Source organism: Notolepis coatsorum, assembly GCF_963971535.1.
Source record: "Notolepis coatsorum genome assembly, chromosome: 20".
NCBI lineage: Eukaryota > Metazoa > Chordata > Actinopteri > Aulopiformes > Paralepididae > Notolepis > Notolepis coatsorum.
Genome location: NC_140184.1, coordinates 63,970,494 through 64,042,582, shown reverse-complemented (window position 1 = coordinate 64,042,582; position 72,089 = coordinate 63,970,494). Strand labels below are relative to the sequence as shown.

Genomic DNA, 72,089 nt, shown 5'->3' with positions numbered 1-72,089 from the left:
GGAAGAATATTAAAAAGTAGCTGAAAAATGCTGCGAGAGGCAGCTTTTCTTTGAAAAATTGGGTCCAAAGCAACAATACTAAGGGAGGAAATAAGGATACAGGTATTTGTAAGTCCTCACTACTAGCTACATTTACAAGCTTGTTGCACAGAGCCATAGTTTGGATTATAACTGAGAATCTGGTGCTAACATGGTCAATAATGTTTATTTTGGACAGAAAAATGTGTCTTAAACATTTAAATTGACCAACCATATCCTTTTTATTCTAATCAAGGCAAGAGGGCTAGTGGTGGTAGTGCTATAATATTATGACATATTATTTTATAATACAATTATAACATTGTAGGCTACAGTACGAATATTATATACAGTACAATTATATTACTATTATGAAACAAATATTGACATTTCCACCTTAGATAAAGACAGTACAAGAAAAATAGATCAGTAGATGATGCTATTTCCTTAGCTCTTAATCCTGTGTATGAACACTTAGATAAGAAAAACTCCTATGTTAGAATGCTTTTTATCGATTATAGCTCTGCTTTTAATATGCTTATTCCATCTAATCTGATCCACAAACTTCAGTGTCTGGGTCTATGCGACGCCATCTGTGAATGGATTCTTAGCTTTTTAATTTTGAGACCTCAAAGAGTCAGGATTGGAAACAATATGTCTGATGAACTTGTTTTAAGTACTGGTTCTCCACAAGGCTGCATTCTAAGCCCTTTACTGTTCTCTCTCTGCACTCATGACCAGGGTCAGACCTTCCTATAAGCGGTCGCCTAGAGCGCCAATCAGAGGGGGATGCAAAAAAAGAAAAAAAAAAAAAATCTCTGTGCAGTTTTGGCGCCCCCCTCTAGATCTGCAACCATTATTTTTACTTAAAAGAAATTCTAACATAAGGGAAAATGAGCCAAAAATCTAAAACGGTCGGTCGGTCTGAGCCTCAGCTTTAGGTGTGTTATGGTTTGTAACCGACCCCAATCGCACAACACAAGACAGGTATGAGAGTAAGCCAAAACAGGGCATTTATTTCTTACATAACAAAAAGCGGCACAGTCCCTTTAAGGGAAAACACAAAAACACTAGAGTCAAGGAAATATGGAAAAGCGGCACTGTGCCTTTAAGAGGCGAACAGGCAAAGGGACTAAGGCTAAGGGCCAGGGCTAAGGACCAGGGCTAAGTGTCAGGGCCAGGACCAGGGGCACTGGAGAGGGGGACAGGGACAGAGGCCCGGAGAAGCAGGCTGGAGACAGGGACAGAGAACAGGGTTAAGGCCTTGGACAGGGCGAGGGCCAGAGCTGCTTACAGGGATGAGGACAGGGTTCCGACGGCGGAGGACTGGCACGGGGACAGGGGCCCGACGGCGGAGGCCTGGCACGGGAACAGGGGCCCGACGGCAGAGGCCTGGCACGGGGACCAGGGGCCCGACGGCGGAGGCCTGGCACGGGGACAGGGGCCCGACGGCGGAGGCCTGGCACGGGGATCCTCCTCCTCCTCTTCGGATGCTGCAGACGGGCAGCGCAGAACAAAGGGGGTCCCAGGGGACCGGGATGGGAACACGCCGTCCTCCCGTGGAATACTAGGGAGCGACGATGAGCCTCACCCCAGGAACGAGGATCACGAAGAGACGCCTTCCTCCCGTGGAATCGGGAGCGATGGCGTGCCGCCTTGACGTCTGGAGTGGGAACACTGGAAAACCTCCCGTAGAGAATTAGAGAGCGAAGACGGCGTCCCACTCCAGGCAAACGGCGACAGGTGGTGATGGCTGGGCCGTCGTCTCACGCCGGAGACGCGGCAGGTGATGGTGACGTACAGAATGGTAACGTCCAGAACTCCATGAACAGTACACTGAACACAGATACAGAGTCCAGAACACAGAATCCAGAACACAGAATCCAGAACACAGAACGACCCGACAAGGACTGGAGGGGAGTCTGCAACCTATGTACTCTCCAGAGGTGATTGCAAACTCCCCCCAGGTGCGTGAAGGTAGAGGAACAAGAACGTCCAAGGGTGGGGGCTGGTGAAGAGTAGAGGAGAGTAAATCATCGCAAGGGTGGGGGCTGGTGAGGGAGAGTAGACAGGGAAAGGTTCACGGAACAGGCGAATCCTCACAAGGTGTTCACAGTCAGAACATGCTAGAGCGCTGTGCATTGATGGGTATCGGTCAAGTGTTTATAGAATTGAGCGTTGAGGAAAGAAAGACTAACGTTAGAGAACTATGAAGAGGCAAAAGCCATCCGGCCATCCAGTTTAAAAAGAAAAGAAAAGAAGAAGACGAGAAACGTGCCAAGGTGAAAGGTATGCAATTTTGTACAACTTCCAAGACCTGCCACACCAAGAGCTGATGAAGCAAGCAGAGGCACTTGTACACACCTTAAACCATGGAGGGCAATCTGATTTGGATGGGAAGGAGCTGGCTCAGGAGTTGGACAATTTGATGTGATTGATGACTTTGCAGCGAGGAAGGCCAGAAGGATTGCACTGTAAATGGAAACCAGTAGGAGCTACAGGCTAACCTTGAAGTGTGATGATAGGGAGTGGAATGTAAATAGTTCTTTAGACAAAGTGAATTTGTAATTTTTATTTATTTGTTTGTTTATTTAGCATATTATATTTTGATTATATATGTGTAACATATTTTACAATACATAATTTTCTTTTAAAGCAAATTTGCACGTTATTTTATTGTTTGTTATTATTATTATTATTATTGTGTGTTATCTAAGTTGTTTATTTGTTTTAATTCTTTAGTGTGCATTTTACATTTATTCTTAGCTCTTGTTCTTGCTTGTAAAAATTATAGGTGCAGTACTTTACTGTATAACTGTTAACCCTTTCACTGCCACACGACGGAGGGTTAACCCTTTACTATCACACAACCGACGGTTGTGAAAGGGCTCAGACCGACCGACCGTTTTAGATTTTTGGCTCATTTTCCCTTATGTTAGATTTTTTTTATGTAAAAATAATGGTTGCAGATATAGAGGGGTGCGCCAAAACTGTGCAGAGCAAAAAAAATATATATTAAAAAAAAAAAAAAAAAATCTCGCCTAGGGCGCCAAATGTGCTAGGTCCGCCCCTGCTCATGACTGTACTGCTTCCTATGATAACAATCTGATAGTAAATTATGCTGATGATACCACGGTCATTGTGCGTATAAACTCAAACGACGAGTCATTTTATAGATCAGAGGTACAGAACCTAGTTAGGTGGAGTGAGACCAATAACCTCACCCTGAATGCTTCCAAAACGAAGGAGCTAGTCATCGATTTTAGACATAGCAAGTTCAAGTTCAAGTTCAAGTTCTTTAATAGTTGTCATACAGAAGTACAGAATACTTTCATACAAAATGCTTCTTACTGTTACGCTCCAGAGACTGTGCTAGACAAGATAGTATCAAATAACATAATAACATAATATAGCATGAATTTAGAAGAAGAAAATGAGGTCACAGTGTTCGGTATAGACATATGTACAATGTTCTGAGTTACCATATAATATACAATACACAATACTATGCAGTGTACTAATGTACAGTACTATCTAGTGCAAAGCAGAAATGGGATGAGGTACAATTTTAGGTACAATTTACAGTAAGGTGTACGAGTTGTAGTGCAATCCTTCATCCATAAATATAAAGTGTGGGGAGTGGGTGCTACAGTGTGTTTGTTTAAAGTGGGTGTGTGCTATAAGTGTGTGGAGTGGGTGCTACAGTGTGTTTGTTTAAAGTGAGTGTGTGCGTGTGGATGTGTGTGCTATGTGCGTTTGGTGGTTGTTGTTGTGTAGTGTTCATTCATTGTTCGTTTAGCAGCCTGATGGCCTGGGGATAGAAGCTTCTTCTGAGTCTTTCTGTGCTCGCCTTGAGACTCCTGTATCGCTTGCCTGACCGCAGCAGTTCAAAGAGGCAGTTGTTCGGGTGACTGGAGTCTTTAATGATTCTCTTAGCCTTGCCCTTGCAACGCTTGTAGTAAATGTTCTGGAGGGTGGGGAGCCCCCCTCCAATTGTGCGTTCGGCTGAACGTGTCACTCTTTGTAGTCTGCTTTGGTCTTGTGCAGTGCTATTCCCAAACCAGGAGGTGATGTTGCCGGTCAAGATGCTCTCTATTGTACATGAGTAGAAGTTCTTAAGGATCTTCTGGCTGACTTGGAACTTCCTTAGGCGCCTGAGGAAGTAGAGGCGTTGTCGTGCCTTCTTCACAACACTGTTAATGTGTGTGGTCCATGTCAAGTCCTCGGATATGTAGGCTCCGAGGTACTTAAAGCTGTTGACTCTCTCAACCGGTGCCCTGTCGATGCTGAGGGGGCTGTAGTCCTTGACCCCCGACCTCCTGAAGTCCACAATCATCTCCTTTGTTTTGCTGACGTTCAGGGAGAGGCTGTTTTCCTGGCACCATCCCGCCAGGACCTTGACCTCTTCCAGGTAGGCCCTCTCGTCGTTGGCAGAGATCAGGCCCACCACCACTGTGTCGTCAGCAAATTTGACGATTGTATTGCTACTCCGCTGAGCCACACAGTCGTGTGTGTACAGGGAGTAGAGGAGGGGACTCAGAACACAGCCCTGGGGGGCCCCTATGTTGAGGGTGATGGATGAGGAGGTGCAGTTGCCTGCTCTCACCACCTGGGGTCTGCCAGTCAGGAAGTCCAAGACCCACTGGCAGAGGTCATAGCCCAAGCCCAGGTCCCTGAGCTTGGCTATGAGTATGGAGGGGACTATGGTATTGAATGCCGAGCTGTAGTCGATGAATAGCATTCTCACATAGTTCCCCTGCCTCTTGTCCAGGTGTGATGCTGCTGTGTGCAGCACATGGGATATGGCGTCCTCCGTGGACCTGTTGGGGCGGTATGCAAATTGCAGGGGGTCCATGTTGATGGGGAGGGAGGAGCAGATGTAGCCCTTTACTAGCTTCTCGAAGCACTTCATGGCTATGGAGGTGAGAGCTACAGGGTATCCCAAGGTATCCCATCTCCTCATTACCATAAATGGCTCAGAGGTGGAGATGGTGAGCAGTTTTAAATTTCTCTGGGTCCCTATTTCAAATGACCTGAGCTGGCACTCCAATACCAGAACCATTGTTAAAAAGTCCCAGCAACGTCTTTTCTTTCTCAGGAAACTGAAAGAGTTCACAAATAACAGGGTGATTCTACACAACTTCTATCGCTGTGATCGAGACCGTCCTTACTTCCTCCTGTACAATATGGTTTGGTAACATCACAGACCAGGAGAAGAAATCTCTGAATAGAATTGTGCGTCTTGCACGCAAGACAATCGGGTCTAGCCTGCCAGCTCTAGAAGAGATCTATGGTGCCAGGCTGCTTTCCCGTGCCTCTGGCATTATCAACGACCCCTCTGGTCACCCAGCCGCAGGCCTCTTTGTCCCCTTCCCCTCGGGCAGAAGTTACCGCTCTATCACATGCTCTACCTCTCGGTTTACAAAGAGCTTTTTCCCCAGTGCTGTGCGGAGCCTGAATGACTCCAAAGGCTAGTTTTGTATTTTATCCTATTTTGTTTCTGTGTTTTTATTAGTTTTATTAGTCAGGTCTGTGGAAGCACTGTTTTAACTATGATATGCACTTTTAGGGGATGTTCGATATCAAGTTTCAAGTTTCAAGTTTCAAGTTTCTTTAATAGTTGTCATACAGAAGTACAGAATACTTTCATACAAAATGCTTCTTACTGTTACGCTCCAGAGACTGTGCTAGACAAGATAGTATCAAATAACATAGTATAGCATGTAATTTAGAAGTAGAAAATGAGGTCACAGTGTTCAGTATAGACATATGTACAATGTTCGATGCAGAATAGACGTAACTGAGTTACCATATAATATACAATACTATGCAGTGTACTAATGTACAATACTATATAGTGCAAAGCAGAAATGGGATGAGGTACAATTTAGGTACAATTTACAGTAAGGTGTACGAGTTGCAGTGCAATCCTTCATCAATAAATATAAAGTGTGGGGAGTGGGTGCTACAGTGTGTTTGTTTAAAGTGAGTGTGTGCTATAAAGTGTGTGGAGTGGGTTTAGCATTTGTCCTTTTTATACTGTCTGTGTTTTTACATATTTTTCCTGTACTGTTTACACAGTGTTTGCTCATGTACCCGTATTCCAATGTGGATTCGTCCATACATGGCAATAACAATCTTTGACTTTGACAGACAATGAAGATGGAGATATTCAAGAGGGAAATGTTGATATCAGGAAGAGAGATGGTGAAGAAGTGGAGGAAAGAGGAAATGCAGATGATTCTATGGAGAGAAATTATGGAGAAGTGGAGGCAAGAGAGAATGCAGATGATGCTATGGAGAGAAATGATGATGAAGATGATCATGGAGATGCTAAAGAAAGCGAGGATGAAAATGATAGGGAGAGAAATTATTCAAACGACACAACAACAAATAACTTGAATGCTCTCCTGTTGCCATTAAAATATCACACTGATCCAGCCAGTATCCAGGCAGGTACAATATATTAAGTTTAATGGAGAGAATGGGGAAGATAGAGAGGGGGGAGGGAGAGAGAGAGAGAGGGAGAGATAGAGGAGAGAAGGAGAGGACAGGATGAGAGAAGGAGAGGAGAGGACATGAGGAGAGAGGAGAGGACAGGAAGAGAGAAGGGGAGTACAGGAGGAGAGAAGGGGAGTACAGCAGGAGAGAAGGGGAGTACAGCAGGAGAGAAGGGGAGTACAGGAGGAGAGAAGGGGAGGACAGAATGAGAGGGCAGGAGGAGAGAAGGGGAGTACAGCAGGAGAGAAGGAGTACAGGAGGAGAGAAGAGGATTATAGGAGGACAGAAGGAGAGGGCAGGAGGAGAGAGGGGGAGGAGAGAAGGAGAGTTAGGAGAGAAAAAGGAAGAAGCTCAACGGCACTCGAATTAACTTTAACTGTTAAACTGTTTTATATCCTGTAAAATATATGTTGTAAATAGCTTTTAAAGAATAGGTTAACTATTTTTCAACCCAGACCATATTTTTAAAATGCTGTTTCCCAAACATTTATAGTACTCACTGTCACTGATATCTTTAGCATTGAGAAATGTACCACCGCAACAATGGTTTAGGGCAGGCCTTCAAACACCATGATAATCTACTTTTCAAACACCATGATAAATCTAAGTTTCAAACACTATGATAAATCCACTTTTCAAACACCATGATAATTTACTTTTCAAACACCATGATAATTTACTTTTCAAACACCATGATAAAATCTACTTTTCAAACACCATAACAATGATGTGAAATAAACATTTGAAAGGTGTATTGTTCCCTGTGTGTTTTTATCATAGAGGTGTGGTTATACTATTAATCTGGATTGTCTATGTTGTTCTAATTGTAGCAGCCTGAAAATATTGTATATTATTCAGAACTGCTGACTTGCCTTTTTATCTCCCCTCTCTGCACCAAGACATTCTAATTAGTTTCATTGATATTCGTACGAACAATGACACAAGCGCCTTCTTCTTCTATCGCTGGAATATGGATTATAAACGGCATTACTGGATTCTGTTCTGCAGTCCTTTTCCCTGTGGAGCTAGTGGGCGACCAGCAGGGGGCGGTGGCAGGCAGAGAGTGTCGGGGAGAGATGGAAGGAGATATATGGGAGCGGAAGGAGAGAGACGTTCTCTTCGGCAGTGAACTTGACCACGAACAGTCGCAACAGGCGGGTGCTCTGGAGGAGCCCTGTTGCAGAAGTTACGTTGAAGGGCCCCGTGGGATAGCGACGGGTGATAGGAAGTACTTGCTAGTTGACGTGATATCCTAGAAGTACCAGCGATACTGTAAGAGCAAACGATACAGAACAAGGTACTAACACTATCGGGTTATAGTAGTTACTGTGTGCGGTATAAGTAGCATGCGGCTAATAACATATCTGAGTCCTTAGTAGTCGGGTTATAGTAGTTACTGTGCCGGTATAGAGTGCGAGCCAAGATACGTGCGTGGACCTACAAACAGTCTGCTCCGGCCGTCAGCAGCTGTCTTCACCGGCGTTCTGCATCAGCTCTGCACCGGCTGGGAGCAGCCAGCACGGGAGTCGTCCCGTCCAGCAGAGGTCGCCAGCACACAGCACGCGCTCTCAACCCACCACTGCCCCTGCTCCAGCCCCGCTTGCTAGCACCTGCGACGAGAGCGTTCGACGCCATCTTGCCACCCGGACGGTGGTGGAGTGGCGCGGCCGCCATTTTGGTAGAGTACATTAGGGCTTCGGTGCCCAGGATCTATTGCATGTTACACAGTGTGGTGCGGCCTGCGGGCGAAGTTAACGTTGCTAACTACAGACCCCAAACAATATATGCCGGCATTAGAATAGGGCTTTTGCAAGGTATTAGTGGGCCCACACGTTTGTTTTCTTTCCTTTCCTTTGAGTGTGATAACATGTGTGTTTAATAATATTTTCCCATCCAATTAACCCTTTCCCTGTGGGGAAGTTACAGACCTGGTATTATAAATAAAGCCTTTTGAGGTATTATTCTGGCCGTATAATTAAAGCCTTTTGAGGTATTATACAGGGTGAAGACCCAGACGTGGGTGATGAGCCAAACACAGTGAAGTATATTATCCCTGATATTAACCCAGAGGTGGGTGTATAATATACGTGTTTATGAGGTATGGAGTTACCAACGGTACTATAGTGGGACTTCCGTCCAATTGGCCACTAGTAGTAGATCATTGTAACTGACCAGTACATAACATTAAAGAATCGGATGGGAGATTTGTGTGTGTGTCTATCCATGGGCCGGTTGACAATCCTTTTGGTGTGGGTAACGTTAATATAATTAACCCTTTCCTATTCCACCTTTCCCTCTTCATTGTAAGGTTTCTAGGGTCATTGAGGGAGGGTACTGCTTGCGGGGGGAACTCAGAGTATTTAATTACAATTCAGTCACTAGGTGTGGGAGGGTTTAAGGAGCAACTGGGGGGAGTGGGAGCGTGTTGGAGAGTACTGCTGACCGCCCTGCTACAGGGAAGGAAGACCAGAGTACCAGACCAGGTTGGTAAATCCCGGGCCCCATCCACTCACACTACCAGCCTCCGGTCGACGCCCCAGGCCCAAAGACGAGGGTGCAGTCAGACAGAGTTCTACTGTGTCCAGCTACCTCGTGACTGCCAGCAACCGTTCCCACGAAGCAGGGATAATCCACCCTGCTACATTTGGCGTCACGAACAGGATCTACATCCTAACTTACTCCCTTGACCGGGACCCGTAGAGAGACCCACGATGTCTGAGGAGATGGCGGCGAAGTTGGAGACGCTGCAGAAGCAGTGTCAGACCCAGGCGGCACTGCTAAAGCAGCAAGCCGCAGCGATGAAGGAGTTGACTGACCAGGCCCTCCACACGCAGGCAGCCCTACAGGAGCTACGAGAGGGCCGGGACACCGCCACCGAGATACAGAAAGGGGAGACTCACGCCGCGCAGGAAAGGGCGGCGGAGTTAGAGGAGCTGCAGGCGGAGTGTCGGAGGCAGGCGACACTACTGACGCGGCAAGCCGAAGCGATTACGGAGTTGATCAACCAGGCACTCCTAGAGAAGCGCTACACTCAGGCGGTCCTAAAGGTGCAACGAGACGGCGAGGACGCCGCCGCCGAGGTAAAGAAGGAGGAGGCCGAACGCATGGAGGAACTGACCGCACAGGTGAAGGCCCTGATGAACAGAACCCACACACACACCGGACTCCTGGACCGACAGGCGCTGGCCCTGGAAAAGACCCAAGCCGCTCTCGACCGGGACGGCCGCGAACCCCGCACCGGCCCCTCTACCGTGTACGTCCAACGGGACCGAAAGTGCAGCGAGTTCGGAGGGGGAAAAGAGAGAGGAGAGCCGCTGGTGGAGGACTGGATCCAGGACATGAAAGCACATTTCCGGATCAGCAGAGTGCCCGCCTGCCCGGCGACGGACAGGCGGAGTTCGTACAACAGCATCTAAAAGGCAAGGCTAAGCGGACAGTGCGCTTCGTGCTAGAAGGGACCGCCCCGGAGCCGGATGCCGTGTTCCGAGTGCTGCAGGAGACGTACGGAGACAAGACCTCGGTCAGTGCCCGGCTTAGAGAGTTCCTCGACTGCCGACAAAGAGATGGCGAGACCGTGAGGGAGTTTGCTTACGATCTACAAGAGCAGATGCGTCGCATACAGGGCCGAGAACCCCAACGAGTCACGGATCCTGCCGCCCAGCTGCAGGAGCAGTTCGTGGTAGGCCTGAAGGATGGGATGCTGCACAGCCTAATTATCAACCTCAGACTGCAACAGCACTCTACCCTGCACGATGGTTACCCACTGCAGCTGCTCTCCAGCCAGTGGGCCAACATACAGCAGGTGCACCTCAGCAGTCTACCTATCAACTACCCTCCTGGACAGCGCCGCCTTCACCATTCACAACCGCTGTCGCAGCAGCGAGGGCATATCAGCCTCCACCAGTATTCCTTGCTCAGCAAGCGTATCAAGCGCTGCCGCTCCAGCTGAGCCACCATCAACAATCATCATATCTGCCTCCACCAATCAACACTGCTCAGCAATTGCATCAAGCACTGCCGTACCAGCAGAGCCATCAACAACCAGCATGTCAGCCTCCACAAGCCATCCCTGCTCAGCAAATGTATCAACCATTGCCGCACCAACTGAGCCACCATCCGTATCAGCCTCAGCCTGCTGCATCGACTCAGCCAGCCTATCAGCTGGTGCGTCCAACACCTGGTCCAGCACCCTATTATTCTGTACCAGTTCCACCGGTCCAGTATGTCCGTCAGCCTCGGTATACATCACTACAGGATTCATACGCTCTCCAGCCTCCACGGCAGCCGGTCCCTGTACCTAAACTGCCTAACCTGGTCCATGACAGCGAGAGAGAATTCACTGACCTTAAGATGGCGCTGGACCACCTACTCGATGCCCACACTGAACTTTCTGAGCACTACAAGTACCGTGTACTTATGGAGCAGCTGGTTCTGGATGAGGCTAAGCTAATAGCCCAGTCCTGCAGGCATTACGCGCAACCCTACACCGCCGCCATGCAGGCCTTGCAGCGGCAATATGGACAGCCACATCAGCTTGCACAAAGCGAGATTGCCGCAATACTGAACGCTCCTGATCTCAAAGCAGGAGATACCAAAGCCTTCCAGAGCTTCGCCCTTAGCATCGACTTGCTAGTGGGAATGCTGACATCGCTGGAAGGACCTAACGGGATGGAAGTCATGTCGACCGGCCATGTGGACCGGCTCCTTAGTAAGCTCCCTAAGCAAGTGAGGGACGGCTTTGTGGAGCACCTACTGGCTCAAGGTCGCCTCAACACGACTAGCCTAAACCCGTACAACCTTCGAGACCTCGCCGACTGGCTCAGGGTAAAGGCTGAAGCTCAAAGACTGTCCGAAAGAATGGCACAGCGCCATCGGATGGAAGGGACACAGTTCTCTAACAGAGACAAGCAAGTTCCCCCACCCAGACCTTGCAACCAGCCTTTCTCGGTTTATTATGGCTCCGCCAAGCCTAAACAAGACAGCCACCAGCCTGTTGAGACATCTCAATCAGAAGCCAAGAAGCAGAAGTTCAAGAGGATGTGTCTCTTCTGTAGGAGTGCCGAGCACTACCTATCGCAGTGTCCAGACATTGTCCAATGCTCGCCGGGAAAGATTTAGAAGTGGATAGCAAATGGCAAACGTTGTCGTAATTGCGGTCGTACCAGCCATGAGCAAGATGCCTGCACCTTGAGGAAAGCATGCAGTGAGTGCCAGGAGGTCCACCTCAGAGTTCTCCACGCCATCGCCAAGCCGGGTCCCCGTGCCTACCTCATCACACCAAAGGATGGTGCCTCGCTCTCCAACTCCAAACAAGGAGGAAAGGTGTACCTTAAGGTGGTGCCAATTGTTATTACTAATGGGAGCAAGTCACTGCGCACTTATGCGATCCTAGATGATGGAGCTGAACGCACGATACTACTGCCAGCTGCAGCTCGACACCTGGACCTTAAAGGCGAAGCGGAGTCCCTCGCACTGCGGACGATTCGCCAGGACGTGGCTCGCCTCACCGGCAAGTCTGTAGATTTCCATGTGGCCTCCCTGACTCATCCTTCTGAACAGCACCTGGTGAAGGGTGCCTTCACAGCGGGTCGATTAGCCCTGTCAGAGCAGTCTTACCCTGTGACTGCACTTCAGGAATGCTATCGCCACCTGAGGGGGCTCCCATTGCAGGACTTCAGTCAAGTGCATCCACTACTGCTAATTGGTGCAGACTGCACCCATCTGATCACATCCCAAGAACCCATCAGATTCGGCCCCAAAGGTGGACCCGCAGCAGTCCACACAGCGCTCGGCTGGGCACTCCAAGGCCCAGATGGTCTTGCGTCGCATGCTACTTCATGCTACTTTACCTCTCTCAAGTCTGCACCGGACGACCTCTATCAACACGTTGAACGTCTCTGGCAGCTTGATGTGCTTCCATTTAGAAGTGAAAAGCTAGCAGTAAGGTCCCGTCTGGACCACGAGGCTGTGGGCATCCTGGAAGCACGCACTGAGAGGGTGAAGGTTGGTGACACACTCCGATACGCCACGCCTCTGCTCCGCGTAAAGGACGCGCCACCACTGAAAGCCACTGCCAAAGCAGTCATGCCAATACTCCGTAGCACAGAGCAAAGACTGGTAGGAGATCCAGCTAAGGCTCAAATCACTGGAGCAGAGATCAAAAAGCTCGATGGAGGATGTGTTGCCAAGCTGGGTGAAGAAGCGGTAGATGAGTCTGACGAGTCATGGTTCACCCATCACGGGGCGGCGGCCGACTCCTCCTTACCTCAACCTAACCTGCATGACACCGAAGTCTTCCTGCTGAAGACCAGCCAGGCGGACTGCTTCCCCGAGGAATTTAAGTGTCTCAGAGCTGGAAACCCAGTACTGCCCAGTAGTAAGCTCAGTACGCTCTCACCAGAGATGGATCATACAATGGGTCTTCTCCAAATTGGTGGACGCTCTAGTCACCTGGACACCTCCTGTTCTACTGACATCCACCCCATAGTCCCCGATCCTGGCCATGCGGTGACGAAACTCATCAAGGATGTAGATGCCCGCCTACTCCACCCAGGGCCCGATAGGGTCTTCGCAGAGATCAGGCACCAGTAATGGGTCCTGTGGGGAAGACGGGACATCAAGCATCATCAGAGGACCTGCACAGGATGTAGGAAGTGGAGGTGGGAGCCGGTGGTTCCAATGGTGGCAGACTTACCTCCTGCCCGGTCGCGGCCCCTTAAGCCACCATTATGTGTCATCAGACATCGCGGATCCGGACCCTGTGACAACAACTGTCGCAGACGATGACAATCCAGAGACCTCCGTAGCCACTTAGGGAATTTGACTGTTTACATAATAGCTATGCTATTCTTGGGGCGGCTGTTGTAAATTCCCCACTATTTGTTATGCTGTGTATTGTTATTTCCATGCAGGCACTTCTTTGATGGCCCAGGGGCCCTATTATTTATAGTCGAGCATCTCTCTGGACAGCCCAGGGGTCCTAATGGGTTTAAATACAGAGGCCATCTTGCCGCCCATGTGTTCCATTGCTGTCTGCTTTCCCAGTGAGAGAGTGCGTTCATGAAATAAGTAAGTCACCAATAGCCTACAAATATAGTGCCTATGGTAATGATAGATACATGTCATATGTAGCCTGCCTTGTGTGTTGAGATGCTGTGACATGCATGTGTGACTATGATTTGGTTTGCTACGTTGTGTTGATTCATGCTGCTAATTGAGCTATGCTAATGCTAATAATGCTATAGCATCTCTTCAGCTGTGTGTATTCTGGATGCCATTGCATTCTGCCAATTACTTGTGTTATGTTTGGTGCATGCGGCCAATGCTAATATGCTAGATAGCATCTTTAGTTGTGTGTGTTCAGGTTATGATTAGTAAGTATGTACCTCTGTTAATTATTGTATGTTCTGCTTATCTGTTGCAGAATACCACTCACTCAATCTTTCATTGTTCCATCCAGCCTTACGACCTGGATGGAAAGCACTCTTGAGATATCACTCAACAACAGAACCCTTAATAAAATACGAAAGGACTGTTCTCTGTGTCTGCATCCGCTCTCTGACCGGGGTGTGCCGTTCTGGATGAAGTGGCTCCAGCAAACCTTGCAAACAAACATTATATCTTCAATAACTATACTATACTATACTATACTATACTATACTACTCTCAGCTAGCTATACTATCTACCGGAGTGGTACACATGGTTCTGTCTGTATCACACAATGATGGATTATTTAGAAGTACTCTGTACTTCTGTATGCCGGATTATTTAGAAGTAGTCTGTACTTCTGTATGACAACTAATAAAGAAACTATTTAGAAAAATCCTTCTTTGTGTGATACAGAGTGAAGCATTTTTCACGATGCAGGGGGACTTTGCACGATGTGCAAAAATATCTGGTCTCACTCCTGAGGCCACGCCTACTGCCTACTGAACCGACATTTCCTACACGGTAGCTTTTGCTTGGGGGTGGCTTTGTACGCCACCATGACATGTTTCCCAAAGCCACCCACTAATCTGCTCTGTGGGTCCCCCGGTGGGGCCCTAGGGTCGCGCTGCCTGCCACGCCCCACCTGCTCAGCCCCTGCCTCCTCCTCACCCCCACCGCCGCCCTCCTTCTCCTCTGCCACCCCAGGAATTTTCAACTCCTCAGCCCCTGTGTAGGTCCGCCCCACAGCCATGGTGTAACGAAGGAGGTTGTGATAATACCCTCGGGGGTGCCTGGTTCTGTACAAGACAAAAGAGTTGAACATACATATTTGGATCAGATACAGCACAAACTTTTTAGTCCACTTTCCAGTCTTACGTGTACACGGATAGTACGCTAGATTCTGATTCATATGTTTATTATAACACATGATGGTTGACGGCTTGAGCATCTCCACCCTCACTGCTTTGCCCTTCTTCTGTTTCTGCCACACTTTTGCCATTTCCATGGTGTCCTCATGGAAGCTGGTGATCGTCTTCACGATCCTCTTATCCCGCCATGCCACGATCATGACCTGCTTGTTGTTGACAGCAATGCGCTCCCCCACACCGATGTCAGCATTGGTCAGGTTCTTGATGATGGCTGGCTCCCCCCGGTGCTTCCTGAGGGTACCACAGACGTCGGTCCTCAACTGTCGGAGCCTGGTGGACATACTAACGGAATTGTAGAAATTGTCCATGTAGAGTGAATGACCGGCCCCGGCCAAACGTCCAAGCAGACCGACGACCGTGTCCCCCAGGTTCGCGCCATCCCGGCAATATGGCTTGAAGGCGAAGCAATATCCTGTGCGTGATTCGCACAGGAAGTATGACTTGATGCCATACCGGGTTGGCTTGTTGGGGTTGTAGACGCGGAAAGCCAGGCGGCCTCGCCATGCCATCATCCCCTCATCAATGGCGATCTCACGGCCGGGCTGGTACAGTTCCTTGCACCGCACATTCACGTGATCAACCACAGTGCGCACCTTACAGAGTTTGTCTCTCACATCTAGGGATGTGTTGTCTGCAAAGTGGAGGAAGCGCCAGATCAACTCATAACGGTTGCGTGGCATGGTGGTTGAGAAGAACGGTGTGAGGATCGTCTCATCCGTGGTCCAAAACATGTCCAAGCGAGGCTTCCAAAGGACACTGCTTAGGAAGATCAGGCCAAGGAACTGCTTGAGCTCCTTCAATGTGAGGGCCTTCCAAACCAGTGCCCTGCTACTGGTTAGCGTGGGATCCAGCCGGGCAATGGACTGATCCGCGTACAGGTTGGTCTGGGCAACAATGGCGTTGAGAAAGTCGTCTGTGAGGAACAGATCTAGCCATGCTGCAGGCCGGGGAGAATTCAGTGCCGCGGCGTCCTGGAGCAGCCCCGGTTGGGATGTGAAGGGGAGCCTACGAGGCACCCAGCCCTCACGAGACCAGGCATTCTCCTGGTCATGACGGCTCGCCGCCGACCTGCTCTTCGCTCCTCGTCGCACCCCGCAACCTGTCAATTATACAAATATACAATTATCATAACACCCCTACTGTAGACAAACATTCATATACCACGTAGTTACAAACTGTGTGTGAGTAAATGAGTGAGTGTGTGTGGGGTTCAGATATCAGAGCTGGATGTGGTGTGGGGGTCAGAGGTCAGAGCTGGAAGTGGTGTGCAGAGTGAGGCCAACTTACCACTCTTAGATGTGTAATGCAGACAATAATCAGCTGTCTTCGAAATACAGGTAATTGCGAGTATGCCTCAAAACTGGGCATGCCCTCTCACACACTGTGTGTGTGTGTGTGTGTGTGTGTGTGTGTGTATGTGTGTGTGTGTGTGTGTGTGTGTGTGTGTGTGTGTGTGTGTGTGTGTGTGTGTGTGTGTGTGTGTGTGTGTGTGTGTGTGTGTGTGTGTGTGTGTGTGTGTGTGTGTTATGGACTGTGTGGTTTTGATAATGATTCTAGCAGCTGCATTTCTTATGAGTTGAAGACTTTTCACAGTAGAATGCTAGAATCATGTGTGTTATGGACTGTGTCCATTACTTTAACTACTCAGATATTCAAACACAATTATGCAATTATTGTGAAATGATTGAAAATATAAATTATTTAATGCCTTCTGTGGAATTTGTATTTCTTATTTGTTACACATCTGTTTTAATGATTAATTATACATTTGAAAGAATGCAGGTCAACATGCAATATATCCCATTGATTGGTATACAATGGGACAGACAAGGGACTAAATACATTTCGCAATTATGCCACATCAATGTGGAACGCCCTACCCAAAGCTGTAAAGGAATGTGAATCCCTACCCACATTCAAAACCGCTCTTAAAGAGCACCTACGGGAGGCTGCAATTCGAAACTGGCCACCGTAAATGCCCAAAACCCCCACCACCTCCTAATAGACAGTCTCCTCCCCACCGCATGTATATATTCCCTCCCCGCCGTATGTATATTTCTCTCCCACCCACCCACCCCCTCCTAATGTACAGTCCCCTCCCCATCACATGTATATACTCTGTCAGGATCTAGGGGTAACAGTACTGTATATTTGAATACCGTTTATGTCACAAATGTATCAGTACTAAATACCTATATGTCCCTATGCCATAAATGTCATGTATGTTGTGTATGTCATAAATGTCTATATGAATTGAAAATGGGGGACCCTGATGGAAACAAGACAAACGTCTTTCTCAGGTCTGCATCCCCTTAACAATTGTGTGTATTGAGCCGTACTGTATTGTACCCATTCTGCAATCTGTTAAATAAAGTTTTCATTCATTCACAGACCTTTGTTTGATATAGCTATAAACCTGCATTCCTTCGAATATATCATTAATTAATTAAACTTATATTGAAATACACTATATAGCCTATACACCAACACTGAAATGACAGTGGATAAATAAATAAATAAATAAGAACTAAATCTAATCGCATGTAAATAGACTGCATTAATATTCCATAACAAGTCTTGTGTGAGCCAGTATGACCTATGTGTCTAATGAACAGTATAGGCTTACTGTAGTTACTTGTTTCATTAGGATTTAGTAGATACTATATATATGCTCTGCCTCTGCCCTACGTACAGTATAAGTACAGACTGTACCTATACTGTACGTAGGGCAGAGCATATAGTATCTACTAAATCCTAATGCAACAAGTCATTAATGGAATAATAAGCCTATACTGCGTTCATTCATTACGCTGTAGGCATTCATGGAATAATAAGCCTATACTGCGTTCATTCATTACGCCGTAGGCTACAGTATACTGCGCGCGCACACGCGTGTGTGTGTGCGCGTGCGCGCTGCGGCAGGTGTACCATGAGCTGTACTATATATGATGACAATACATTAATCTAATCTCATTTTGAAGCGAGATTTGTTTACGTAGCCTATGTTTGCGAAGACGCTCTCTGATTGGCTAGCCGCGTACAGCGAAGACCCTCTCTGATTGGTTTAGCGCCGAAGGGTCTCTTCCGCATATTCAACAACAATTGATATGTTGTTCCCTAACCTTAACCTTAACCCTAACCCTAACCCTAACCTTAACCTTAACCTTAACCTTAACCCTAACCTTAACCTTAACCCTAACCCTAACCCTAACTCTAAGCATAACCCACTTCGAAAGAGGGCCAAAGCATAACCACTTTGAAGCAGAGAATATATGTACAAGGCGGAAGAGACCCTTCGGCGCTAAACCAATCAGAGAGGGTCTTTGCTGTACGCGGCTAGCCAATCAGAGAGCGTCTTCGCAAACATAGGCTACGGAAAAAAATCATGCGTCGCGCAAGACTCGCAAGGCACTTCCGCATCCATTTCCACACAGCTGCGTCATTACTTTGCCTTATAAGGAGCTCTGGAGGAGTTGTTTTGTATGCAAATGACCTGAACGGGGACGCGCGTTCACGTTTGAGACATAATGCCATTCCCCAAGCAGATATCAGATCATATCACAGGTGCGACCGTTTGAGCCGCTTAAGACATATTACCAGCACGTTGGGGACTCAGAGTGAACTTGTCATTGGGTCTCATTCCCGAAATTTTTTCAAAGATATATTCTGGAAGACTTATCTTGGAACCACTGAGACATAATCAATGACAAGTTCACTCTGAGTCCTGAACGTGCTGGTAATATGTCTTAAGTGGCTGAAAAGGTCGCACAAATTATATGATCTGATATCTGCTTGGAGAAGGCATTCTGTCTTAAACTCGAAAGCGCGTTCCCGTTCAGGTCATTTGCATACAAAACAACGCCTCCAGAGCTCCTTATAAGGCAACTAGTGACGCAGCTGTGTGCAAATGGAATGGCGGAAGTGCTTTGCGAGTCTTGCGAGCCGCGTGATTACGAAACCTAGCGTCAGTCAGTGCCAATCAGAGAGCGTCTCCGAGAAATGCGGCTAGGTTTCGTAATCACGCTTGCGCGCCATCAAAACTAGATTAGATTAATGTATTGGCATCATATACAGCTTGCGGTACACCTGCCGCAGCGCGCGCGTACACACACACACAGGGCACGAAATTAGAGCCCGCCACCCGCCAATGGCGGGCATATTTTAGGTTTGGCGACTAACAATGAGAGGTCTGCCCGCCACCTGGCGTGTAGTTCATATCGATACTCTTATTTTGAAAATCCTGTGCGGGTCTCATTTCCGCCCCAAGCGCAGCTCCAGTCATAATATCGATGGCTCCGGCAGTTAGCAACGTTCGGTTCATATGATACTCCTATTTTGAAAAAAACCTGTGGCAACAAGTCATATCCTGGGGCGGATATGACTCGTTTCTGCTCTGCTCTGCTCGCTTCTGCTCGTATCAACACAGAGGCAGTCTGCTCTAGTCTATTGCGAACCTCCGTGAGCTAACGTTACTGTTTAAACAATGACCCAGTCAACTATTCACTTTTAGTTTTAATACATGAGGCATTGTCTAACGGTATCTAGCTGGCTAGCTACTGATAGCTGCTGATATCAACAAATGCTCCAGCAATTATAGTCGAGTGCATAATACCTCCGTTGAAGTCTGTTCGCTCGGTAGGCAACGTTAGCTCACGTTAGCTCTATATGTCCCAGTAAACTAAATAGTTCACTGAGGCATTGTCTTAACGTTATATAGCCGGCTAGCAGTAGCTACAGATAGCTCCTGATATCAATGTCTTATAACATAGATTCGATGCGTATTCTAGCTGAGGGCAAGGCATGCTGAATGTGATTTGACCAATAGGGTCCAGCTGCAGCGCCGGAGAATCCTGGCTGCATCTGGAGGCTACTAAGTATACAGACAGTGGAGCTGTTTGCAGATAGTGAGAAGTCACTTCAGAGAGAGAGAGAGAGTACACATTTAACTCTGGCCTCTTTAAGTGTCTATTCTTCAACGTAATAGCTTATCTACTTGAAATGTACTGAATTTTTTTTTATATATGTGACACAAAAATGCATATTTTTTTTGGCCGGTAAGAAATATGCTTGGCGGGTAGAATTGTCCCATCTACCCGCCACTGGCCGGTGAGTCAAAAAGTTAATTTCGTGCCCTGCACACACACACACGCACGCGTGCAGTACTGTCAACACTGTCATTTCAGTGTTGGTGTATAGGCTATATAGTGTATTTCAATATAAGTTTAATTTATTAATGATATATTCGAAGGAATGCAGGTTTATAGCTATATCAACCCCCTCCAATGTACAGTAAATGACCAAGTATGGTTTTGTCAATATTCCAATGTACAGTTTTGCTTGTACAATGTAAGTCTATCCGCCACCCACCCCTCCTACCCAACCTCCTCCAACAGTTTCTACGTCAAATGTACTCTCTTTTCTGGACTCTTTTTGTATCACAAACAGTACTGTATTTGCAAATCTGGTATGTCATAAATGTATAGATGTAGCAGTACTGTCTATCTGTGTCGTGTGTGTCATATATGTTATGATTAATTGAAAATGGGGGACCCTGATGTAAACAAGACTAAATTCTTTCTCTGGTCTGCATCCCCTTATGTAATTGAGCTGTACTGTACTGTACCCATTCTGCAATCTGTTAATAAAGTTTTCAATCAATCAATCAATCAAACAAAGGTCTGTCCCATTGTATACCAATCAATGGGATACATTGCATGTTGACCTGCATTCTTTCAAATGTATATAATTAATCATTAAAACAGATGTGTAACAAATAAGAAATACAAATTCCACAGAAGGCATTAAATAATAATTATTTTCAATCATTTCACAATAATTGCATAATTGTGTTTGAATATCTGAGTAATTAAAGTAATTATACATTTGTCCAAAATAGCTGGTTCAGATATGGTTAAGCAGCTGCCCTGTGATCAGATGAATCCATATTATTTATTTTTCCGACATCAAATGCGTAATTTCTTATCGTACAAATATTGTCATATTTATTTTAATTATGATTAAGTAATTAATTCCAAGGAGGCCTGTAGCGTTGACGTGAAGGAATCACTATGAGAACACAGTCTGTCAAGTTATAATGACATTTTAAATTAGTCAATCAATCATGAGATTTGTTTGTGGCTGAGAGCAGATTTAAGAGTGCTCCTCAGCCACGATCAAATCTGATCTCAGGAAAATTTGGAGACTCCCACTCCCAGCCCTAATATGTCTTAAATGGGCCGAAATCTGGCTAAGACGACATTTTTTGTCGTAACTTCGTTCGGGAATGAGACCCATTGATTCTGTCTCAGTCGGTTCCAAGATAAGTCTTCCAAGAGAACTCTTTGGAAAATATTCCCGGTAGCGGAACATAGAACCCGGGGAACATAGAACCCGGGGAACATAGACATGCTCCCCTGGGAACGACAGGAAGTGAACAGTGCACAGTGAAGAGGCGAGGCGTTGTGCTTACATAGATATATATAGAACACTAGATAGCTTACCCGCGCTGCCCAGGGACGTGCACAGGACTTTAGAGGGGCAGGTGCTCAAAGGCTGAAAAGGGCACTACACTTGTGTGTATATATGAAGCGAGCGCGCTTAGCGCGTGAGCACGATTTTTAAGGGCCCTTTTTGGGCGGGGGGCCCCCTTTTTATGCTTTTTGGGGGGTTTTGGTGATCAAATATTGAATATTGAACTATAATAATCAGTGCAGGAGCTCACTTATCCTTGAAAGACACTTTTATCACTGACTTAAAAGGCCCATACATCTCCATAAATGTTCAGGGGGGAGGGAATAAGTGCTTACCCTACAGACCCCAAGAAGTGCTGTATATTCTGTATTGTTTAATATAATGCATTTTTTATTCCAATCCCGATTTGTATTTGAGATTCCCAAATCCCATCGGACTTGACTTCTTTGTGTCCCTCAATGAGTGTAATACCAGCATTCAACAGCGGTTTCTATCATGATCATCATCACCACCCACGCTATGCATAAAATATATAGGTCCGCGGAGAGGCCGTGCAAACTGCAATGGAATATGGGGCATCTCTCTCTCTTTACCTAATATTTTGATTCTATCCTGACATTTTTCAGTTGGAAGGGCAGTCTATATGCGTAACAGTAAAAAAAAAAATAAAAAATAAAAAAAAAATTATTTAGATTTTTTTTCAAAAGGGGCACTTTTTTGATGATGCTCAAAAACGCAGGTGCTCAGGCACCCCTTGGCCTCTATGTGTGCACGTGCCTGGCGCTGCCGGCCAATGGAGAGCGACGTCACTGAACCGCCGCCATCTTGCCCAGGTCAGCCTTGAGTGAGAGTGAGTGAGCTGCACAGACAAAAATACTCATAACTCGCTGAAATATTGACAGATTTACAAACGGTTTGGTTTATTACAAGCATTATTAACGTGGCTATGATTCAAGCGGTTTGTAAAAAAAAACATCTTTAAAAAAAGATTTTTTATAAGTATGCAGTATCATAACTACATCTTTGATGTTTATAGCAAACCAACCCGTTTGTAAATCCGTCAATATTTCAGCGAGTTATGAGTATTTTTGTCTGTGCAGCTCACTCACTCTCACTCAAGGCTGACCTGGGCAAGATGGCGGCGGTTCAGTGACGCTGGTGACTCCGCCTTAAGCTATCTAGTGTTCTATATATATCTATGTGTGCTTACGCCTGCGATATAGGCGTGTTCGAGATGGATTTCGGTTTGCCTCGAAAGTAGACGAGAGTAGCCGAGTGAAGCCGGGGGAGGAGTTAAAAGGGCGGACACTGCCGATTTCACGAGAGCCTCTCGCCTAGTCTCGCATGGCAGATACGCTTTCACGTCACCACACACACATTACACACCTGTCCAGCTCATTATAATGCGATGGCCGTGTGCAAAATTAGATCAGATTCAAATGTACAGCACACCATATACTGCTATAGTGGTATATACTATTCATATACCATAATGTATACCATCTTGTTGCGCGCTCCTGAGCAGCCGGCTGAGAGGAGGCTTGTTCGAGATGGGATAGGCGGACGCAGATCTGCGCAGGTTTTACTACGGCCTCGCCAAGCGCGTTGCATGACGGTTAGAATGTTGTCCGATTTGCTCTGAAAATCTGCCGAGGCGAGGCGCGGAACTCCCGCGGGAGCGAGCCGCGCGCAGCATTCAGAGCGAGGCTCCACAGTACCTCAGCCGGCTGCTCCCGGCTGGGAAGCGACTTGCTACGGTCGCGCAAAGCGCCTATTGGCTCAGAAAAGTTGTCAGTCACCAGCCATGTGACAGCCAGGGAGTTATGAGACGTTTGATTGATTGAAAACTTTATTATGTTATGCGTTATCAACTTATCATCATATCATCATGATAAACTTCAAGCTGTCAGACACACACACACACATACAGCAGTGTGTTGTGTGTGCGTGCGGCCAGGAGCGCGCAACAAGATGGTATACATTATGGTATATGAATAGTATATTCCACTGTAGCAGTATATGGTGTGCTGTACATTTGAATCTGATCTAATTTTGCACACGGCCATCGCATTATAATGAGCTGGACAGGTGTGTAATGTGTGTGTGGTGACGTCACGTGAAAGCGTATCTGCCGCGCGAGACTAGGCGAGGGGCTCTCGTGAAATCGGCAGTGTCCGCCCTCCTAACTCCTCCCCCGGCTTCACTCGGCTACTCTCGTCTACTAGTCGAGGCAAACCGAAATCCATCTTGAACAAGCCTAGGTACTGTGGCGCCTCGCTCTGAAGGCTGTGCGTGGCTCGCTCCCGCAAGAGTTCCGCGCCTCGTCTCGTCAGATTTTCAGAGCAAGTCGGACAACATTCTAACCGTCATGCAACGCGCTTGGCGAGGCCGTAGTAAAACCTGCGCAGATCTGCGTCCGCCTATCCCATCTCGAGCACGCCTATAGGTTGGGGAAATAGACGTACCGTTGCGGTCCGGGTGTGTGCTGTGTGTGTGTGGCGTTTGCTACGCCGGGTGTTTCATTCATTAATTTAAAGTTGTGCAACAGTCAGCATTTTGTGTGGGGACTGGGGACTCACGTCTGTCCAGAGACTAGGGGCAAACAGTCTGGTGTCTGCGGAGGTGATCAACAGGTGGTCACTGCTTTAGCCTACCTTATGATAGGGGTTCAGTTGGTTTATGGTTAGGGTGAGCATTGATATGAAATTCAGTCTGTCTCTCTTTTTATTATCTAAATTGTGATAACTATATTTGTAATAAAGACAATCTATGTTTATACTGCAATATTCAATAAAGCTTGTATATTTTAAATATAATTATTTTGTCCGTCTATTATATGCCCTAAGCCTCAGGGTTACATTTAGTTTAATCTAGTTTAGTTATGGTGTTAGTCGACAGGTCTCTAGTGAGGTTAAGGTTTAGATACATTTAGTTCTCAACGGTCTATGAGCTTGTGACACTAAGGGCCAGGCAGGGGTGCAGTCGTAATATGGGCGAAGGCCATAGGCGGCGCGTATATTAAGGCTAGGGGGGGGCTATGCCTACCCAGAATATTATGCTCGGAATCTTGAAATGTATATAATATATATGCGCAGGCTGCTGGCTATTGTGTGTGTCTTGTGCTGCAGCCGGCTCGCTGGCCGAGGTGTCAACGACGAAGGTGTCAATCGGTGGCGGCGTTTAACATTCCAGCTACAGGCAGTAACCAATCACGCATAGGCTCAGGTTAAATAATGTGGCCAATCACATCATTCACATGATCATCCTGATCCCGCAGGCAGAGTAAAGCAAACATCTGCGTTCTGAATTTCAGCCCGCCGATCGCTTTGTAGAGAAGCGAGGAGAGGCATAACTAGCGATCACCTGAGGCTGTATGTTGTTTTATCTTGGCAAACAAGGGCTTGCTCTAAGAGGACATGATGAGAGTCCGAGTTCATCAAATCGTGGAAACTTTTTAGAGCTACTGTATGTACATTGTTTTCAAAGCATGATGAGATCTAAATTACGAAAAACTTTCACTTCATTGCAACTTGTGATTCAAGTTGTGAACGGTCTTTCTCACCAAGACGAAACGTCGCATTTATCTGCATTAAGGTAAGACAATGGTTCATATATTATTGGATGCCTTCATTTGAACACTTAATTTGCACTATATATAAATGAGTGGGGCTCGCTGTAGTATAGCCTGTGTATATGAAATCAGAACCTGGACAGTTTGCGTGCAACCAAAAATAAAAGGTCAAATTTTTTGCGCTGCACGCGAGGGGCGTTCCCTATACAGCCTACCTATACCTGACGTCCACCCGCCGCCTATGGCGAAGGCCAAGCGCCCGCGCACGCGCATACATGTTCCCTCGGTTGCGCACAGAACAGATGATACACCTTGTCTCATCCTTCCAGTCGGTAGATCAAGCAACCCCCCACCTACAGGGCTTGTATTTGGTTGTCGGTATCCTATTATTATGCAAAGTCTAGGTGATAAGTGCCGCGACGAGTAATTTTTGTGTCATCGCGCCGGCTCTTATCACCTAGACTTTGCATAATAATAGGATGCGCGCACTTCGGCCTCAGTGACGAAGCCCAAACGTCGTTTGACCGCGTGTGCCCAGCACTGTACCCCTGGGGCCAGGGATATATTAGCCTTCGAAGTCTGTACATTTTGAATGAAAAACACGAAGCCCCTTCTTTCATTTCTTTGTTAAAAGGTAATGAGCCAGCTAAACGTTTTGTGGCTATTTGATGCATTATTTATTCAGTCGGGGAATATCCACGCTAGCAATGGCAGATGGTGGTGGGGTGTATAACTAAGGTGAATAAACCATCCAATGCGCGCTGTAAAATCACAGACAAAACTATCTCAGACCACGCCCTCTTTTATTGATCCTCCAATCACAAATCAACAGTTGCGATTGGAGGATCTGGAAAAGAGGACGGGTTTAAGATAGGTAAATTAGGCCAGTGGTGCTGAAGGAAGATCAAGAGTGCCATGAAACTAAAGGCTTCATAAAATATGATTTCTAAATTAGAAATCTAAGATTCAACATACATATTTGTGTTCATTTCACTGTATGTTCATTTCCCCGGCCGTGATATGAAGCTGACAAGCAAGGAGTCCTATAGGTACTATGACTATGCGTGCACCTCATGGTACCAAAGCACCTCAAAGGCGCTTAAAACAAAATTACAAACATCACAAAACAAACTGGTCAGACTACTACTTGACCTGAACCCCAGAACCCACCTCACCCCTGCCCACTTTGCCAACCTAGGATGGCTTAGAGTAGACGACAGAGTACAGCAACTTGCAATGGGCCTGGTCTACAAGATACACTATACGACCGGGGTGCCCATGTACATGTCAAAATACTTCCCAAAGGTCAGTGAATACCACAACCACTACACCAGAAGAAGCTCAACAAATCATGTTAAACCCAGATTCGGCTCAAACAATTACACGTTTCACAATTATGCCACAACAATGTGGAACGCCCTACCCAAAGCTGTAAAGGAATGTGAATCCCTGCCCACATTCAAAACCGCTCTTAAAGAGCACCTACGGGAGGCTGCAATTCGAAACTGGCCACCGTAATTGCCCAAAACCCCCACCACCTCCTAATAGACAGTCTCCTCCCCACCGCATGTATATATTCCCTCCCCGCCGTATGTATATTTCCCTCCCACCCACCCACCCCCTCCTAATGTACAGTCCCCTCCCCATCATATGTATATACTCTGTCAGGATCTAGGGGTAACAGTACTGTATATTTGAATACCGCTTATGTCACAAATGTATCAGTACTAAATACCTACATGTCCCTATGCCATAAATGTCATGTATGTTGTGTATGTCATAAATGTCTATATGAATTGAAAATGGGGGACCCTGATGGAAACAAGACAAACGTCTTTCTCAGGTCTGCATCCCCTTAACAATTGTATGTATTGAGCCGTACTGTATTGTACCCATTCTGCAATCTGTTAAATAAAGTTTTCATTCATTCATTCAGGTTAAAATTGGTTAACAATAGCTGGTTCTCTATGAGTGCACCTCCATCTGGTGGATGAATACAACAAACCAGACAGTGATGCTACAGTATAGCACCTCAACTCACCCCAACCGGAAGAAGCAGAGTTTTTTAGTGTGTAGTGTACCACTGGGGTACTCAAACGACTAATCAGAGTCTACCATACATAATAGTCTCCACATGGGGCTGGTCACCGGCCGGTTACAAGGCTTTTGTTGTACTCTACTGCCTACCTGTGGTGTAACTAAATATCACTGAGATCCCTGATTAAGACGGATCCTTTAGCATTCAGGAAAGGAAGTAACAAGAGGGCACTCTGTACAGAAGAAAACCTCAACCATTGTTACAGATCGATGTCATCTGCAGAGCTGCTTTTAAGTCCAAGTCAATTCTCAAGTTTTGTGAAGTCGCAATTAAGTCTTTATTATGGGGGACCCTGATGTAAACAAGACACAAGTATTTCTCTGGTCTGCAACCCCTTAACAATTGTGTGTATTGAGCCGTACTGTACTATTGTACCCATTAAACATTTCAATCAATCAATCAAAGATCCCTATAGTCTTTCGGAAGGACCATCAATCAGCATGGGTATGGGCGGGTTCATTTTTCACTGATGAGTATTTGATTGGCTGTTTTTAAATAAAGTGCGGCCGCAGGATTAATAACGTTAACGTTAGTTCGGCCAGAGAAACATTGTTGGACCTGCGAGATTAGGTCTGCATTTTAAATGTAACAAATAGTATGTATTTTTTTTCTCTGAAATGTAATTGAGTAAAAGTACAAGTATACAAACCTAATAATACTAGAGTAAAGTACAAATCCCCCCAAACAGTACTTAAGTATTATTTGTAACGAAGTACAATTACTCTAGTACTTTTACACCCCTGCTAACTACCACCAACACGCTCCTCTTCAAAAACAATGTGCAAAACCACCTGCCGACCAGAGGGAAATACGTATATATATATTTTTTTTTATTCAGTTTAAAGAATGCTGGTGCCTCTGGGAGTCTGTGGAACATCTTTGTTGTGCATATATGGGCTTGAAAAAGAGATGCAGAGCTTGCTCTATTTCTGCTGGGCAAGTGAACTCACCCTATTCTCCGGAGTTGCCTACTGCAGCTCCTGCATGAGAACATTGCCATGTTTTTATAGACCAGGCTACTTTTCAGAAGGAACATTGTCTGAAATGTAACTTACATTATCAGTGTGCAAGTCTGAGCAATTTGCTCATAGATCAGAGATTATGAGCAGCTCATTTGTGAGGTTGAATAGTATAGAATTAAATCTGGAACGTCCCTTAGCCTGCAAGGCTATACCCTTCATGATTGGACTTGCTGTCCAGGGGCTCTGCTATTCTGGAGCCTGGGATAAAATATGCCAAATTGTGATACCTTTATGCACACCGACTGTACACCGTGTGTCTCCATGGTTATGTCATCATCAGTTCCAGGAATAACTGTGAGACAGACTGGTATTGTCCAGACAACCCACCGACCAGGTCTTGCCAAAATGGCGAGATGCTTCCAGCTGCAGACCTTCAGACCAGCGCTTACAAGCCCCGCACATACAAGCACCGCACATAGCAACCCCTCGCTTCCATTGGCTGATTTTGGTGACGTGATTTTGGGTCACGTTGCACTGCGGGATTGATTGATTGATTGATTGAAAACTTTATGGTGACGTGATTTTGGGTCACGTTGCACGTTGCACTGCGGGATTGATTGATTGATTGATTGAAAACTTTATTAACAGATTGCCGTATGATTTGGGTCACGTTGCACTGCGGGATTGATTGATTGATTGATTGATTGATTCATTGATTCATTGATTGATTGATTGATTGAAAACTTTATTAACAGATTGATTGATTGATTGAAAACTTTATTAACAGATTGCCGAATGGGTACACGTGACCACAGGCCCTGATTGATTGATTGAAAACTTTATTAACAGATTGTAGAATGGGTACACGTGACCTGACCGATTGATTGATTGATTGATTGATTGATTGATTGATTGATTGATTGATTGAAAACTTTATTAACAGATTGCAGAATGGGTACAGTGACCGATTGATTGATTGATTGATTGATTGATTTATTGATTGATTGATTGATTGATTGATTGAAAACTTTATTAACAGATTGCAGAATGCAGTACAGCTCAATACACACAATTGTTAAGGGGATGCAGACCATGCAGTACTGTTACATTTGTGACATACAGTAAATATATACAAGGGGGAGGGAACTGTACATTTATGATGAATTGAAAATGGGGGACCCTGATGTAAACAAGACGGAAGTCTTTCTCTGGTCTGCATCCCCTTAACAATTGTGTGTATTGAGCTGTACTGCAGATATATTTCAATTGCCTTACTTATTTACATAAGTATTATAGGCCTACAGCAGTATTGTACAGACAGTCTGTGTGAAGTCTGTGTGGTTATCCAGCTGCACAAAGGCAGAGCAAGAGGCTCTACAGAGGGTGGTGAAGGCGGCAGGCAGGATTGTCGGGACTCCTCTATCAAACATCACCTCCGTCTTCACCTCCCGCTGCCTCCACCGCTCCAAGTGTATCATCAAGGACCAGTCTCACCCAGCACATCACCTCTTTCAGCTCCTTCCCTCAGGGAGGAGATACCGGTCCATACATGCCAAGAGTTAAATATTTAAGAACAGCTTTTTCCCCCAAGCAGTCAGACTGTTAAACGCTCATTGACTGTCCCCTCACGTGCACCATGCACTTACCTGGACTTGATAATCACTGTTACCACTCATCATGCACTTTATTTAAAATATTCTGTTATGTACAGTGTTATATGTGTTTCATGTATGTATATATTGTACTACGGTCTGTGGGAGCTCCCCTGAAATTTCACTCACGGTCATATAAGAGTTTTAATGTAGAAGGTTTTATTAATGAAATGTTGGGTATAAACTGGGAGGAGGTATGTTGTGAGGATGACCCAGAGGTTGCACTGGACTTATTTATGTCAGAAACAAATCAGCCCCATGGATAGATAGTAGCTTTTAATGAATTTTAATGAATGAGAGAGACATACTGTAGCCAAAAAAGCATCAGTGTGTTCCAGTTCTGCAGATGACAGACAAAAGTACCGTTCCTTACGTAATCAAGTCACAAAGTTAAATAAGGTGAGAAAAAGGGAATATTTTAAACCATGGTTATATGATGTGAGAAATGATGGTAAAAATCTATGGAATGTTTTAAATCAAATTATGGGTAGAAAATCCAATGTCTGTACATGGTACATTAAAACTCTTATATGACCGTGAGTGAAATTTCAGGGGAGCTCCCACAGACCGTAGTACAATATATACATACATGAAACACATATAACACTGTACATAACAGAATATTTTAAATAAAGTGCATGATGAGTGGTAACAGTGATTATCAAGTCCAGGTAAGTGCATGGTGCACGTGAGTGGACAGTCAATGAGCGTTTAACAGTCTGACTGCTTGGGGGAAAAAGCTGTTCTTAAATATTTAACTCTTGGCATGTATGGACCGGTATCTCCTCCCTGAGGGAAGGAGCTGAAAGAGGTGATGTGCTGGGTGAGACTGGTCCTTGATGATACACTTGGAGCGGTGGAGGCAGCGGGAGGTGAAGGCGGAGGTGATGTTTGATAGAGGAGTCCCGACAATCCTGCCTGCCGCCTTCACCACCCTCTGTAGAGCCTCTTGCTCTGCCTTTGTGCAGCTGGATAACCACACAGACGTCACACAGACTGTCTGTACAATACTGCTGTAGGCCTATAATACTTATGTAAATAAGTAAGGCAATTGAAATATATCTGCAGTACAGCTCAATACACACAATTGTTAAGGGGATGCAGACCAGAGAAAGACTTCCGTCTTGTTTACATCAGGGTCCCCCATTTTCAATTCATCATAAATGTACAGTTCCCTCCCCCTTGTATATATTTACTGTATGTCACAAATGTAACAGTACTGCATGGTCTGCATCCCCTTAACAATTGTGTGTATTGAGCTGTACTGCATTCTGCAATCTGTTAATAAAGTTTTCAATCAATCAATCAATCAATCAATAAATCAATCAATCAATCAATCAATCGGTCACTGTACCCATTCTGCAATCTGTTAATAAAGTTTTCAATCAATCAATCAATCAATCAATCAATCAATCAATCAATCAATCGGTCAGGTCACGTGTACCCATTCTACAATCTGTTAATAAAGTTTTCAATCAATCAATCAGGGCCTGTGGTCACGTGTACCCATTCGGCAATCTGTTAATAAAGTTTTCAATCAATCAATCAATCTGTTAATAAAGTTTTCAATCAATCAATCAATCAATGAATCAATTAATCAATCAATCCCGCAGTGCAACGTGACCCAAATCATACGGCAATCTGTTAATAAAGTTTTCAATCAATCAATCAATCAATCCCGCAGTGCAACGTGCAACGTGACCCAAAATCACGTCACCATAAAGTTTTCAATCAATCAATCAATCAATCCCGCAGTGCAACGTGCAACGTGACCCAAAATCACGTCACCAAAATCAGCCAATGGAAGCGAGGGGTTGCTATGTGCGGTGCTTGTATGTGCGGGGCTTGTAAGCGCTGGTCTGAAGGTCTGCAGCTGGATACTATTGAAAATGGCAGGCAGTACTTGAAGGGGCACTTCACCAAAAAAAATGCATTATTTATTTTGCACATAATCTCACATCCAACCCGTTTTGCACACATTAATTTAGTTTGACAGGTATTGAGAGTAAATTAGTTTGAATATGGCCACCAGTGATGAATCCTTGTGTTAATTACAGCACCATTAAATGATAGATGAAAACATAGCAATACCTTGTCTTATAGGGACTTCCACCTTATCATTTCATTGAGCTGTAATTAACACAACACAAGGATTCAATCACTGGTGGTCATATTCAAACAAATGTACTCCCAATAACTGTCAAACTAGATTAATGTGTGCAAAACCATTTCATTTTTTAAATGTGTGCGATATAATGTGCAGTTCTACCTGATACAACATACTTTAGGTCAATGATTAAACATACCACAAAATAACTGATTTCAATCTCTTTATTTCACCATTTTATTTAAAACGACTTCAAGCTTTGAACAATATGATCCTGATCACAACATCCATTGTTCTGCTGAAGAACCTGGCTATGGGGAGAAGTAGAACATTTGTATATCAGACCTGGTTGACCCCTTGTTATTCAAAGGATAACTGAATTGGATTCAATAGTAGGAGATTGTGGCGTTTGAGTGGCGATAGGAATATCAGAAACTTTACTTCATTGACCATATTCACACAGTGGCCATTTTGTTTTTATGTCATGCTCAGGTTGGGATTCCTTTCCACCATGACATGAGAGCTAAAATGTCCGTGAATGTGGTCAATGGCTAAACACCCGTCTGGTGCCGTTTCCCCAAAAGCACATCCACTAGTTGGGCCTCTCAGAATAAAGTCCAAAATCTCACAAGTGAAACAAAAATTCTGCAAGAACACATTTTAACAGCACAGGGTTGTGCACAACCCACACTCATCAAAACGAGGTATGCTGACCATTGTAAATAATAATATATTTATAATAATAATGAATGCAGGTTTTGTGAATTCATTTCAACCAACTAAAAACACAATTCTTTATTCCTTTGATCAAGTAAAAACAAATACCAACATTTAAAAAAATGGATAAGAGTCTTGTATCCCTCATGGTTTCTCCTTCTCTTTCATCTTCTTCTTTTACAGTCGACCGGGTTCATGAGGCTCTAAGGCTGCGAAGGAGGTGTCAAGGCAATACGGTTAAGGTGCCCCTGGCGCTCCGTGCTGCAGCATGCTGGGAGGGTGGTGGGTGGGAAGGAAGAGGCAGGGGCTACTGGGAGGGGGGAGAGAGAGAGAGAGAGAGAGAGAGAGAGAGAGAGAGAGAGAGAGAGAGAAAAGTCGGTCCTCAGACAGCAGGTGAGAGAGAGCAGTCTGTCCTCAGACAGCAGGTGAGGCTGCGTCCGGGTAGGGCTCGTTGCTGTAGTTGTTGCTGTAGTGATTCCCGCTGGCCAGCTGGTTGGGCAGGACGTCCAGCTCGTCCACCTGGGGCCCGGGGTGCATCATCACCAGCTGGTCCTGGGGGAAGTCGGCCGCGGCCGCCACCAGGTTAGTGATGGACTTGGACTTGACGCACTGGAAGTCCACGTGGCGGCTCTTGCCCTCCTCCTTCTCCCAGGACATGCGGATGAAGGGCCTCTGGACGTAGTTGTAGATGACCTCGGGACGACCCCCTGGCCGCTTCTTCACCTTCTCTTTGTAGGTGGGGTAACCTGCCAGAGGCAAGAAGGGGATGCATGTCAACAGAGATCTTGGTGAGCTACAATATTTAAACTATTTCAGGTTTCAACAAGTTAAATTTAAGACTTTTTAATACCACTTAAAAAAAACACACACACACACACAGTGACACTGAACTGGCAGCTGCACTGACTTGAATACGAAAACATTTCATATTTTTATATAATTTAATCTCCCGAGAGCCGGGCAGCCCCAAAAATGTAATACGTGTGCAAATGAAATATAAGAGTTTTTAATACCTTTTAAGACCCTGTTTTTAATAGGGATGTCAATTTTGATGCATTCATTTTGGCTGTTCGTTTGAAAACCATAACGTGCTGCAATTTAACCACACAACCCCTTTTGACCGCAACTGCCTCTCATTCACTTGAAAAGCAAGCCACCCTGAGCAGTGAGTTTACCTTCCTGATGCCTCCCACATGCAACCCTGGAGAATGATGAGTGACCACACATGCCCCTGAATGGCAGACTTCATTATGGTACAACGTTTCCAAATGGACGTTTGGATCATACAGAGGTGTATGCATGTTGCAGTGATGGACTGTTTTTCCACCGTAAGAACAAGCTTGAAGTACCGTCTAAGGGCCGAGCTAATTGCCATCTTTTCCGATGCTAGTGGTGTTCTTATTCCAAAAGGAGCTGACGGGTCAACTCTGTCCATCAACAAAGCTATTGTTAAAATGGATCGCCATTCAATATAATTGAAGACTCCGGTGACCTAAGCGTACTTGTGATTACTTCTAACCATTTTGTCACACATTTATTCATCACCATAACCGCTACAGATGCATTTAGCCATGTATTTTTATTTGCATACTGCTATTAATAACAGAATTTGTAATAATTTAAAAAAAAATCAGGCGGCTAGGTGGTGTAGTGGGCAAGGCACTCGCCACCAACGCAAGAGACGCTGGGTTCGAGCCCAGCTCTCGGCGTTGCTACCAGCTTGGCTGGTTGCTCATACTAACACAATTGGCAGTGTTAGGGGTGGGAAAGCTGGTGGGTGGGTCCTGGTCGTTGTAAACAGCGACTCCTACAGTTCGGTCGGGGCGCCTGCACAGCGAGGGAAGGATCTGGAGGGAGGTAGTGTGACCTTCCACATGTTACACTCTCCCAGTGAGAGTCTGCGCTGCCAGGCTGGCTGCCGGCTGGCTGCACATGTGTCGGAGGAAAGCATGTGACAGTCTCCGGCCTCCCGGACCAACAGTAGGGGGGGGGGGTGAGCAACAACCAGGAAGGGGGTTGGGAATTGGCATAACAACTAACAGTGGGATGGGAGACAAAACGGAAAAAGGAGGGGGAAAAAAGATAATAAAAAAAAATATATATATATCCAAACATAAAAACACTCCAGCTTTAACTGTTACGTCAATGTTGTGATTTACCTTCAATGCCCAGTCTGATTTTCTTCAGTCCCCTTTCTTTTAAAACTGATTTGGCGACGTCTCGGTTCTCAATGTACTTGAAGAATCTGTAAAGTTTTGTGCTGTATATGACTGAAAGAAAAGAGAAAACAACATGGTCACTCACTGTTCAATAACACTGACCTATGGTTTGTAGGAACTAGGTGAGAGCGAGAGAGATAATGTGTTTATACAGTATAGTTAATTAATGAGATAATTAGGGATACACGATATTGATTTTTTGACACCGATATCGATAACTTTATGCTCCTCAAGCCGATAACCGATATTTATTGTATTATTAAAAAAATATTTTGATCAACATTTTTTATTTTTTTTTCAACATGAAACAAAACATATCACACAATACAATAATAATACGTCAAATGTATATACTCTCTTTTCTGGACTCTTTTCGTATCACAAACAGTACTGTATTTGCAAATCTGGTATGTCATGTATAGATGTAGGCAGTACTGTCTATCTGTATGTCATGTATGTCATTATGTTATGATGAATTGTAAATGGGGGACCCTGATGTAAACAAGACGAAAGTCTTTCTCTGGTCTGCATCCCCTTAACACTTTGGTTGCCTTGGGTTAAATTAATGATATACCATAGATTGCCAGCGCTATTTGTCTATGGAGAAAGTCCCCTTCTTTGCAGGGCTATAACTTTTTAAATTCTATTGCTACATTGCCATTATTAGGGCCCATTCAAAGTCCTATATGTATTGTTCATTGTGTAGCAACGTTAAACTTTTTCATTCACATATTCATAGTAAAGTATGGTCTAATGTATAAGTATGTTTTCATCTCTTTCTGCAGCTTTCTCCAGAACGTGATCTATAGCCCCAAATGCATTATATTGATGATGAAATACAGTTTGATGGCAATCAGCGCGATATAAAAAATTCCAACTAGACGTACTTCTAGAAGTTACTACACGTCATCTGATGTTGACCGGATGGGCGAGGGGGCGTTTATAATTCCGTGGGCAGCGTTATACCAATCATCTAATGTGGGTCAAATGTTGATAATATCAGTTATTATCGAAGACGGTAACGTTACACGCTAAAACTCACCCCAGTCTCCGCGCGCCGTTGGGCGATCATCGTCGAGTAGAAATTTTATCATTATGGGATATATTTTTACCCGGTCCATCTCCAGCTTGTATAATGGTATATACGTCCAAATCATGTTGTTTATCGAGTTATTGCCAATCGATCACCGTGTAGCGTGACGAGCCAGAGTCCCATGAACCATAGCGAGCGCCCGGAAGTACTACGGTCGTCATGACAACCTCTATTCAATATCCTGTGTGGCGATTGCGCCGATCGGCCACCAGATGGCGCTCCTGAACCGCCAGAGAGCTCAGTGGGTCCTGCTGGTGGATCTCAGGCCAGCGGAGGGGGAATATGAATCCGATCGCAGATTTTTGAAATATTGATATAAGGACGCTGTACAGCGTCCCCCGGCAACTTTAGCATGGCCAGCAAAGACGTGAAAAGACGTGTCCCGGCAGTCAAAGTGTTAACAATTGTATGTATTGAGCTGTACTGTATTGTACCCATTTTGCAATCGGTTAATAAACTTTTCAATCAATCAATCAACAGCTCACCATGAACCATGACAAGCTTAATTACGTTAGTTAGCATCCAAGCTAGCGTGATAACGTTAGTAGTTAGAACAGCTAGGCTGCCTGCTTACCTGCAATAGTGTTGTCATCGTCCTGGACGCGTAGATAGACTTGTTAAATCATAATATCTGGTCCTCAGTAAATGTCCCGCCGCCCGCCAGCAGCTGGTTTTGGATTAGCTTATCCTGCGTTGCATTAGCCTTTAGCTGCTCAGCGTCGTCGGATTTTAATACACCATCGTAGCGGTGGTGATGTTTCAGGTGATTTATTATGTTGGATGTGTTATAGCTTGTTGCCCCTTTCCCTCCTCGTGGAACTTCTGCATTTGTTACAAATAGCAAGCAAACTGTTTTCCTCTGAAACTTTGAAAAAGTCCGACGACGCCGCCATCTTTTTTTTTACTATCTTGCCTCAGTCAGTCTGAATGTCACCTGACTACGTCACAGCCAAGAAAGGGTTGGATTTGTGAAAAACTCCCTCTTCCTAAACCACACGCTATCAATCGTACCACAGTACTGGCAAAAACGGGAGGAGGCTATAATAAAAACAAGCGCCCTTCAACCCAATCCACCCACAACGGATTTCTTTTAACAAAAAAATTTATTCTATATTATCGGAGCTATCAATAACGTTATCGGGTTTATCGGGATGACCTCATAATAATCATCGTGCATCCCTAGAGATAATGTGTTTATATAGTATAGTTAATGAGATAATGCGTTTATACAGAATAGTTAATGAGAGAGAATGTGTTTACAGAATAGTTCAAAGATAATGTGTTTATACAGTATAGTTAACGAGAGAAAATGTCTTGTGTATACAGAATATTTATGCTCACTCTGCGAGTACTCCTCTCCCATCTGTGGTGGGTACTCTTCGTCCCAGTCCACCACGTCATCATCGGTGAGCACGACGATGTGACACTCCCTCTCTCCACTCTGCGCGCTGGCCACCATCAGAGGCAGGACCATCTCCTCCAGGTAGAACTCAAACTGTCTCCGCGCTCCATCGTTGGACAGCTCGTGCATCAGGGCACCTGAAGATGGAAGAGACGGAGGGGGTCAGTCAGGGCGACACTGAACCCACCAAACGTTGCTGAGAGGAAGCACACGGGCGCAGGCAGCGGCATCTGTAATTAGTTTCATAAAGACAATAAACCCTATGAAGCTGCCTTCCAAATCAGCATTTTTATTATTATGCTAATGTTTCATACATATAACCATAAACACTGCTGCCAGGCAACTGATGTAATTGAATCACAAACACCTGTTTTCGATGACAGACCCCAATTATTTGCCAACCAAGAGGGCTGTGTAGCAACAAATTCAATATGTATATGTTACAGCCGTAGTTTGTGTATTGCAAACTCTCCCGTTTCCCCCTGTGCGTCTCTCCCCTGATTCCGCCCTCCTTACGATCACAGTTGATGATTGACAGCACAGGTGCTCACTAGACTGGGTGGATAAGAACCCGGGGAAGCGTGCAGACCGTGCCAGTGGGCCTCTTGGCAGAATTAGTGTTCTGCGTGTGTGGGTTGTTGAACCGGTTATATTTACTTTGAGTTGTTGGTGTACCGGGGTCTGTAAACTCTTACTTTCTATTGTAGGGAGTGTGGTTGTTTATATTGTGTTTAACATCGTCTCTATTCATTTGGAGGTTAAATTGTTATTCTGTTTATTTGATATCCTCTTTCTATGGGAAAATACTCTTGTTGACCTGGTGGTCTTTATTTTATAGTTTCATTTTTATTTTAATAAATTCCACTTGTTTATGCATATCCATGTTTGTAATCCTTTTTCACTGGGTCATTTAAAAGTGGTACTCCCTCATCCCCTGGATTACCATCGGGGACATAACAGTTTATTATATCATGTATATGTATATAATATATTCATGAATGTGTTGCAAACTCCTGCAAGCAAATGTTAATCTGCTGCCTAACTGCACATTATACAATGGCATGCAAATTTCTTGATTCTGATTGGTTGAAACAGTCAAGTTAGACGTTGTTATTTCTCATAACACACTCCATGTGAACTCCATGTGAACCCGCCCACAACCGAATTACAATCGCTCCGCCTTTCGTGGTTTTAGGAATGAAACCAAGATGGCGGACAATAATCTTTATGAATGAATGTATTGATAGTGTCATAACGACTCATTCAAAAACGATTCTGTCACGTGGAATGTGTTAGTTGCTTACACAATGTTGGATTATGTAATTGGTTGGTCATGACTCATTGTGAAACTAAATATAAATCGCACAAAGTGTGTTGTTAGATGCCATTCGTTATAGAACCTGCCTCTCCTTCAAAAGGACACTCTCATTTCACTGTTAATAAAATGTTCAATCAATCAAACCAATAACAACCGCTCACTTCACTGTTAGGCGGCATGCTTTGAAGCAACCTATTGCTTCGAAGTGGTTATGCTTTGGCCCTCTTTCGAAGTGGGTTATGCTTAGAGTTTATCTTTAGAGCAGGGCGATTGACCACCAGCCCTGATTCCAAACTCTAAGCATAACCCACTTCGAAAGAGGGCCAAAGCATAACCACTTCGAAGCACAAAATAAATAATAAATTTATAAATAATATATAATATATATATTATAAATAAATAAATAATAAAATGTTCAATCAATCAATCCAATAACCGCTCACTTCATTCTTAGATGGCATGCTTTGAAACAGCGCACCTCCGAGCTGCTTCTATAGAAAGTAGATAAAAAAAAAAAAAGAGAACAACTTCTTTTTTTTAACCTACTTTTTCTGCGGATGGTTGTGAATAAATCTCCATTATGCTTCAATTAATGTGTTTATTGTATAGCAATAAAGTTGGATGAATTCGGCAATTGTATAAAGATGTAGCACTGTCTATCTGTAATAACATTTTCAATCAATCAATCAATCAATCAATCCAATAACAACCGCTCACTTCATTCTTAGATGGCATGCTTTGAAACAGCGGACCTCCGAGCTGCTTCTACACACGGAGGCAACTTATCTTCTTTTTTTTTGGACGTACTTTTTCTGCGGATGGTTGTGTGAATAAATCTTCAATTAACACTTTAATCGCCGGGGTTAAATTCATAATTTACCATCCCTCGCCAGCCCTATTTAACATGGAGAAGTTCCCCTTCTTTGCAGGGCTATAACTTTTTAAATTCTATTGCTAAATTGCCATTATTATGGCCCATTCAATGTCCTATATGTATTGTTCAGGGTGTAGCAACGTTAAACTTTTTCATTCACATATTCATACTAAAATATGGTATGAATAAGTATGTTTTTATCGTTTTCTGCAGCTTTCTTCAGAACGTGATTTATAGCCCTAAATGCATTATATTGATGATCAAATACAGTTTGGTAGGAATCTGTGCGAGATAAAAAATGTCAACTGGATGTGCTTCTAGAAGTTTCTACGTATCATCTGATGATGACCGGATGGGCGGGGGATCGTTTATAATTCCGTGGGCAGCGTTAGATGATTCATCCAGAGTGGGTCATATGTTCATCATAGCAGTTTATATCGAACACGTTAGAATATAACGCTGAATCTTACCGTGGCTTCCTCGCGCCGCTGGCAGATGAGCGTGGAACAGAATCTTTTCTATTATGGGATGTAGAAATGCACGATCCATTTCCAGGTTGTATAATAGTATATTACGTCCAAATCATGTTGTTTTTTCGAGTTATTTGCACCGATCGATGTTCACTGTATCAAGACGGAGTCTCTCTAACGATAGCGAGTGGCCGGACCACATATGGATGAGCACTACCGGTTCAAAGGTTAATTTCCGGTTGGCGATCTGCCGATCGGCCACCAGATGGCGCTCTTGAACCGCTAGAGAGTTGAGTGGAGCTTTGCAGTGTGTCTCAGGGCTCCGGAGGGGAAATATGATTTCGGTCACAGATTTTTGAAATATTGACATCAAAGACGAGTTACGGCATCTTCGGCAGATCATGGCTAGGAATGACGTCTTAACTCGTCCCCGGCAATCATAGTGTTAAGTTAGTTCAAGTTAGTTATTCATTTATATGTGCTATTTATGAGAGGGCTAACTTGTTGCAAAATAATAATGATAATAATAATAGCCTCATTAAAATACTATTGTTGCTTCGGTTGTTTTCAGCGTTTTATGTGCATAATCTGTTATTTAGTTTGAAATGTTCGTTGAAATAAGTAGATTTTTTGTTTTTGTTTATTTATTAAAGGATAACTCCACTATTTTGGGAAATTAGCTTATTTAACATCTTCCCTGGAGTTAGACAAGAAGATGCATACCTTTTTTGTCTCTGTGCGTGCATTTTAGCTTTGGGAATAGATGCTCTGTTAGCATAGCTTAGCTTCATCACTGGAAGTGAGGCAGGACAGTAGCCTTACAGTGTATTGCAAGGTCTGACATTGACCAAACTTGATATGCATGACCTTGGTGGGCTCTAGGTCAACTCCTGAAAAGGGAGTCAATGTCAGACCTTGCAATCAAAAGTTAGGGGCGCACTGAAATTATGGCAAGGGTTATTAGCCCCCTAACTTTTGATTGCAAAGTCTGACATTGACCCCCTTTTCAGGAGTTGACCTAGAGCCCACCAAGGTCATGCATATCAAGTTTGGTCAATGTCAGACCTTGCAATACACTGTAAGGCACTGTAAGGTTACTGTCCTGCCTCACTTCCAGTGATGAAGCTAAGCTATGCTAACGGAGCATCTATTCCCAAAGCTAAAATGCACGCACAGAGACAAAAAAGGTATGCATCTTCTTGTCTAACTCCAGGGAAGATGTTAAATAAGCTAATTTCCCAAAATAGTGGAGTTATCCTTTAAGTTAATATAAAACCATATAGTCACATTTTAGAATACAATAGAATAGAATTTTAGAATACAACTAGAAACACTGTCCTGGCCTGCTTCTAAGTTCAGTGGCATGACAAAAAAAAATAATAAAATAAAAAATTGGAAATCATCTCGCGGCCCTCCCGTGGCTGCTCGCGGCCCACCTTTGGGTCGCGACCCCGACTTTGGGAACCACTGCTGTAGAGCATAAAAGGAAAGTTGGGGTGCAGTTACACAGGGAGAGACGATAGGGGTATTTTCCCAATTGAGTTCAGAGAGAGTCTGCAACACTAGCGTGAGGCTCGATTGATGAAATGAATTCAAATCGCTAATAAATAAAAATACGACAAACAAACACTATGTCATTGGCGGCACTCAACTGGCGGCATGAACTAACGACAAATCGCGTCCCTGGCACTCAAAGTGTTAAGAACTTCTACTCATGCACAATAGAGAGCATCCTGACTGGCAATATCACCTCCTGGTTTGGGAATAGCACTGCACAAGACCGTAGCAGACTACAGAGTGGCCCGTTCAGCCGAACGCACAATTGGAGAGGGGCTTCCCACTCTCCAAGACATTTACAACAAGCACTGCATGGGTAAGGCTAAGAGAATAATCAAAGACCCCAGCCACCCAAACAACTGCCTCTTTGAGCTGCTGCGGTCAGGCAAGCGATACCGGAGTCGGTAACACTTTATAATAACACTCAGTTATAAGACCTTTATAAGGTATCTGTAGATAATGAACTGTCATGAACAAATCATTTATATACATTCGTAAATTATTATTAAATCATTTATAACTATATTTGTATAACATTTACAAATTAGTTCTACATTATTTATAACTCATTATCAACATTGTTTGTACTTGATTTGTTCATCATTAAATAATGTTGTTTAATGTGTAATAACCAGTGTTGTGCTAGTTACTGAAAAATAGTAACTCAGTTACTTTACTAGTTACTCATTTCAAAAGTAACTCCGTTACGTTACTAGTTACTTACACCCAAAAGTAATGCGTTACTGTGAAAAGTAACTATTTAGTTACTTGAAGAAAAAAATTGCTCCCATGCAGCCAGATACAGATACTCAAAATCGGTTGATCAACTTGACAGTTTCCATTCACATCACTGAACTCTGCTAAGCAATGTGGTCTAGAATATACAAACACAAATCTGACACAAACACAAATGTCCCGACGTAATAAGAAATGCACCGTGCCTAATTGCTCGGGGAGGTTGAGCGCAGGCACGTTTAGGTTGCGCGCATGCACGTTTAGGTTGCGCGCATGCACGTTTAGGTTGCGCGCATGCACGTTTAGGTTGAGCGCATGCACGTTTAGGTTCTAGGTTGAAAATAAGTGCTTGAGGAACAGCATTGATATCTGTCGCCGGAGCGTTTCATTATAACAGTCTTGCAACGTTGTTTAAGATATCAATCGTGCATTGCAACGTTAGAATAGTTAGGATATCAATTGTGCATGAAAGGACTATATTTATATTGTTTGATTAGTATTGATGAGATTCCCTGGCAGATTTGTAGTCAAAATGCCGTTGATCAACTTGAGTTTCCATTCATTTACATTCACATCACTGCACTCACCAGTGTCTGTCGAGATGTAAAGTTAGTCCAGCAGCCCCTTAAACATTTTCTTTGTTTCATTTCCATGTTGTACTGTATATTCTCTCTCCAAGTAGTTGGAAAAAGTTTTCCGTCCCATTTGCTGTGTGTCGCCTCGTATCATTCTACGTGGGTGGCGAGTGGATTTGGATGAGTCCTCGTAGTTAACGTTATACTCCAGTATCTTTGAACCAAAACACAAATGACATAACTAAAACGTTATTTTCTTTTCGCTCGACAAAAGAGAAATACGCAGTAGCTGCCTGGGCGCTGCCATTATCAGTCAGGATGAGGAATAGTAAACAAAACACGCCCCCAGCATAGCGTTCCCCGCAGCCAGGCAGACAGGATATGAGGATAATAATAATAATAATAATAATAATAAATCACTACCGCTCGCTATCAATCTACGCCGTATATAACGCAAATAACGCAGTGACGAACCATTCAGTAACGTAAGTAGCGTTACTGAATTTCAAAAGTAATGCGTTAGAGTACTAGTTATCGCCAAAAGTAACTTCGTTACTGTAACGCGTTAGTCCCAACACTGGTAATAACACATTTGTAGATGCTTTAAAAAATGGATATGAAAAAACGACTATACTGTACCTCCATTTATTTGTTCATGTTCAACAAATGATTTGTTAAGACATTCATAAAACATCTATAAATCAGTTACAGTAACGCCGTTACTTTTGGCGGTAACTAGTACTCTAACGCATTACTTTTGAAATTCAGTAACGCTGTTAGCGTTACTGAATGGTTCGTTACTGCGTTATTTTTATGTAGATTGATAGCGAGCGGTAGTGATCCAGCGCAGTCCTCCTGACTCCTGTCTGTGTGTCACTCACCTGCGGGGACACGCTGTGCTGGGGGCGTGTTTTGTTTACTATAGTCCTCCTGACTGTCATGGCAGCGCCCAGCTACTCGCGTTTGTACACATGGATATTCTCACTATTTCTCTTTTGTCGAGCACAAAGAAAATAACGTTTTAGTTAAATGTCATTTGTGTTTTGGCTCGAAGATACCATCTACTGCCCATGCTTCAACGAAGCTAGTAGCGGAGTCTAACGTTAACGACCAGGACTCATCCGAAGCCACTCGCCACCCGCTTTCAGGGATCTACAGTAGTTAGCATGATACCAGGCGACACACAGCAAATGGGACGGAACACTTTTTCCAACTACTTGGAGAGAGAATATACAACATGGAAATGAGATAAAGAAAATGTTTGAGGGGCTGGACTAACGTTACATCTCGACCACCGCAGACTTTGGTGAGTGCAGTGATGTGAATGCAAATGAATGGAAACTCAAGTTGATCAACGGATTTTGAGTGTACGAATCTGCCAGGGAATCTCATCAATACTAATCAAACAATATAAATATAGTCCTTTCATGCACAATTGATATCCTAACTATTCTAACGTTGCAATGCACGATTGATATCTTAAACAACGTTGCAAGACGGTTATAATGAAACGCTCCGGCGACATCAAGGCTGTTCCTTCAACCTAAGCGGCGATACAATTAGGCACGGCGCATTTCTTATTACGTCGGGACTCGGGACAACATTTGTGTTTGTGTCAGATTTGTGTTTGTATAGACCACATTGCTTAGCAGAGTTCAGTGATGTGAATGGAAACTGTCAAGTTGATCAACCGATTTTGAGTATCTGTAAGGGCATGGGAGCAATCTTTTTATTTTTTTTGTAACTAAATAAGTTACTTTTCACAGTAACGCATTACTTTTGGGTGTAAGTAACTAGTAAAGTAACAGAGTTACTTTTGAAATGAAGTAACTAGTAAAGTAACTGAGTTACTATTTTTCAGTAACTAGCACAACACTGTTGATAAGCGACAGCCATATTAGACACATAGCCATAATTTAAGATATAGTTTATGCTTTCGCAAATATGAGAGCTCTATCATTGAAGTGGGTGGCGGCATTCAACGGGGTAAATAGGAAACGGAGGCCAGCACTGAAAGTGTTAAGGAGGAGTCAACAGTTGCTATGTGTTGATATAAGAGAAATATGAACATTTTAATAAATTGGTGTCCTGACAGACCAGTCTACATCAACATGATAGTCACTGAGGTCTTTATTTTAAATGTAGATTTCCTAACAGATTACAGTCGAATCAACATGACACTCACTGAGGTCTTTATTTTAAATGTAGATTTCCTAACTGATTACAGTCGAATCAACATGACACTCACTGAGGTCTCGGCACTTGATGGTGCTGTAGTCAAAGGAGATGCAGAGATAGTCACACGCCTCCCGCAGCTCAGGGATGGAGATACCGTCAGGGCAGCGGATTAGTCCAGATTTGTAGTAATCCTGCCAATTACACAGAAAAGACGAGAGAAAATTCTAATTCTGCAGTTCAGTTAAGTACAGTAGTGATGTCACTAACTAACGTTTTCCCTGAGCATCAACCAAAAAATCTTTTAATTACCTAATTTTAATCGTATCGGTTAATGTCCATAGACACCAACATACAACTCTATTGTTTTTTGTTGTCCAGGGGACATTTATTGACATCCGTGTGGATATTCTGCATAATGACTGTTATCAATATCCGTTGTTCATTTATGACATGAAACATGTCACACAAGTCTTTGAATTTGGTATGTAAACACTATATAAACACAATGCAAAGAAAATACTGGTAATATGTGAGACAATGCATTTTGATTATGCAATCTATTTGAAGACAATTGACTACCATATTTTGTCTACTGACAGCCTGCGATATCAGCTGTAACAGTGGGCTCCTTTCTTGTGCCATGCGAGATACAATATGAAAACATTTTCCACACGTGAGGTAACATTTGTAAACTCTGACCCCAGTCTCCATTTATATTCAGTGCGTTTACCAAGACAGGGTGTGGGTCTCCATGTTTTCCGATAAGAGGCTATTCAAATTTGTCAATTCTCACCGTGTTTCATGTTGTGCTCTTTTAATTAAACTGAGTGTTAAACTCGTGGTTGAAAGATGACCATGTTGACAGAGGGCCAACGCAATGGAGAATATAGTATTCGTGTGCTGGATTATCATTTAATTTATCGATACAGAGGTTAAACTGATAATATACCGTGATATGGATTTCAAGTCATATCACCCAAAGGGGCCACATAATCAGACCAATGCAGCAATGCCACATCAAGCGTATTGAAAATGCAAATGTTAAATATGGCTTTAAGTGCTGCTGCTACTACTGCTGCTAGGGGAGCTTGGTGCAACTTTTGTGTTAGCGAGGAAATACAAGATACGTCTAAAGGAAATACAAGATACATCTACAGTTGCACGGACCATGTCCCTTGATGAATCATTTGTGTATCCAACTTTACAATCAAGCCTTAAAAAGGTGCTGTAATTGGTACTTTTGTTAAAATAAGTGTTAAATAGCTCTACATTCCAACAGCCATCGCTGATATAGAGTGTTTGGTCAGTAACATGGGTCTCCCAGTCCCTCCACTCTGCAGTAAACAGAAAATACATATCCCTTCCAACTTTATCCAATCAGGAGAGAAAACCCTAGATATTTTTATTTAGTTCACAAAATATCACCACGCCAAAGTTGCTGGCAGATTGTTTGACTTGTTTCAAGTATATTTGTTTAAATTTCTTTTTTTTTGTCAGACCATTTTTGCAGTGTGGTGGTCTCTCTCCTGATACAAAATAAAGCAAGGAGCCAAATCAGAGTTACAGTGAGCAGCTGCCCAACACCCTCAAACCTCCTCCACCAGACATTAGAGCTATACTTGAGAGATAGTGTGTCAAGAGGTATGCGTCACGGTATCTGCCGGGTTCAACAAGTTAAATTTAAGACTTATAGAACTGGCGACTCCACTGGCCAATAAAAATTCTAGCACGTTCCACACAAGCTCTCGCCAGACACACCAAGCTCCCGGTAGCCCCGCAACAAATTACTTCAATACAAAAACATTTTATTATATTTTATATTATTTAATCTCCCGACAGCTAGGCTGCCCCCTCCCAAAATGTAACTTTTTAAAAGGGGAACTATCTTATAAATGGCCTTTTTCAGTGTTTAGCATCGTTTCCTAGCTATGTGGACTTATATTAATATGATCTATGTCTCTAATTCTCATATTGGCGCATTCTTCCAATTCTCCTCTCACAATATTCACCCTCACTGAACTGAGTCATCTGAAAATGTGATGATTTGTGATGTCAGAGAGACACCGCTGCATGATCATGTTCAGGCGGCGCAGTGGTTTAGGTGCCCAGGCTCAAATGTTATACTAGTATCCTCAGGACAGGTCACATGGCCTGTTTTTTTGCCTCTTTGACACCACCTGTTTATGATCTTGAAATAATATAACACCAATAGTTAGTTACTATGACATTGTTTCTCATTACATACAATGTATCCATGCCTGTAGCTAAATGCTGAAAAACGGGGAACAACATTTTATTTTTAGCTTTAGATTTAAAAAAGAAATTATAAAAAAAATGCCAGTTGGAAAGATTTTTTTACCAGCCAAAAATGATAAATAGCTTTTTAGTATATCTCTATGAATTATTATATGTATTGTGTGTTATCTCTCCACTCCACGCTATGGTAGACGTGCTTGGGCCAGCACAGGAGATACAATTACAATACAAATTATATCTATAATATATATGCTATTCAATTTATTAATTTAATTAATTAATTTAATTTATTAAATCTATTTAAATCAATATCTTCCTTTTGAATAAAATAGGCTCAGGAATCAAGAATTTTATAGCTAATTTGCCTAATCCATGTCAAAAAGAGTAGCCTATAGTAAATGTATACACACACAAGAGATGGAGAATAGCCTATAGCAGACTGCTAATGAGATGATGATACATTTATTTAAATTGCGCCCCTCAACCAATAGCTACATCGGCCCTGGGCGCAGCCCGAGAAAAACAGAATGACAGGAACAATACGAAAACAGAAAAGAATACATGCAGGCAAACCAAGCAGACAGAGAACGGACGGACATAATACACCAGTCATACTACAACAGAAAACTAGCTCATGGATTTTTTTTATGGCGAAAAGGTGGGTTTTGAGCATGGTCTGTAGAGTTCTTGCAGACTTTTAATTTAGTGGGAGCTTGTTCCAGAGTTCCGGCGCTGCAAATGCCGGTTTCCCTTAGTCACCAGTCTTGAGTGTGGGATTTTAAGGCAGATTTGATTGTTTGATCTGAGGGATCTGGAGCTGGCTGATTGGACCAAATATACTTCAAATCATTGAACGTACAGAGAGAGAGAGAGAGAGAGAGAGAGAGAGAGAGAGAGAGAGAGAGAGAGAGAAAGAGAGACGGGCTCACCCTCGTCCCTAGATACCAAGAACATGCAAATGGACCTTGTAGAAATGGAGCAATCTTCCATTTACTTGGGTATGTACTTTTAGGCAGATTTTCTGAAAATATGGCTGAGGCTTAACAGGTTATGGCCTTAAATTGAGAATTATGAAAAAATCTGAAACAAATAACATGGCTTGGCAAAGAGAGAAAATGTTAAGCGTGGTGGTAACCCAGCAGGACTAACCAAAATGGCTCTGAAGACTGTGGAGCTGATGCCCTCAGCGACCTCGTACTCCCCTTTCTCATTGGGCCGTGTGAAATTATGTTCCCTTCCGGATCCAAACATTCTGAAAGAAGGCACAAGCAGGCATAGTCCAGCGGTTTAGAGATTACAAGTCATCCTATCAACTAAATTCTACATGATCCAGGACAGATGGAAATTCACTTAATATAAAACAATGTACCTGGAATGCAAAGTGTATGTGTGGATATGGTGCATCTGTCTATGCCTGGGTCTTCTAATAATGTCATGATGTGCTCGGTCCTTGTGTCCATGACTTTTGTTTGTGTTTTTATTCTAATGTTATTTATCTCGCTTTTATTCTGTTTGTATTGCTAACCCTTTTTTTTTTTTTTTAACACGGGATTTTAGCCTGTACCTTCTGGTAGGGGGACTGCCAATGGAAATGTGCCTTTTGGCTAAAATTGGGTGCATTTACGTTTTTAAAATGTTTTACGCTGTTGAACAAGTAAAGTAAACCTAACCTAAAGGTAAAAGAGTCAGACAAGAAGATAGACACCGATTTCCTCTCTGTGTGTTCAGCAGAAAGATAACCAGCTACAAGCTAGCCTATCTTAGCACAAGTTAATGAAAGCGGATACGGACACGCCACGGACCACTAGACTAGCTTGAAACTCCAGGAGAGGTGTTTTGGGCCAGCGGCTAGGCTAGCTGCTCCGTATCGTGGTATCCACCTTCTCGTCTGATTCTGGAGAAGACGGTAAGCACATTTCCCAGAATGTTGGCATGTTACTTTAAACACATTTATCTACATAGTAGGTTGACTGACTTCCTATTTCAGACAATAATATATATATAGGCCAGTATGACTACTACCAGTGTCTTATACCTGTATCACTGTACATATTAATACTACAACTCTGTACATACATCGGATTATCAATACACTCAGTCAGTAGTACTAATTTATATATTTTATACCCAGTTTAATAACCTGTACATCAGCGTTTCCGTTAGCCGGTAATTACCGGTATTTGACCGGCAAAATCTGTTGAAGTCTGACATATTTAATCTCTCCGGTCTTAATGTCCGGTGAAAATAATTCCCTGAGTCTAAGCACAATTTGATTATTTGAATTGTATTAAAATAGGCTAAAATTAAATAGCCTATGCGATGAACGAAACAATCATTACATTTGTTTCATCGTTGCTTCTAATAATGACAACGACGTTGTCAGAGAGAGCTTAGTGCTGGGTGTGCGAACTTTTGTGAAGCTGCAGAGCCGGAGCAGCAGAAGCACAATGCAGTACTCCAGCAGTACTCCAATTCAGCCATTTTCAATTCAATGTTGGGTGGGGGGCGCTGCTGTGCGGTCCCCAGAAAAGAGCCAATAACAGCTGAATCTGCTGCTCTGCATCGACATACTCTCGCAAATAAGTCATTGGGAGGTGGAGAGAGTCGTCACGCAAACCCACGATAATGTTGCCGTCTCTCTCTGTCAAATTTCTCAGTTCTTCGCTTGATATAATTAATACAAATGTCCAATATAACGGAATTCGTTAGCTCATAAAAATGTGATTATAACAGACTGTTGTTTATTAATGTCGGGCGACTGCCCACAGACACCTATTTGATTTAAAGTCGGCAGCAGCACGAGTCTCGGGGCTTATTTTATTTGGAATATAATGACTTTATACGCAAAAGTAGCCTAGTTTTAAGTAAAGATATTATAAATCTACATGCCTTGATGATGTCATTCTTTTGTTTTGTTGTCATTCTTTTGCCTATCAATTGTTTTTAAGCTCAATAAACTCTGACCGGAATTTCTCTCATTTGACCAGTAGATTGAAATCTACCGGACACCGAGGCCGGCAACAATTTTTTCTAACGGAAACCCTGCTGTACATTGTATATTAGTATTGCACTTGCCAAACCTCTTTTTGTTGTACTGTATGATCACAATACATTTTAATTTAAATCTAATATAATCAAAAGGTGGAGTGAGCGAGGAAAAAGAACACTGATGCTCAACGTGTGCCTACCTGCCCAGCATGGTGTTGGGCTGTGCGGTGAAGATGGAAGGGTCTACCACGAAGCGTGTGTTGTCAACGATTAGAGTGACTCTCTCTGAGGTCCTGATGCTTCGGTTGCCTACGCCGGCGCCCCCTGCTCCCTCCTTGGTGTTCTCGTAGACGAACACCATCTCTCCGACTCCCAGACTCTTGAAGGGGCCCTCTGTGCTAGATAGACTGCTGTTGCGACTGCTGGCCACACCGCTGCTGCTGGAGCCGCTGGGAGAGATCCTCTGAGTGCGCGGGCTGCTGGGCCGTGACGAGCCACCATCTCGTTCCCGGTCTGAAGCACAAACGCAACGACAATGATGATGGTGGACAGATCTCTCCAGGCATCAAAGACTACAGTGCTCACTGCTCACATATCATCAGAAGCAGGTCATATAGGGGGAGGCATCAAGACCACTTTGACCCATCTCGAACTCCACCCTCTTTTCTTGATCCTCCAATCACAACTGCTGCTTTTTTCTGACAAACTTGTCAAGAGGAAAGCAATGGTTGTGATTGGAGAATCAAGAAAAGAGGGCGGGTTTGAGATTAGTCAGAGTACTTTCTTAACTCATTGACTGCCAAAAACGAGTACTCGATTTTGGCTGCCATGCTTTTGCCGCCAAAAACGAGTATACTATTATTATTATTATACTAAACAGTGAGCCGGACCTTCTTGTGTGATCCTGGAAGCTCTGAGTGAATTGGAATTTAAATGACGATCGAATCCCGATAGGTGGCAGTATCTCCTACCTTGGACTCTTGTGTACCTGTTCACCGCTCCGTGGTAGTTGCCGCCGGAGTTGAGAGCACTCCAGAGGCAACTAACGGTAATGACGATCGTGAACTATTGGAGATTATTATGAAGAGAATAAAACTATCACACTTATGGATGATAGGTGCGTTTTCACCAGACTAGTTTCAAGTTTCAAGTTTCTTTAATAGTTGTCATACAGAAGTACAGAATACTTTCATACAAAATGCTTCTTACTGTTACGCTCCAGAGACTGTGCTAGACAAGATAGTATCAAATAACATAGTATAGCATGTAATTTAGAAGAAGAAAATGAGGTCACAGTGTTCGGTATAGACATATGTACAATGTTCTGAGTTACCATATAATATACAATACTATGCAGTGTACTAATGTACAGTACTATATAGTGCAACGCAGAAATGGGATGAGGTACAATTTAGGTACAATTTACAGTAAGGTGTACGAGTTGTAGTGCAATCCTTCATCAATAAATATATGTTGGATTATAGTATTTTCAAACAGGCTGTTTGGATGTAACACTAACGTTATCTGTTGGGCGCTGCCAGGGCCAACTAACGTTACTTATTGTTCCTGTTCGGACACTTCGGAGCAAGAGTGGACAGTGTTTTGGTGGACCTGCTGACAAAGGTAACATCTTTTTTACCGAACCCCATCATAAAACATGCCTTTGTAATGATCCCAGCTTCAGAAAACTATTCCGCGAGGAACACGTCATATCTTGCGTTCCAGGAAACTAAACTGGATTATTTTTAGTTTTAGGACGGTTTTTAGCATGGGATAGCGCAGGAACGAAGGTATGTAAAAATAAACGGGTTGTTCCCTGTTGGGAGTATACATATTTCCTTTCAAATGAGAATATACGATGGGTCTGCAAACATCGTGAAGATGGTAAAAAATGCTGGCGCAAGGGAGTACAGATGGAAAAACAGTGTGGCAGTCAAAGAGTTAAGGGATAGGTCTGATTTTTGGAACGCTCGCCCCTTGCTACTTACCAATGTTGATTGGTAGAGTCCTTTCTCAGCACATCCCATACTGTTCGTACTGTTCATACAAGCTCTGGCTTGTTAGCCACAAATCAATGCAAAGTCAATAGGGTCACGCTCCTGTCTGTGTAAGCTGACTGAAGACAACTGAAATGTACTTTGTGTGCACTGTGGAGTAGATTTCAGTTGTCTTCAGGCAACCTGTACAGACAGGAGCTTGACCCCATTGGCTTTGTATTAGTTTGTGGTTAACTAGCCAAAGCTAGTATGAGGAGCAGCATGGATTGTGCTGAAAAAGGACTCTAATAATCAACATAATCATCATTGGTACGTAGCAAATAGGGCTTGGGTTCCAAAAATCTTAACTATATGTGTCAGTCAATGCAGAGCACTAATCCGATCCATTAGTTTGGCTCGACAGTATAGACTTAAGACCATTTGATTGAGGTCACTGGGATTTTTCTTTTAATCGAGAGTCTGACATAATCCATTTGATCCATTAGAGTTCTAACATCTTTCTAAACAAAAATGCAGAAAGTCTTGTTGCTTTGCTTTAATCTTTAATATTGGGAAAAGTCTCCCGATACAATATTTCTCCCGATATCACCAGTATTGATGACGTCGTTGATCGTCATTATACAAACTTGACACTACATACAGACAAGCATGACCGGCAGACGGCAGTTACACAACATGCAGCCCCCCACTAATTTCCTTTAGCACATTCATTCTTCTCACCAATATTGTGCTGGCGGGTGGGTGAGGTGACATTCCGAATGCAGGGGGTGAGCTGGCCTTCTCTCTCGTGCGAGGAGTCACGGGAGCGGTCACTGGAGCGCCGGCGGTCACGTGATCGGTCATAGCCCCCACTGGCGCCATGCAGGCTCATCTTCCCCTGGTCTGCCTCCAGTCGAGATGCACGGGCCCGATTGCTGCTGCTGTTGGAATATGAAGCAGAACAGAGCATAACCGGGGCGACCGGGTAGCGCAGCGGACTAAGTGTCTGTCTACCACCACAGAGACAGTGGGATCGAATCCAGCTGCGGTACCTCCGGCTTGGTCGGCAGTCCATACTGATACAATTGGCAGTGTCAGCGGGTGGGAAAGCCGGTGGGGTGGGTCCTGGTCGTTGTAAACAGCGACTCCTACAGTTCGGTCGGGGCGCCTGCACAGCGAGGGAAGGATCTGGGGGAGGTAGTGTGACCCTTCCACACGTTACACTCCCCCAGTGAGAGTCCGCGCTGCCAGGTGAAAAGAAGCGGTGGGCTGGCTACACATGTGTCGGAGGAAGCATGCGATAGTCTCCGCCCTCCCAGACCGACGGTAGGGGGTAGCGTGCGCAACGACCAGGAAGGGGATTGGGAATTGGCATAACGACTAACATTGGGATGGGAGACAAATGAAAAAACGAGGGGGGAAAGATAATAAAAAAATAAAAAAACAACAGAGCATAATCAATACTATTGTAACGTATAATATAACCGATAGGGCATACAGACTCTCATCTGCACCTTTAATTACACGGTTTACTTGATTTTTTTCCCTCATACTTTTCATATTCAGATCTAATATTATTGCCTATTTATGTCTTTCTACTATTATTACTCTGCCCATGCCTGTACCTCCTCTCCCTCCTCCCCCATGCTGCTATGACACCCGAATTTCCCCAAGGGGATCAATAAAGGAATATCTTATCTTACTAAAAGGAAGGAAGATGATACTTTCATGGGTAAATGGACTGCATTTATATAGAGCTTTTATCCAAAGTGCTTTACAATGCACACCTCACATTCACTCACACGACAGGTGGAGGCAACCAGGCAAGGCGCCAAGGACACCTCCGAGTCCGACACACTGCCAGGAGGAGCCAGATTCTAACCGGGAACCTTTCAATTACCGGAAGACGGCTCTACCTCCTGAGCCCGTCTCCGTCATCAGGTGTCGTCAAAGTGTGCGCGTCACAAAATACTGGAGTTGCTACAGTGAAATTCACCTGTCAATCAAATCCTGAATTTCCCCCAAGGGGATCAATAAAGGAATATCTTATCAGAGACAGAGGCATTCAGAATCAGACTTGTCAGCAACACAGCATCTCTCAGAGTGGATGAGAGCCTTAATTCTTTTAACATGGGCTAAAATGTAATAAGTAGCAGATAGCAGACCAAACCTGTATCAGCTCTAACTTTTTAGTTACCAAATTTGTTGTTGGCTTCGAAGTTCATGCGTTTGTGTATGTGTGTGTAGTGGTGATTATCCATAGTATTCGATTGCAGACATCTTGGTTGCAAACAGGTCAATGGCGGCTAGTGTTGGAAAGTAATTGCTTGACTTAACTAACAAAACAAACATTTCAAACAATATAAGCGTTCTTCCGACAGTTGTTTAGGGATGGTGTTCGTGTTTTCCACCAAAAGTAGGCAAAGCTGCTAAGATTTTTTTTTTTTACAATAACCAGATACACCCGTTTGATGCATCGTGGATTTGTACTTGTTTCTTTAAGATTAAGCAACATTTTCCATCTACCCAATCTACTTAGTAGTAGTAGTTTGGATTTTTGATTATGGAAAAACTGGCATATCACCATAACAATGAAAAAAAACATGCAAACAATTATACAATATGTTTTCCACTGCTAGGGGTGAAAGAAGGGAGCAGTGCATTGTGTCTAAATAGCCTGTCTTGGTTGTCGGGTATTTCAGGGCTACCGGATGCTTGGTGGTGGTCAGGGACCCATGACACATAAATAGTACTACACTGCTTTGGAAAATATAGAATATATTTCCCCCATTTGAATGTGGTGGATAACAATAAGTGGCTCCCCAAAAACCAGAGTAACATTCTTCCACTGTAGGCTTAACTTTTTATTTAATGACCGGTTATGACATAGCGCTGCTATGCTGTGGTTTACATTTCTCATCAAGATGTGACCTTTCTGCCAAGAGCGATGTTCGGCAGGCTTTACCTCGAATGCTTGCAGAGTTTGCGAGGACGGCTGGTTGTTTTTCGCTCCCAGTTCTCAGTGTCACTGGAGTTGCTATCATATGGCCGTAAACACGCTGCCATCACCCGCACAGAGGGGAGTCCACTCTGGATCTTTCACCGTTCATAGTCTGATGATGACCAAATCAACAAGTCAGACACTGAATGAATGAATGAAAACTTTATTTAACAGATTGCAGAATGGGTACAATACAGTACAGCTCAATACATACAATTGTTAAGGGGATGCAGACCAGAGAAAGACGTTTGTCTTGTTTCCATCAGGGTCCCCCATTTTCAATTCATAGACATTTATGACATACACAACATACATGACATTTATGGCATAGGGACATATAGGTATTTAGTACCTATATTAGTACCTATATAAAGTATATAGTACCTATATTTAGTTATAGTACCTATATTTAGGTATAGTACCTATATTTACATCGCATATGATACATACATGATACATCGCTTACAACTGACAAGGAACAATCGATCGAAATGGATTGCAAACCTCATACATATTAGCAATTTACTTCAACATAGATACGGTTAGATTACATTTCGTTATCGTTAATGGAGCGAATAGATAACGTTAGAGCAACGTTATAATAATAATAATAACGTTAGCTGACGCTGACATTAGACGCTGGCTAAACAAGTTAGCTGTAGAGTCTCCGTTACCAGGGCAAAGTTAACTGTGACCATAACGCTAAGAAAACAACACTAACGTTATCGTTATAGCCAACACAGAAATGCACGAGTCGGTTTTGATTAGGTAACAAGCTAGCCAAGTAGCTAGCGTTAACTTAATATGCTTGCTAGCTACTTAGGTTAGCTTGCTTGTCATTTTCTTTCAAAACATTCACTTACCAAGCAAGCTGATGTCGTCGACTACTGCTACTATTAATCGCACACTGGTGCGAACTACCCTCTAAATCAAGTTGCTAGCTGGGTAGCTAGCGGTTAAATAAACCTAGCCTCAAAGTCAAATAGATTGCTAAATGTAAACAATCAAATTATCGGTCTGCTTGAGCGTTTCCTTTGGCTTTTCCTAAAAAGGACATTGACGCTTGCTTTATCGCGAGAACTACAAAGTCAGTTTGTAGTTCTCGCGATATAACTGAAGCCCAACTTCCTTCCGGACCTGACCGATGACCATCATTTATTATATAATTATCATAGTCATTGTATGCTATCAAGTGACCATCTACATCTACAATCTGCCCCTAAAAACAAACCGGTGCAACTGTTTACTCTCTCGGAGAACCAGGGTTTTCTTGGTTGCACATTCCATTTCGTGTGGTTATTCTTAACCGGTGATCTACCGCCATAGACTAAATACTTCAGGAACCAGAGGGGCGGGTACATCTGAGCTCGACGGTCACTCGGTCACACGACTGATGCATTTGTGTTCCAAGGAAATAAAATAACATGATTAGATGTAAGATGAATTACGATCCCTGTACGCTGTTATGAGGTCCGTCAATTTTTTTATGCAGTGCCTATTGCGTCCCCAGTACAAAATGTTTTGTAATTTGTCTAGATTTGGACAAAAACTAATTCCATTTGGTTTTTCATGTATAGTCAATTGTTATTTATCATGAATAATGATATGGGCTTAAGTTGCTGTTTTATAAATTGTAAAAGCTTTGATTAAAAGAGGTATTATGGCAAATTGTGGTATTATGCCATGTCCCCAGTGCTGTTCATTCAACTTAAATCTAAAGAATAACTAATAAAAACATATACATTTCTAAATATATCATGATTATAAAATTGTCTTGGTCAAACTCCATTTTATCAAATGCTGTTTTTATAAAAAAAAAAAAAATGAAAAAAAAATTATAAAAAGAAAATTGATTTATGTCCGTCCCCGGCGTCACTGTCCACTCTGTGGAGCTGTGTTTACTGTCCCTTTAAGAAGAAAACACATTTCTCAATGACATCAGTCTCATGAGGTGACATCACAACAGTGGAGGGAAAATCAAATGTGGTAAGATGTCTGCTTTTCTACCTCTCTTACTATCCTATTTTGATGTTTCTATTAAGTGAGTTTGATATGTTTGAAAATAACTGTCCATCCTGTTAGGCTTAAGTATTGAGGAGATCAATCAAATGTAATAATTGAAAAAAGTGTTTGTGAGGAATTATAGATTCCTCATCAAGAATTGAAAGTCATGCTAGCCATTATGCTAACACAGGCAGACTAAAGGCTAACTTTAGCTCAAAATGTCCACCCTGTTATTGTCCACCCTGTTAGCCTTATTCAACTAACAGGGTGGACACCAACCTAACAGGGTGGACATATATCTAGTAATGTTGACTTATAACAAGTTTTGTTGCCATGTATGCAGTGTTTTCCCTATATGCAACAGCAGCATTCTTTTATATTTATTATTTATAACTAGTTTATAACTAATATTTATTTGCCCCTGGTTGCCTTACACTGATAAGTTAACATATAGGTGCAAAGCATTGGATCCAGGTGCTGCTGCAAAATAACATACTGGGGGAAACACTGATATGTATATTATATTGTATATTATTATGTATACTGTATGATATAGGTATATTATCTAAAGAAAATGCATGCATTTGTTTAGGAATGGCATCCCCATTAAGTGCAGCTGAATCACAGCGGCGTTACAGAGCACGCCGTGATGCTGACCCAGAGAGAAGACAGCAATACCTTCAGAAAGAGAGAGACAAATGGAGAAGGGACAGAGAGAAAGGCATAAAGACTGGTATCAATGAAGTTGGTGAGAGAGAGAAAAGGGCAAGGAGGAAGAAATGGAGGGAGGTAAAGAAAGCAGCCAGGGCCAGAGAATCACAGAACACTCCCCCTGCAACTCCAGAGATTCAGCCTTCAAGGTTTGAGCAAGTTTGTAATATATAAGGACATGTACTGTACATTGAGAATAAAATACATTGTTGTTTTTAAGACTTTTGTGAGCTTTTAAAAAAATGCAGAGTTAATATAAGTCAGGATGTATTATCATTTGTTTATTCTGTTTTAGGCAAAGCCTTCAAGGTGAAAAGAGGGCAAAAAATGGAAGGAGAAGGCTCCAACAGGAGATAGCTCTCTTAAAGGCCCAACTGGATAGAGAGTTGAGAATGAAGGAAAAGTATAAAAAAAGATACTCAAGGTGTAAGGCCAGCTCCTCATCCCCACGTGCATTGGTGAATCGGATGCTTCAAAACCATTCAGGCATGGTTTCAAAGACCTGTCGTGGAATTTCTTTGAGGCCAGCCATGGCAAAGGAGCTCCAGATGGAATCGGAGGGACACTGAAGCGGTCAGCTGACCAGATTGTGCGCTTGGGGGAAGATGTTCCAGATGCCCTCACTCTATTTCAAAAACTGAGGGGACTGGAATCCACAGTGGAGCTCTTCTTTGTCAGTGAAGATGAAATTGAAGCAAAGACAGAGGTAAAGATGCCCCCAACCCCTGCAAAAACATTCACAAGTAATAAAGTACCTCTGTCTGTCTGTCTCTTGCTCTAATGAATATTATAATAATAATAATAATAATAATAATAATAATAATAATAATAATAATAATAATAATAATAATAATAATAATAATAATAATAATAATAATAATAATAATATCTCTATTTTGAATATTATACCTCATACTTGTACTGTATATCATCTCTTCTCGCCTCAGATCCCTGCTCTGACTCCTGTTAAGGGCACAATGAGGATGCACCAGGTAATCAGCCTCTTACCTGGGCAAATCAAGTACAGGGACATCAGCTGTTTCTGTCAGAGGCAGGATGGTCGACTGGATTGTGCCTGCTTTGAACTAAAAGTGTCTACTCTAAATGGAGTTCCAGTGACGCCCCCAACGCAGAACAGAGAGACCCCATGGCGACCAGAGGCAGTCGACAGCACTTACATTGGAAAGTGGTGTGTTGTCAAGTATGACGATGACGTGTACCCCGGCATCATCGTGGCCGTGGAGGAGAATAGCATTCACGTGAAGTGCATGCATCGCAATAGGGTAAACTAATACTTCTGGCCAACACCACGTGAAGATATCAGCTGGTATGCAGATGACCAACTTCTGTGTCTTATACCCGAGCCACAGGCACTCAACAAACGCTCGGTTCAACTGGATAAGTCCACGTGGAAATATCTAGAAGATCACTTGGGGAACTACAACTAGACATGCGCTAAGGGCAGGGTCTGGAGCTGGGGCTGGACTTTGAGCTGCTACTTTTACACCGGTTACCCCCACGTCAGAGCTACAGAGGAGTCTATCACATACTGTACATGCACACACACAAGCACAAACACACACACTCATTCACACAAACACACACACACACACACACACATACAGTATAAATTCTCTGTCATACACATAAACACAAACATATGCACATACAGTTTTATTTCCTTTTTGTGTTCTTCCAGTTCTTCCTTGGTCCAAGTTTAAGATTCCCAAGGAGGTAGTCTAATTTCACATTCCCAGGGAGTTAGTTTGATTTCATGCACACATGATTTGTATGCACGCAACTCTCATACATATAAACACACATACATACACATTCAGTACAAACTGAGTCATACACACAAACATAAACAAGTGCGTGGACAAGTTATTTAAGTAATTTTCCTTTTTGTGTTCCAGTTCTTCCTTAGTCCATCATAAACCAAGTTAATTCACGTTATAATTAATAAAATTCATTAAATAACATTAAGGTTTTGTCATTTGTTGGTGTTTTGTCCACCCTGTTATTCTACTGTGTCCACCCTGTTAGACCTCTGTCCACCCTGTTATGTTGGTATTTTTCTATCATAGTTTAATGAGATTACCAAATATCAAGTGGATATTTGTAGTTACATAAAGATATGGAAGGGATTGATTATACATGCTAGAAACTTTGAGTAATTATTATCATAATTCACTTTTCTTAAGAAATAAAGTGGAAGAATATGTCCCGTTCTCATAATGTGCAGTTGTTTTTCTCAATATATGCTGTTTAAAATAATTGTATTGTAAAATAAATATCTGACTAAATTGAGGGACATACAATTCCTATACACTAATAATTTCAACAGCAATCATGCACTGAAATCACAATTAAACAGTTATGTCTATGTCCTTAACAGGGTGGACATATCCCTTGTGACACATGTTGTTAATATATCTAAATATAATATAATTTAGGTGCCTGAGCTCGACCAATGTGTTTTTCAGCTAATTAGATATGTGCTTTATATAATAGAACATTAAAATATAGGTAAATAAACTTTTTTTTATCCCAAGTTATGAAGTCCAAATGGCACCCTATAAAAAAATTGATAGCCTACTTTATTATATAATAGGTTACTCATCTAATTAAAGGGACAATCCACCTAAACCATTGGTCAGTATAAATCTCTAATGGCCAACCATTTCACCTTAGTCTGTAACTGTTTTGATTGATTTGAATTGTTTAACTGATTTTCTGTTTTTATATTGTTTTTGTATTATGTATTGTTCCTCTCAACGTCCTTTTAAATGAGAGCCTGCTTTGTAAATTAGATTGATTGATTGATTGAAAACTTTATTAACAGATTGCAGAATGGGTACAGTACAGTACAGCTCAATACATACAATTGTTAAGGGGATGCAGACCAGAGAAAGACTTTCGTCTTGTTTACATCAGGGTCCCCCATTTTCAATTCATCGTAACATATATGACATACAGATAGACAGTACTGCTACATCTATATATTTATTGTACGTAGAAACTGTACATTGGAGGAGGTTGGGGGGGGGTACTGTACATTGGAGGTGGTTGGGTGGGTGGGGGGGGGGGGGTTGGGTAGGAGGGGTGGGTGGGGGACACTGTACAACTGTACAAGCAACACTGTACATTGGAATATTGACAAGACCATACTTGGTCATTTTTACTGTACATTGGAGGGGGTTGTGTTAGGACATTTACAGGGTCCAGTTTCGAATTGCAGTCTCCCGTAGGTGTTTTTTGAGAGTGTTTTTGAAAGTGGGTAGTGATTCACATTCCTTTACAGCTTTGGGTAGTGCATTCCACATTGATGTGGCATAATTGCGAAACGTGTTTAGTCCCTTGTTTGAGCCGAATCTGGGTTTAACATGATTTGTGGAGCTCCCTCTGGTGTTGTGATCGTGGTATTCACTGACCTTTGGGAAGTATTTTGACATGTACATGGGTACCTACCTTGGTCGTGTAGTGTATCTTGTAGACCAGGCCCATTGCAAGTTGCTGTACTCTGTCGTCTACTCTAAGCCATCCTAGGTTGTCAAAGTGGGCAGGGGTGAGGTGGGTTCTAGGAGTAAGGTCAAGCAATAGTCTGACCAGTTTGTTTTGAGATGTTTGTAATTTTGTTTTTAGCGCCTTTGAGGTGCTTTGGTACCATGAGGTGCAAGCATAGTCATAGTACCCTTGAATGAGTGCTCCTGCCTGAGTCTTCAGGGTATTCTTGTTTACCAGTGAGGAGATCCGGTACAAGAATCGAGTTCGTTGGTTGACTTTTTTTATTACATTGGCTGCCATTTTGTCACAGGAAAGATTTGCCTCTAGGATTGAACCCAGGTAGGTAATATCTTCTTTCCTTGTGACAATATTGTCACCCACTGTAACTGAGAAGCCGTCGGTCTTGCTGAGTTTGTTATTTGAACCGAAGAGAATGGACTCTGTTTTGCCCATGTGTAATGATAGTTTGTTATCAGCGAGCCATATGCAGATTTTTCCTAGTTCCGAGCTGAGGGTTTTTTCAACCTGTAACTTGTTCTTGTCAGAGACCAGCAGGGCTGAGTCGTCCGCAAACAGGAACAAGTTGCAGTCACAAGCTGACGACATGTCATTTGCATAAATTAGGAACAGTAGCGGACCTAGTATGCTTCCTTGTGGAACACCACAGCTTACTGTGAGGGGGGGGATAGGGTACCGTTTACCTCCACCATCTGCTCTCTCCCCTCCAGGTAGGATTGCATCCAGCTCACTTATAGACTATCAAAACCAATTGCTTTTAGCTTGTCAATCAGAATGGTGTGATTGACAGTGTCGAAGGCCTTTTGTAGGTCCAGCATGACCATGCCGCAGTATTTGCCCGCGTCTACCTCTTGTTTGATGTGGTCGTTTAAATAGAGAAGGCATGTGTCAGTGGAGTGGGATGTTCTGAAGCCAGATTGGAATTCGTAGATTCGTTTTTTTTCCGCAAGATATTTTTCGACCTGTTCGTATAAAATCTTTTCCATGACTTTCGAGATGGAGGTAAGGATAGAAACAGGGCGGTAGTTGCCTGGGTCTAATTTACTGCCTTTTTTGTGCAGGGGTGTTACTCTCGCAATTTTGAAGTCCTTGGGGACGTGTCCCTGTTTTATGGAGAGGTTTATTATGTGTGTGATGACTGGGGTGATGGCGGCTGCTGAGTCTCTGAGGAATTTGGAGGGGATGTTGTCATGGCCAGTGGCCTTGTTAGGTTGTCAGTTTTTTGAGTACCTCATCTGTTGTTACCATTTCCAGTTTGAAGTCGTCTTTGTGGACCCCTAGGTTCTTGTAGTATGCTACTATGTGTTCTACCCCATAATGCCCTGAGTGGGAGGGTAGTTTGTTTACCAGTGTTGTGGCTATGTTTGTGAAGAAACTATTTAAGTAATTGGCTACATCCAGCTTGTCTGTGATGAGCGTGTTGTCCGTCTTTATGTTTATGTTTGAGAATCTGGTTTTAAGTTTTTTACTGCAGCCTAGTTGGTTATTGAGTAATTTCCAAAGTTCACATGGTTTGTTTTTGTTTTCCTCGGTTTTGTCATTGATGAAATATATTTTTACTGTTTTGATCATGGAGTTTACGTCATTTCTTAGTCTGTTTCTTTCCAGTTTGAGTTCAGTCACGTGGGCTTGGAGTTCACTGCTCGTGCTTATGGTAAGCTTTGACTGACTTTTACGAAACTCAGATTAAGATTGAATGAATGAAGTACAGCTCAATTTCGATTTGTGAATATGAACAAGTATGTATATCACAGTGACATCCCCCCCCCACCCCCAATCTCTTTCTCTCCCTCTCTTTCATGCACACTCTCATCATCATCATCATCAGGTGGCTTCTTCGTTCCGAAGGTTGCCTGTTATCACTCTCCAACCTATTCTGTCCCCACTTCTTCTCTCCAACTCCGTGACTCCGCCTCTCACTCTGCTCCAATCATAGACGTCGTCTACCCAGCCTCTTCTTGGTCTTCCACTTCCTCTCTTTCCATCCACCTTCCCCATCACCACCTTCTTGAACATCTCCCCGCTGGATCCTCTCAACTCCATCTTTCTCTTTTTCAACCTCTCCAGCTGTTCTCCTTGCATACCCGCTCTTCTCAGTACCTTAGTTAGGGAATTTTAGCAAGATGTTTGGACCATTTGTGAAAAAAATTCTTACCAATAGCTTTCTCCACCAAAGTGTTCCTATAGGTGTCTACTAACACCACTCAATTTATTCAAACCCAAATCCTCTGGGAAAATTCTGGAGAGCCAATCAAAGTTAAGGAACCCAGGGGGCTTTGGCGAAAAATATGAAAAAATAAAAATCAAATATTAACGTGTGGGGTGACTAACTAGGGGTTTTCAGGGGTGCTGAATCGATTCCAACCATTCGTTTTGAGTAAAATTGGCTCCCTGGCCATAAAATATTGGTATACCCAGAGGGCTTGGGTGAAAATATGAAAAATCAAATATTAACGTGTGGGGTGACCAAATAGGGGTTTTCAGGGGTGCTGAATCTATTCCAACCATTAGTTTTGAGTAAGAATGGCTCCCTGGCCATAAAATATTGGTATTATTATATATATATATATATATATATATATATATATATATATATATATATATATATATATATATATATAGTAATCAATGTAATCAATGCCATAGTTGGATGGTTGGAAGACGTAAACCCCTTCGATAACACACGGGACAGGAAGACCCTGGTGTCCTTCTCTACAGGGTTTAGCGGCTCTCCCGGAGACCCAGTAAATGCGGATCAGGCAGAGGAGATTGGCAGAACCATACAGGCCAAGATGGATGGGAAAACGGTTAATGATACAATGCAAACTGTAGTGGCCGACTGTCATTCCTGGGGTCCACGATGCACCCGCAATTATTTCTCTTCACGCTGTACCAAAGTTGTGATGTTGAATGAATTGAATGTCCAAAGTTTGCTGCTGGTACGGTTTACAGGGTTTATTGTTGTCCAAAGGTAAATGATAGTGAATGAAGGGTTAAATCAGAACAGTCGTCAATTGCTCCATGGTCAGTTCCAACAGTGAGACAGGTATTAAGGTAAAACCTCAGCAGGTGCATGGGATCACAGTAATTAGCTAGGCTACTTATAGAGGTGGGGCTGTAATGGGTGGTGAGCCCCCTAGTGTCCAAACATAAATAAGACAGTCTAAACAGTGCATGGTTCTAATATATAATATATGCCAGTTTCCAAGAGGAGAAACTACAAAAGACGACAGAAGGACGTGAGTACAAAGTTTGAAGGTGTCCTCACGACAGAAGGACGTGAGTACAAAGTTTGAAATTACCCTCACGACAGAAGGACGTGAGTACAAAGTTTTAAGTTACCCTCACGACAGAAGGACGCGAGTGAAAAGGAGAAAAAATATCCTCGTGAAAGAAGGACGTGTATGAATGTGAGTATAAAGTTGGACCACCTCCCTCACCAAGGACAAGCGGAGGTAAGAAGATCTTTAAGTAATACCTCTGTTGAGGAAGAACTGGATAACGGATTTTGAAGGACGTGGCCTACCGCGATGTGAAATTGTTTGGTGGACGCTGCTGTATTTATGAATGGAACTGACTCGGGACATTGCTACTTTGTTGCGCTTCCTTGCGAACGCTGTCGAGCATTCTAGAGTCGGACTAATTAAATGGTGATGCTGTGGATTATAGAACGGACTATGCGCCGTATTAGAAGTAGAACCATCGCAATTATATTGTCTGGACGTGTGGAAACTGTAGGAATCTGGTTGTTGGTGTGTGGACCCAGGCGCAATACAGGAATGAGAGAGAGGCAGGACACAAGCGGGTGTAGTTGAGAAGAGGCTTTACTTCACTTCTTTGGAGTACAACTACAACAACAAAACAATAAAGACGAGTACCACAGCCTAAGCTGGCAGATAATGATTATATAACAAAGGGTACGAATTATAGACAACACGGAAGGGTGCTGAATCACAACCACAATGGTATAATAATGTTCTGACAACAACGGACGACACAAGATACGTTTACAAACCGACAGGACAGCACAGAATATATAGGAGGACTAATCACACTGATTACTAAACAGGAACAGCTGGGGAAGAGAGGAACATGAATATGGATACACACAGGAACATGAATACACAGAGGGGACAAGACTAGACACTAACAATAACAGGGATAATAGGGACACATAATACAATGAATACAAGGACACTAGACTAATAGGCAGACATCTGAACATACTGGGGAACACACAGGACCGATAACAAATACAAGGGGAACACATTAATACACACATTCAATAATCTCCAGAGTAGGCACTCCTGCAGTACCGCAAACAGAGCGCCAGAGGGTGGCAGAGTATTGTCTGTGTCCAGATAGTTCAAATTATGACAGTACCCCCCCCCTGAAGGGGAGGCTCCCAGACGACCCATAAGACCGTCCAGAGACAGGCAGGGCGAAGGGCAGAGACCCCGGAAAAAACTGGGGACGAGGACACGGAAAACTGGAGCCGGGGGGCTGGGGAACAGGACCAGAGGGGAGCCCGGAGAAGGGCGCACAGGACACGGGACCAGGGGCACTGGAGAGGGGGACAGAGACAGAGGCCCGGAGAGGCGGGCTAGAGAGGCCCGGAGAGGGGGGCTGGAGACGGGGACAGAGGACCGGTGATGGGGGCTGGAGACGGGGACAGGGGCCCGGTGAGGGGGGCTGGAGACGGGGACAGGGGCCCGGTGAGGGAGGCTGGAGACGGGGACAGAGGCTCGGAGAGGGAGGCTGGAGACGGGGACAGGGACCCGGCGAGGGGGGCCGGAGACGGGGACAGGGGCCCGGTGAGGGGGGCTGGAGACAGGGACAGGAGCCCAACGGCGGAGGCCAGGCACTGGGACAGGGGCCCGGTGAGGAGGCCCGGAACAAAGGGGCGAGGGCAACAACTCCAGAGCAGGACCCCGGACGGGGACCACTCCGGGTGCAGACCCCGGGACCGAACGAGGGGGCCCGGAGATGAAGGGCGGAGGCGACGACCCCAGAGCAGGACCCCGGACGGGGACCACTCCAGGTGGAGATCTTGGGACCGGGCGCGGGGCCCCGGATGGGAGCCCCTCCCGGCGTTGACCTTGGTGCAGACCACGGCGTCGACCCCGGTGCAGGACTGGACCAGACAACTCTCCAGGTGCAGATTGACCCCGGTGCAGACCTCGGCGTTGACCACGGCGCCGACCACGGCGTAGACCACGGTGCAAGACTGGACCAGACGACTCTCCAGGTGCAGATCGACCTCGGTGCAGACCTCGGTGTTGACCACGGCGTAGACCACGGCGCAGGGCTGGACCAGATGACTCTCCAGGTGCAGATCAACCTCGGTGCAGACCTCGGCGTTGACCACGGCGCAGGGCTGGATCAGACGACTCTCCAGGTGCAGATCGACCTCGGTGCAGACCTCGGCGTTGACCACGGCGTAGACCACAGGGTGGACCACGGCGTCGGGCTGCACCAGACGAGGAGCCGGAGGCAGGAGACTCCCCGGGGACAGGAGCACGACCCTGACCAGACGTCGGGGTCTCCCCGGGAGCCGGAGGAGGAACAGGGAAAGCTAGAGTTGCCCTAACAGGGGCTAAACTGGCAGTAGAAACTGGGTTAGCTACCTGGGATATGCTAGCTGCCGGGCCTGTGCTAGCTGCTAGGGTTACACCAGCCGGGGCGGTCCCAGCATCTGAGGCTACGTTAGCTATAGGGCCTGTGCACGCGAGGGCAGCTAGGTAGGTAGCTACTGCAGAGGCTGCTCTATCACCAAATGTTCTGCCAGTTGCATAAGCCTCGCTAGCAGTAGCAGGAGGGAGTAAGCTAGTGGTAGAGAACAAGCCTAGCCTGAGCCTCCTAACAGAATAAAACATTGACTTAGCTGTGGGGGCAGAGGTTCTGTTAGCTGTGCAAGCTACGGGAGCTAGGCTAACCACAGGGGCCTTGCCGGCCGACGAGGCGGTCCCAGCATCGGAGGCTTTGTTAGCTATGGGGCCCGTGTCTGTTGAGAGAGCTAAGGGGGTAGCTGCCAAAGCTACATTGGCTACAGGGGCTAAGCTAACCACATGAGCCTTGCCGGCCGACGGGGCGGTCCCAGCATCAGAGGCTTTGTTAGCTATGGGGCCCGTGTCTGTTGAGAGAGCTAAGGGGGTAGCTGCCAAAGCTACATTGGCTACAGGGGCTAAGCTAACCACAGGGGCCTTGCCGGCCGACGGGGTGGTCCCAGCATCAGAGGCTTTGTTAGCTATGGGGCCCGTGTCTGTTGAGAGAGCTAAGGGGGTAGCTGCCAAAGCTACATTATCTACAGGGGCTAAGCTAACCACAGGGGCCTTGCCGGCCGACGGGGCGGTCCCAGCATCAGAGGCCTTGTTAGCTATAGGGCCTGAGCTGGCTGTCTGGGCAGTGTTAACAGCCTGGGCAGTGAAGGCTGCGGTGGCAGTACTAGCTACTGGGCTTGTGCTAGCTGCCGGGGCAGTGAGGGCTGCGGGACCTATGCTAGTAAGACTAGCTGTGGTGCTAACTGCTGCAGTGGCAGTACTAGCTACTGGGCTTGTGCTAGCTGCCGGGGCAGTGAGGGCCGCAGGGCCTATGCTAGTAGGAATAGCTGAGGTGCTAACTGCTACAGGGACAGTACTAGTTACTGGGCTTGTGCTAGCTGCCGGGGCAGTGAGGGCCGCGGGGCCTATGCTAATAAACTAACCTACACTGTAGCACTCAACACTTTGATGAACATTGTTGCTCAGCTGATAGAGTTGTGCCCTTCCTGATGGCTTGTCGTACAGAACTTGTAAGTCGCTTTGGATAAAAGCGTCAGCTAAATGACTAAATGTAAATGTAAATGTAGTAAGGCTAGCTGTGGTGCTAACTGCTACAGGGGCCGTACTAGCTACTGGGCTTGTGCTAGCTGCCGGGGCAGTGAGGGCCATGGGGCCTGTAACTGAGGGGTTACAAAACCCTGACTGTATTAAAGATTGTGATAGATTAAACCACTGCTAATTATTATTATTATTACTTGCCAGAAAGTACAGTTATAATATGGCAGACACTCAGAATAATACGGCACGGTGACAAAGAAATATCATTTATAATATTTATTATTATGCAGCAATTGTACAGAATGGGAATTAAGGGTTGCGCTTGTATGGCGAAGAATATGAATAAAGTCAGTCAGTAGCAAAGTCAGTTGGAATGAATAATTCCTAAACTGGGATACTAGACTAAACGCCGCCTGGCGTAGGATGGCACTATAGTGGGCAAACGATGGTACCGCTGGAGACAGGGGGGTATCCTCCCAGAGATGTAAGCTCTGGAGGAAAGAAGAATGTTCGGATACTCAGTCTGCTCAATTGAAGAAAGGGGGTTCTCGTACGGAATCCAGTCCTTATAATCCAAATGCTCAGCAACAAAGCAATAGCTGTAATCCAATTGCCCGATAGCAATGACGATAGCCAGCTAGCCCGAGGTAAGATCTTCAAGGTGGTTAAATCCAAACGACAATGGGTATTAACGAGGCTCTTCTCCACAGTAGTACGTTCCACAATCACTATAATCCAACCAATACTGGTTCTGCAATCGCCGCCGTAGGTTCCAATATGCACATGTCCAGTAGGTCCACGACTAGGCCCTCCTCGTGTACTGGCACTAATTACTAAGTCCACGCACACTTGCTAAGGTTTTACACTAGTTACTAAACGAACGAACTGCTGGGTAATGCTACATACCGAACGAACTGCTGTAACACGATTCACACTAAATGACGACTCTTTACTTCACATTAAGCTAAGTCGAACTTGACGTTATTGCATTAGCTCTGACACTTTTACTTATTCCCGTTAGGTTCACAACACTCTGTTTAGACGAACTGCTTGCACTAACACTGTTTCACCGAACTGCTTCTGTTCGCGCCTTCCACGATATATATACTTAAAGGGCTTTCTAGTGCGCAACCGAACCACTTGCCAGGAATCAATGCGCCCGCTACGGGCATGTCCGAACTTATCTAAACACGTCTTTGAACCTGACTGAGGGCGAGACTGCCTGGCGCCGCCAACGTTAAGGGCATTATCCAGTGAGGAGAGCGAATGATGCTAGGATTCAAAGAGGCTTAAAGGGATATAGCTTATATATATAAATAATATACAAGTTATATAAAACAATAAAACGTAGATTCTCAATGTTAATCTGGCCCTTCAGAACAGGGCCTATGCTAGTGGGACTAGCTGAGGTGCTAACTGCTACAGGGACAGTACTAGCTACTGGGCTTGTGCTAGCTGCCGGGGCAGTGAGGGCCGCGGGGCCTATGCTAGTAGGACTAGCTGAGGTGCTAACTGCTACCGGGACAGTACTAGCTACTGGGCTTGTGCTAGTTGCCGGGGCAGTGAGGACCGCGGGGCCTATGCTAGTAGGACTAGCTGAGGTGCTAACCACCGGTGGTCTGGCAAATGGGGCTAAGCTAGCCTTTCTAGCACTACCAGCTCTCCGAGACCTACGCACAGCGCAAGCTACGCTAGCAGCACTAGCTGTGGAAGCTAGGCTAACGGCTGTGCTAGTAGCATGGACTGGGTTAACGGAGCCGGGGTTAGCAGTACCAGCTGGGTAGCCTAGGCTAACGGTTATGCTAACGGCTGGGCTAACGGCCTGGGCAGTGAAGGCTGCGGGACCAACGCTAACTGCTGCGGTGGCAGTAGAGGCCTTACTTGTGGAGGAAGGCGTGCTGGTAGCCATGGCTTCGTTGGGAGCAGGGGACCAGAGCGCACGAATAACCATTCCCAGCAGGCGGTCGTATTCCGCGAGCAGTGGAGCCTGCTCTGCGCCGCACGTCTCGCTTGCACCGGAGAGCAGCGCGTGTAACTGCATCCTCTCCCACGTGGATGAAGAGCAGAAATCTCCCTGGAAGAAGCGCTCCATGGTGAGCAATACGTCGTTCGCTTGGTCTCTCCCGTAGTCCGCTGAATCCAGGTCTGGTTGTGTCATTCTGAGGTAGAGACGGCGCTGGCCGCGGCGGTCACGCTGGAAGTGGGGCCGGTGGAGGAGGTTGTGCCAGTTCTCCCTCGTCCTTGCTGGGTCCAATTTATGGTCGGTTTGTTCTGTAGGAATCTGGTTGTTGGTGTGTGGACCCAGGCGCAATACAGGAATGAGAGAGAGGCAGGACACAAGCGGGGTGTAGTTGAGAAGAGGCTTTACTTCACTTCTTTGGAGTACAACTACAACAACAAAACAATAAAGACGAGTACCACAGCCTAAGCTGGCAGATAATGATTATATAACAAAGGGTACGAATTAGAGACAACACGGAAGGGTGCTGAATCACAACCACAATGGTATAATAATGTTCTGACAACAACGGACGACACAAGATACGTTTACAAACCGACAGGACAGCACAGAATATATAGGAGGACTAATCACACTGATTACTAAACAGGAACAGCTGGGGAAGAGAGGAACATGAATATGGATACACACAGGAACATGAATACACAGAGGGGACAAGACTAGACACTAACAATAACAGGGATAATAGGGACACATAATACAATGAATACAAGGACACTAGACTAATAGGCAGACATCTGAACATACTGGGGAACACACAGGACCGATAACAAATACAAGGGGAACACATTAATACATACATTCAATAATCTCCAGAGTAGGCACTCCTGCAGTACCGCAAACAGAGCGCCAGAGGGTGGCAGAGTATTGTCTGTGTCCAGATAGTTCAGATTATGACAGAAACTGGACACTAAATATGACGCAATGGACTGTATGATTTAATTCCGATACATACAGCAGTGGACAATGCAACAGAGAATTAAGTGTGGAACCATTGCAATTAATGTTACTCTGGACGTGTGGAAACGGAATAACGTTGGCACATTGGCAACTGAATGATTACGATATTGTGGAAGGATATGGAACTGACGATGTGCCGTATCGTTTAGAAGTGGAGCCATCGTAATTAGTGTTGTCACTGAACGTGTCTAAATTGTTCTCTTGGACATTGATGTAGATGTGTGGCAAAAGCTATAACTACATTACTGCATTCATAAGCAGGAAGAAACGCAAACCCTCTTTGACGTTACGTTCAGTGAATGCAACATTCAAATTACAAAAGGATAAATAAAAAATAAAAAGAATAAATAATTGCGGGTGCATCGTGGATGACTGTCAGCATACCCAGGAATGACAGTCGGCCACTACACCAACAAAGTACAAAGTCAAGTCATTAGCAACCCTCAGATCTGGACCCAAAGTCAGTGGGGAGAAGCTGGTTATTGACTCACTCAGGCTCTTCAACCGCCTCATCATCATCTCATCAGTGAGCGTGAAGTCAAGACCAAAGAAGCTCTGCTATTTGAGTTGACGCCAACACCGATGTCTCTTTTTGACAAAAACCAGAAGATGCAAAAGCCATAAGGCTGCCCTAGCAAAGTTCCTAAAGACATTTGTGGAACCCATCGGGCAAACCCCATGCACAAGCCTTGTGATTGATGGTGGGTGGCTCCTGCACAATGTCAAGTGGGAGGTTAACCTCACCTGGAAGGACATAGCTGAGAGCTACCTCCGGTTTGTGAAGGCCATGGGAAGCTAGCACCTCCGGATCACTGTGGTTCAAGTTTTTCTCCATCCACCTGTATTTTACAAACAGTTCCTGGTGTTTTTTCAATGATCATTACTTTAGTTTTCTTTGTGTTTAGCGACATTCCATAGTTTTTGCATTCGACATTCAGCTTATTCATCATGTCC

The 72,089-nt window shown here is 44.1% G+C and overlaps 1 protein-coding gene across 1 annotated transcript; it reads right to left on the bottom strand.

The window, feature by feature from the left end:
• Positions 1-31,963: 31,963 nt before the first annotated feature.
• On the bottom strand, positions 31,964-56,235 carry btbd10b (BTB (POZ) domain containing 10b). The gene is made up of 9 exons (XM_084337286.1): positions 55,961-56,235; positions 55,062-55,209; positions 52,838-53,037; positions 50,321-50,633; positions 48,282-48,384; positions 44,947-45,067; positions 37,109-37,306; positions 34,615-34,725; positions 31,964-33,201 (listed from the first exon to the last, which is right to left on the bottom strand). The coding sequence occupies exons 2-9, from the start codon at positions 55,160-55,162 to the stop codon at positions 32,870-32,872; spliced, it is 1,479 nt and encodes a 492-aa protein (XP_084193412.1). The 5' UTR covers positions 55,163-55,209; positions 55,961-56,235; the 3' UTR covers positions 31,964-32,869.
• Positions 56,236-72,089: the final 15,854 nt, after the last annotated feature.

Excerpts from the sequence above, each read along its gene's own strand:
- btbd10b (XM_084337286.1), bottom strand. The coding sequence starts at position 55,162 with ATGGCAGCGTGTTTACGGCCATATGATAGCAACTCCAGTGACACTGAG. Across the intron at positions 53,038-55,061 it reads AAACTCTGCAAGCATTCGAG|CAGCAGCAATCGGGCCCGTG; the intron begins GTAAAGCCTGCC and ends ATATTCCAACAG. Across the intron at positions 45,068-48,281 it reads CAGTCTTCAGAGCCATTTTG|GATTACTACAAATCTGGACT; the intron begins GTTAGTCCTGCT and ends TGTAATTGGCAG.